The following is a 72089-nucleotide window of genomic DNA, read 5'->3' as shown; positions in this document are numbered from 1 at the left end:
TGCGTAGATCAAATACTGCATTATCTGTTTTAGCGTGATAAAGCTGGAAATAACGAGTACGTAGAAGATATAATTTACCAGCTTTGCAGATATATTTTATGTACCAGTAGTTGAATTGAAATACTCTTTGGTGTTGCCACATTAGAAGCAAAAGAATGTAGCAATAATCTTTGCTCGGATTTTGCCATTCAGAAAGATAAACAACAGTTATAGTTAGATATATACGAGGATAAATTATGCTACCTTTATTTTGAATCACATAATTATTTATCAATTATGATGGAATTATCAAATCAATGGGTCGTGAGTTCACTTTGTCGAGTGGTTACATGATAAATTCGAAAAGAACAACGCTTATTTTTGAATTTTTACTGCAAGTGCCTATATGCCGTTCATGCAAATAAAATAGCAGTCACAATTTTATCAGATGTCTATTTTCGAAAATTTTCTATGTAAATGCGAAGTGTTTTTATTCTAAGTTAGCAACTCTGGTAAAGTTTAGAAAAATATCGGTACTATTAATTCTAGATTTGCGTGTCGTTGCTAAATTTTCGAGTCATCATTAGCTAAACGTCGATATTCTTTACCCTTACCGGGGATTGGACTCACAAATTGTTTGAGGTAAATTTGTGCTCCGGGCCGGGCGAATCGCGATGCAAGCATTCTCATGGATTTAATCGGGCATGTACGGATCTTGAAATATGCAGCAAACTTTGGAGTGGCCTGCAACTTAAATTATATTGTTAAATTTGCTTATGAGAGACTATGGAAAGGTACTTTAAATCTATATTTTGTACCGTGTAATGAGCTCAGAAATTAAAGTTTTGACTTTTATTTGGAGTGAACGATTCAATTTTTTATCAATGATGGTAGATGCTGGTGAAATACTTGCGAATTTGGACTTAAATTAGGTTTTCGTTTCAGTAATGATTAGGGGCAAGAGTCAAACCACTTAATTTCCGGGTCGGCCAAGGTCAAGGGCCTCGTTTCGCGTCGTGTGGAAATTACTTAATTTTAATTAATTTTTATGATCATTTGTTGGAACACTAAAGAAATATTTAGGTAATTTCGGAGTAATCGATTCGCAAGATAATTTTCCTAAAATTATTGAATATATTTTAGCAGGATTACTGAAATGCGGGGTATAAGGGAAGGCGGAGATAAGTAAGGGGAAATGGAATCCACAGGAAGATTGAGGAAAATCGAAAAATGCACTGGGAACCGTGGTTGGTGGATGACTAGCTGTCTCTGTTGCAACTTGAAAGCTAAATCGCTGCTAAAATACTCAGAATACTGAGACGAGTTCAGTTGTTAAATGAGGAAGTATCAGCCCTCACAATTTATTTTTGATTTCCATTGGCTGTCAAAGTTTGACAATCTTTCGCATCCAATTTATTTGACTTGAGATTTATTTGTTGTGTTTTAGCCAAATCTTGTAAAATTGGCTTTGTTTTTGTGTTTGTTATTTTAAAATTTAAAAAAAAATTGAAAGATTTATTTTGAAAAGTGATATTATCTAGATTTCTATTTGGAAAGTTTTTATGATTTGAAGTTTGTCTAAATTTGGACATAAATGCTGCAGAAGCATAATTTATTCATGAAATAACACCCATTAGGAATACAAGTTCTTATTTCAAATTCTCAAAAGAAACTGACGATTTTGGTCTGGAAATTAGGGATGGCTGAAGGAATTGGAGACTCATAATTTGTGACAACCATCCAACTATTACCTGTGTTTGAGCTTTAATTTAACATTATCTTAATTAATTATTAATTTTATTCCTATGACTTGAATATTCGAAAATACAGAATTTTGGTTTTGGCATTTGCAGGATGACACCGACTCTTACAGAATTGAATACATATTTGGGCATTAATTAACTATTATTATTAATTAATTTATGGAGTATTTTCAATTTCATACGTAGTAGGCTTTGCCTGAACAATTGATTGTTAAGATTGCTAGTTATCTACGGAGAGGAAAGAGTTTAGGGGAAAGGTGTAGACTGTAGAAGGAAGAAGATATATACACCAAGTTTTGATTTTCTTACTTCCACTCAAGTCCCATATTCCTTGATATCATATTCGCATGCAAAGGTTTGATATTTTGGAGGAATACTAAATCGTGATTGGGCACTGTTATATGCATTGTATATAGAGGAATATCCAACTTCAATCTCTTCAAATCACTCTTCTTCTATCGATGGTTTGCTGCGGAGTTTAGCTTTCCTTAAATATACCAGGACAACCTCTTGTGGTAGCATTTAAATTAGAATCCATATGTTGAGTTGGCATTAAACTTGTAGCCTTTATATTATATATTTTACGCTGACAGAAAGCCTTGAAAATTCGTACATTTTTTTATTACGGTATTTCGGTGCGATATCCTGGTCTATTTTTTTTACGTATCCTGCCAATTATTTGAACAAAAATAGTTCAGGTTTTGGAGAAAAATAAAAATTACTCGTAATGGTATGGTCTTAAACTGTGTCTCTTTGAAGAAGCCCTACCGTTCGGTAAATTGGCTAAGTACCAGTCAATACAAGGAACGCTGATGCAGTCGAGTTGGCCATTGATCCGTGTCTTCCAGAATCTTGGCTTTTTCTCGTCTCGTCGTTTTTGCTCACATCAGGCCCGCAGGGGCTCAAGTTGCTTTCATCATAGCTCCTACTCCCATCGGGGAAGTCCTCGTTCTTTGCCGAAGTCCAGTCTCTTTGGCCGAGCTCACTCTTACTCCGCTACAATGTGAATGTGCAGGTTTTTTATCCATTCTTTCTTACTTTCGCAGGACTACCATTTTATAGTCTTTCACCCAATCTGCTTGCCCTGTATCTCTCCCAATCTCTTAGCTTACAATGTGTATCCATTTTTTGCTATTTTAAAAGAATTTATTCACAAATATATTGCATATAGTTCTGTTAAAATATTTATAGAAAATAAGTGTTTGATTGGAATTTTCGGCTACCGAAATAATTTTAAATCTCAATGGTTTTTCGGAATCAGTAGTTAATGTCCTTTCTTGAGCATTAGATTCAGCTATTACAGTGTAAGGTCCTCATTTTATATGTTTATAGGTTCAATATCTCTGCAATGATAGTTTTAAATTCTTTTATTTTAAAATTTTTATAATTTCGCAATGCTTGGATTGAGATAGCTAGTACCCCTTTCATTATTTGGAATTTATCATCAAGGAATATGTTTGTTTCATTGTATTTCCTTTTATATCTTAATTAATTTCTTATCATTGTATTGTCGGCATTATGCATTTAACGTATAATCCTTTTTACCCCGATCTATTCTAAAACATATTAGCTGGTCTCCCCGTTCAACTTTGGTCAAAACCTTATTCGCAACTCATAAGTATGATCGTGGCTTTTGGTCTCATATTTTCCCTCTCGTCTCTGTTAGCCCTTCTTTTCTGCGACATGGTTCCTTGATACTTTTTGCATTTTATTTCATATATTCCATTCCTCCAATTTTAATCCTCACATGCAATCCTTTTGCCTCAGTGGCTTTCCTTTCCTCCGTTCTCCCTACTTTCGGCACTTTCTTCCCTTTGATGAGTGCAATCACTTTCAGAAGAAAGCCCGAATTTTCCCCTGGAGCGCAACCCTTTATTTTTCCCTTAGTCGCAAAAAAAAGGCAAAAGAGAATCCCTATGATCGTATCTTTAAGGTTAACAGCCCAAATTTGGAAGAGATTTTCTTATAACTCGCGCAGTCAGAAATATCTCTCGGCACTCGTCTACAAAGACATCTTTCTTATTTCGTCGAGAATACCTGATGTTTCCGTGAAATGTGATGGCTTTACCAACGAATTTTCCATTTTTACGCCTTGGATATCTCAGATTGGGCATAATCCTTTGAAGAAATAAATATTCGGGTTTGGGTTATCTTTCAACCCCACTGAGAAATGTAGACTGAACCTAAACGTGATAGCGCTTGGCATTTGTTTTGCGGAGGGGAGTAGAAATGATCTAGTTTTTACTTAAAATTACATGTAATGTATTTATTGAATGCTTTGTATAGAATACTTTATAGTATTAAATTCATATTACCATTTTATTACATTTATAAACCACTTTTAGGATAAAATCAATTCTTTCGAGAATTTTTCGAGTAGCCACCAATGCATGTATTGTTTAAGGATGGGGTAAAATTCCACTTTTGCTTAAGACGGCTTTTGTCAAACATTTTCTTACCAGCATCTGGCAGTATTCAGGCTTTCCTCTCCACTATCTCACTCTTGAAGGTGAAAGAAAGCTTGGGAAACAACTTTTTAGGAATTTATCATAGGTTTCAGAGAAGGAAACTGTCTTCAATTTTAGTTGATCTTTGCAATGCGTATTCTGCCCATATATATTCCAAGATAAATGAATCATTAAAAGATCTTTTAGTATTGAGATGTCCTGAAATATATTTAAAGCAAAGTTCACCAATCAGGCTCTCATCTTTTCCAGGTGATATAAAATAAAATCAGATATCGAGGTACGGGTAATATTTTTTCAGAGAAAGGTCCGAAATCTCCTCGCATAGTCCCTCAACCGTGAAGCGTAGCGGTAAATTTCGTGCCGGCGTTTTATTTTAAATCTAGTTTTCGCTGTCCCTAAGTTTATGCTGCTAGCCAGATGTGCGCTCGACTCCGGCGAGCAGTGAGTGACACGCAAGTCGCTGTGCGTGAAATGCCTTTTGCTGCAATGTTCGTGTCCTTGAGAAGGCTTTTGACGGAATTAAGGACCTTATGCCGTATTTCAACGCTCCCTAAATTAAATTCCCTCCGCTTTAACGTCTCCCGCATATTCCGAGCGGCTCGCATCTGTTCCGTCTATTTCCGCGCGAAATATCGCCACCGCAAACAAGAAATTCTTCACTTAGCTCGCGTCTCGGTTCAGTTCCAATTCCTTCTGTGCCAGCTGGCGTTCATCTGTTTTTGCGATCTAGATCGGAACATTTTCGACCATCGGCTTTGTATTACTGTCGAATATTTTTCTCGCGTATCTTATGTGAAAGGCCTGCATAGCGATTTCCGAAAATTTCCCTTCCGAAATCTGGTATATCTGACGCGTATGAATTAATTGAGGAGTTAGATCAGTATTACTACGTTTTCAATCGATTTTTCATTGCTTGGATGCATTTGTCGGTCTTTTTTTTTTACCACTGTTAGTTTGCATACCTCAAAATCAAATCATTCACTTCAAACAATGAATCGATAATAATATCTTCGTTTGAATGATTCAGTAATATTCCTACATTTGATTAATTAGCGTACAAAACGTTTGCATTTATTGAGGATGCTGTTGAAACGAAATAGAGGTTTCTGCGATTCGAACTACATCATCTTCGAGGTCGAAACCTTGGTCTAAACGGTATAAATTTTATAGTCGTGGAAAATTACGAATCTTTATTTTAAAATGGAAACATTCCGCTCCATCTCGCTTGGATCTTCAGATTTTATTTTTATATGGATATTTCTTCTTTCTAATTGCATGCACATTCTAATTAAAAATTGCATTTCACTGTCGCAATACGGAATCACCTCTCATTGGAGAGATGGAGACCGATGACCTAGCCATTACCTTTTCCATTTACTTTTTAATGGCTACCAGTCGAAGATAATGACTGACATGAGGAAAATCTAGTTGAATGGTGTTTTCTTGAAAGATAAATTCATAATTAATTAGATCCATTCAGAACCAGGGTCTACGGGTTTTATGCTTTGCTCCTATGGCTATGTCACGATGTTTGGCTCTCACTTACTCCATCTCTTACAAGATGTTCACAACAACAATTTTCTCTAACTATGCAGTCGAAAACTCATAAGGCTAGTCCTTTGGCTTACATTAATTAAAATGGCGTAGTTTGACTCATTACTTAAGCAAAAGCTCAAATTTATCTTAAAGTTAGTCTGTAGTAAATAACCTATATCTTCAGAAAGACGTAAAAACCATCATGAGTCCTCTAAAATCTATTTAACGATTGTTGCACCATTTTTGCTACGATGGAATATATCTTTATCGGTCTAGTTCACTGTTAAGTGAAGTTCCGCCAAGTTATTGTTAACGGAGCCTTAATTATTAAAGCAAGAGCATTCTCAGAAGTTTGATAAGAACTCTCATCACTCCTAAACCCTCTTCAAGTGCATTTGAACCGAACTTAGTGTGGTGGTTCCCACGCAGGCTTCATTCATTGTTAATGAGTGGTAGGAAGAGATGCTCGTTTAACAGGATACGAATCGTTTTATGGCTCCTCTGCATTCTCCACTGTCGTAGTTTCTGCTGATCTCCTCACAACCTCTCTTCAGACTATTATTCCTTGTGCTTTCAGTGCACGTAAGGGTTTCATCGTATGTACATCGCGGCTTTTACTCCTTTTCATATGTATTTCAAAGTTTTCGGCTTCAATATCTCTGGATATCTCCATTTTTATGTGTCCTCTTTTATGATCATAGCTAAGGCTGTTCTTTGCAAATTTCAGAGGGATTGGTTTTGATCGAGATTCTTCCGTGTTCACTCCAAAATAAAATAAAACTCTCTTTATTCGTGAGAGACGGCGAGAGACAAAAATGCGGCTGAAAAAAATTCATTTACAGTTAGAGGTTACATTTTTTTTGGTAAAAACGAACTAGATGGAAAAATGAAAATTGGCGATTATTCTCTGTAAATAGGCGAACAATCCATGGAATTATCATATCATAGACAACAGCTGCGGGAAAAATGACAATTTTGTCTCAAATATCACCAGAAAGTCTTGCGTATTATCAGAATAACATTCATGCCCTATGCAATGTAAAATAGATTGATGATACAAGTTTGCTCAAATTAGATATTTTTCAACACTATATCTCATTGACTCAATCCGAAGGCAGCTATGGATACGTGCGGGTGGAACTCACCCCAGACTTGGCCACAGGTGAGTTAGGTTCAATGATTCAGGCAAGGGTGGTTCCTTTCTCTATGCCCCATGCACTGCAGCTAGAACTGAAATTGTAATTAAGGGTGTTTAATGGCCCTTATATTTGAATCCGGGATCTTGCTCGAAGTAGCCTCCCGCTTCTCCGGACCTGATAAACAGAACTTAGGCATTGTAATACAAAAAGTAATCAGCTGATTCGACAAATTTATTTTTAATCGATTGGTTTCAACCTTCAAGGGTTGAGGTTCACCGCCTGAATATTTTTGAGTGACAATAAATTTATGGAATCAACCAATTAGGTAAGTCCCATGATTGTCACCATAATATCTCGTTCAAATTTAGCCAGGTGATAGGAAATGGATACCCAAGAGGTGGGGCTTTTTTTCAGCCGCAAATACGTAATATTTTTCGAGATATCTGCGACAGAAAGGACAAGGAAAGCACCTAAATGTATGCAACCCACCTCACGACAACGTGCCGTCAGCGCGCTTTGTCCTAGCAACTGAGCATAAGGACCTATTTTTGTGACGCGGGTTGCATACTTTTTAGTGTTCCACTGTTGCTTTCCGTCGCTAATATCTCGAAAAGTATAGAGCGTTGGCGGCTGAAACAAAAAATACTCATCTTGGTCATCAATTTCCAATAATATAGTCTTTGAAAGAGATCTGGCGGTGACACTTGGGGGACTTTTCTTGTAAGTATTTATTTCATTACCATGCACTAGTGACTGAAGGTCGTGTTGCACCGGGTAGCGTAAATGCAGGGTATAAGAATTGGATGAGGCCCATGGTAAAATTGAAAAGCCTGGCGCTTACACCTCAACATCATTTAACCGTTCATTTACAAGAAAAATAAATTTACAGTTGAGAGCTCTTTTGCACCGGCCAGAAAGAAAAACAGGTAGCTAAGCGACGAAATCAATGTAGCATTTATTGACGCGAAAATTAAAATAAAATCTGAGTCGGTAAGAGACTGTTGCAATTTAAGACCTTCGCATCGGCGAACATAGGCGTATGAGCATTAAAAAGTGCAAAGCGATAAAATTGGCATTTAAATTCAGTTACAACTTAATTTTATTCGTTATAAATAGCCCTGAACAGATTTCTACCTTCCTAAAATTTATTTCCCTAATTAGAAACATTAAACATTTTTGTTATGTGTTCCAGCAACAATACGGACGGACGTTCATACGGACTCTTGTTAAGCGTTAGAGCCGTATAGCTTCCTCATAAAATGTCTAAAAACAAACCTATGTATCACCATCCAGGGTTTCTATGTATAACGTCTTGAATTCTTGGGGAATGAATTTTCCCAAATCACTGGGTATATCGATAAGGTGACTCTCCACAGTTCAGAATTTCTCTGAGGCCGTTGTAAGGAGCAGTTGTCTTTCCTCCAGCAATGACATGATTGATGGTAGTTATTGCATCTGATAAATGCAGGTTCTGCATCGACATGGACAATCAACTCTGCAGCTTTAGATTCGAGAATGCAGTTTGCTTCTTCATCATCCATATGTTCTGTTGTTCATGCACCATGGAGGCTTATGAAAACAAGTTCATGCACCATGATGGCTTAGTGTTCTTATAGGCAGAGTTGACACGTGGTATGAAAGAGGAGCAAAATCAGTTACAACAGTATACCTTAAAATGCATGAAAAACGCGTTCTAACTGATGTGTCGGAAGTGCTCATTATTCCTGTCTCGTACCTCACATTTATCAATAATGTTATCTGCAGAGCATAATGCAGTAGGCATATAGCATGCTTCGCATAATATCAATACTGGTTGTGAAGACCAAACAGCTTCGGGCAGAAACTTTTTAAACTCAGCAATCCGAGTAGTGCCTGCAAAAATAAGTTTTTGGCGATTATAACCATGTAAAATTACCGTAGTTGTTTTTCTGCTTTATATATAATCATTATATGGGAGATATTTCTTTATGCATGCTGAATGAAATAATTTAAGCGTTGGTAGATTAAAAAAGAAACTGAAATAATGGACTAGCTTCGCACTAAAGTAAATTGCGGTGACATTTGAATAATTTTGCCGTTTTAGACTCTTGAATAGGCGATTTCAGGGGACATAAAAAGGTAAAATAGACATTTTTAATCAGTAACAAATTGCGTTTATTTCGCCAGAAATAATCCTAAATAAACGTATAAAATTGGTTTCCTGAGTAAAAGAAAAAATAGCATTTTAGGCAATGTCCTCAGCTTAGTTATAATAAAATAATGATATTAGTTAAAATAAGAGCATATACTTATCTTTGCATATACAGTATGAATATACTGGCAATCTAGCTCTTTATTTCAGTGGCAATTTTGAATAGATATTCCTTTTTATTATTTTTATTCATCTTTCTTTGTTTGAATGTATTAGTTTAGCTTATCTAGTTTTGTTTGCATGGCACCACTCTAAATTTGCAAATATTTTGTGCGTGGGCAATTTTATGAATAGATAAAAACATTCGCGGGGATTAGACGCGACGTCTAATACCCGCAAATGTTTTTATCCATTATTTTCGTATTATATTTTATTTATTATTACGAAAAAAATTATAAAATAGCGACAAATTCTGGTAGAGTCGTTTGAGTAAGATTTGTGATAAGACGAGTAAGCAGGGTAAAAGTAAAATAACAGTACAAAATATGATATGAAACTCGTTACATGACAATTATTGGTAATCGAGATTACTGTTGCTGCCTTCTGGTTCTTGTTTACGACATGCTGTTTGACGATCTTTCAACTTGCTGTTCTTATGCTATGCCAACCATGACCTGTTAGCCATTCGTCAACCCTATTTCCCTATTTTCGTTTACTTTTTGCTCTCTTCCATTCTTCATTGCAAAGAATTTTCATTAGTGGCACGATTTCTACCAATGATGGAAGCTTATTCGTATGAAACACTCGTTCCTTTATTTGCGTGAATCTGGTTGAATAAACGTGAATCCTTGTCTACATTCCCTTGTTTTGGTTTCCGTATTCATTTCTGTTTCCCTAGTCCCGATCCTTTGTTTATCAGGGTTTTTCTTAAAAAAATCCTCAAGACATTCGCTTGTGTGATGACTTCGTTCATATTCCTGGAGCAACACATATTATGATACTTCTTTTACCTTTATTTAGGGTAGGTATGAAGTTATATTGTTGTATATCTTCCTTGTGCCATGGCGTATCTTGCTGCTTACTTAAAGGAGTAGTTACGGTTTTACCGTAATGTAGGTCAAATTTGCCGTCTCTACCCTCTACATCTTGTTACCTATACATAATTTAGCACTAACCGAAATTCGATTTCTACCGAAGTTTCCTTTTACAGTAACGATATTTTTTTAACCATTGTCTTTCGTTCGCTAATAATAATTAATGCGGATGGTGGTGTGTCATAGATTTCATTTGCAAACAATTTGTACGATACAATTTACTCTAATTGTAACGTATCTGCTAATGAAATAGGATTTATTTTCCCGAAATTTTTTGTATCAAATTCTATCAGATTTTCTAATTATACATAATATTTTATTCGTTGGAATGATATTTTATGGAAGTTCTAATTGCCGTAACAGTAAATTTACCTTTTATTTTTTTTACAATAATTGGTAATTATTAGGCATCTCTCTTCGCATGTGTATGGATATTAAGGTGAGTTTAAAGAACGAGTTATTATGTAAACTTCGTTTTGATAATTAGGCATTGTGAAAATCGTATTTTTGCAATAGAGGCATTAAATGAACGTTGATGCCGATTTGATTCTTTGTTTGTGAATGAGAGGCCACTGCAAACAGCATTTTTTCACTTACTGGTTGGATGAAATTATGATCAGTCCCAATTAAGTTTCTATTCATAGAATTTGATCCGACAAAGAAAAATGCTGATGGAGATTCAAGGGACTATGTAGCTGAGTGGAATAAATTTAAGTCAATAACGGATTAATACATTCTGAGCGGTATGAATAGGATTATTTTACATCCGGAAACCTTTTGTTGTTGGTTTAATGCCCGCTGGATGGTTATGTTGGGTAATGCATTAGTTGCCGAATGTTTTCAGCTCTTTCATTCAATTTAATACGCTATCAAGATATTTAAAAGCTTTGCTCCTGAAATAGGTTCGCATCCTGTTTGTTTTGATGTTCTTACAATTCGCCGGAGTATTTCATTCTTTCAAATTTACTAGAGTAACTATGTTTTAGTGCATTTATTCTTATTTACATTCTGTTTTCTTCTTTCGAAGGAAAGCTATACTATAATTTAGCGCAGTATAAATATTTACAATATAATAGTCATGAAAAATTGTCATCATCATGTATGTAATCTTCTCCTACTCGTGTGGATTTAGCCAGATTAGTCATCGTTTTAGTACAGGGAGTTAGGTATTCATTTGAAATAAATTTGGTGTCTATATTTTTAGAGTAAAAGTTGGAGGAATCTCTCTAAAAATTACTCTGACAATAGATCGAAAGAATTATTTGATTAAGAAATTACATTTGCTCAGGCAGATTATATGTAATGCGCCATTTTTATCAATAAAATAAATTTCGACTCCATAAACGGAATTGATTTTCTAATAGATGAAAATTCTAGCAATCTTGCATATGAACCGGTGCCTATTCTGTATTTTCAATGAGGCTCCTTCATTTTCGTTGACGTCACTTAATTTTTAGAAAGAGTGATTAAAGTATCATTATTTAACTGTTTACGGAAAACTACGAGGATTAAGAAGTTGAAGATGTTTACAAAGATATCACGGAAGAAATCAAACAGGTAAGGGGTGAAAAAACCTAATTGTTTTATGTGATTGGAACGATGTCGTAGGCGAAGGCCAGAATGGAAGAATAATTTGAAAATATCAATAAGGAAAGCGAACTATAAGAGGGGAAAGGCTCCTGGACATTATGCACAGAACACAAATTGGTGAATGCCTAAACACTGTTTAAGAGTCACATACGAAGATGATATAAATGGAAAATGCTAGGAGAGATGGTTTAAACTCGACTGAATTTTAGGGAAGGAGAGGTTTTGGAACTAGATAAAGAACTGCAAAAGCTACATGGGGGCAGATATCAACAGTGATCATAATCTAGTGATAATGAAATGCTATCTGAAATTCAAGAAATTAAGAGCATAAAAAACATACACTTCCGAAGTAGTGGATATCTAGATAGGATTAAATAAGACTGAGAAGTCAGTCGAGTATAGCTGTTAAGAAAAAGCCATGGATCACGGATGGAGTCCTAGTCCTCATTGAAGAACAGAAAAAGTATAAGAATGTGAAAACTGACGAAGGACAGGCTTCTTACCAGAAAATTAGGAACGGGAATTGTTACAAAGTGAGGAAAGCTAGAGAAGCGTGGATGATGAACCTTTTTGAGGATGTGCAAAATAATATCGTACAAGACAAAGTGGAAACGGCCTATTGAATAGTGAGGAACCATTTCAAGGAACGGAGTACAAGATGTAATACCTTAAGAGACAAGTGTGGAAATATTTAGGTGGGAAACGAAGACAAATCGAGAGATAAAAAGAATACCTGGAGGAGTTATGCAATGGAAGCAAACTTAGCTAAAAAATTATCGAGGAGGAAAGTAACGTAGAAAAGGATGACATGGGAGCTGGCATCTTAAGATCAGATGATTCTCAATGGGAGCGAGACATGGACCTTAACTGCAGCGGAAAAGTCAAGAGAGGAAGCAGTCCAAGTGTGGTGTGGACCGAAGAATGATGACCATACAATTGATCGACCGCATAAGTAATGTGGGAGTGCAGTGAAGAGTGAGAGAAAAGAAGTCTCCTTAAAACCTTAGGGCGTAGACGGGAAAACTAAGTTTGCCAATTTATGTGAGGCATGATGGGCTGATGAAAACAGTCATATGAAAACAGGATGGGATGAAGGGCAAGAAAAGGTGTCCCAAATGAGTTACATCGAACATGTTTAAAAGTATATAAAAGAGAAGGAATACGCCACTATGAAAAGCATTGCGGATTGGAGAGCGGAATGGAGAGCTTCGTCAAAATACTCTTAGGATTATTGATTTATGACGATGATGATTTTAATATTCATCTGTTGTAAGTAAGCGCAAGGATTGCCTAATCAGTGTGTGACTGTCTTTGGGTATTTAAATGTAATTTCCACTCTGTTTACTGTGCCGAGCCTAATAATTTGAAAACCAATCAATGCCTGAGTTGTCTGCAAATAGAGGGGAATAAACATGTGTCTTTTAATGCAAATGTATTTTTTTGGGTATCTAACTGCAACTTAATTTCATGTGATGAAGACTGTTTGTATGGCTGTTGGTACGAATAAACCTCATGAAATACGCATAAAAAAATAAAAATAGGGCATTGGTTTATGTACATCTAATTATGCCACGCTGATTACTACTAATTTCGTCGATCACAGTTCTAAACACTGAGGTTGGCACAGTATGCATGAAGTGATCAGTACAGTTATGTACTAAAAACTTCCATAGACTTCAAGGCAGCACTTTAGGGTGTTACTTTTTTTTCTCGCAGATTTTGTATTTCTGCATCTTAAAATATGCTTTGGGGTGCAGAATGGATATCCTAAAAATTTCAACCGGATTGTTTAACATTTAGAGGTCGCTTACATATAGTTGTCTACAAACATAATTCTTAATGGTTACATCTATTCTAGTTAATCGCGACGAAACAGTCTCTTGAATTTCTCACAATGTAAAACAATGCAAGTTTTAGTATGGGATGGTACGAGGAGGGCGTAAGGCAATGAGGGGCGAAGGACCCGTCAGCTGACCGTGACTACGGCCTCCAGAGACCAGCTCGCCGTTAGGGGTGTGACGCGCGGCTGTAGCTCGCAGAAAAAGTATTGTATTCCTGGAAAACGGTTGAGCGGACATAAAATGGAGTGAATTTAGGCCCTAAAGCATTCTAAAATTGTGCGTCACCCTTGAAAATGATGTTATTTCCTAAAATCGGGGAAATTGAATGTTATTGCATTAATGCTCTATGTAAGCGACCTCAAATGTTAAATAATCCGGTTAAAATTTTTAGGATATCCATTCTGCACCCAAAGCATATTTTAAGAGGTATAAATAAAAAAAATCCTCCAACAAATAAAATATATTCAAAACCCTAAAAGTTAGTTTAGTAGGTAGGCACCCGCGATTAGGGGGCATGGTTATTATTATTTTTTTTACTAAAATGATATTTACCTCTATTCTTCGAGGGAACATCCGAAAGGTTATCGAAGTTTTGATGCAACCGACTGTACAAACGCCGCGATGCGATCTTTTCATTCTGATTTCGCGCCTTTCCATCCCCTTTTCAGCCCCTCCGCGCTTTGCCCGTGGGACCCAAAGCCCTCCTCTCTTTAAGCCCCTTCATCCATCCTCCACGCTCCTCTTTCCCATATTTCCTGAATTCATATCCCTCTTTCCAGAAGGCTGATCTTCCCATCCCTTGAATCCCTTAGTCCCATACTCACCCTCCCCGGACCCGCCCCACTCTCTTCCGTCCGTTTCACTTAATCCTTGTCTCGTCGCGCCACCGACTCCTTTCTCCCTCCGTTTGAATATTTCGCCCGAGTTTGAAATTAAGGTTTGACGGATGGCACGATAACGAATGCTAATCTACGCTGTAAAATCGCCTCTCTCTCCCTCTCTCTTCCCTCATATCTACGTTCCGGGGTGATGTTTAACTTTCTCATTTCAAGATACGATCGTGGAAAGTTAATGATTAATACCCGTGATAAAATATTTGTTTGGCATAATTTTTTTTTTAATTCTCCCGAATATTTCCCGCCTATAGGAAATTTTGCTTGAGGCAGAAATTTCGATGGATACCGATGCGACAAATTGTTTTCCTTATTTTGCTCGCGTCGATGGAGATGCTTCGTGTTTAATTTCACGGTGTTTAGTGACACTGTTTGGAATTTGCCTTGGAAGTGAAATGAAAAATGTTTTTCTTAAAATTTCAGTGCTCAATGAGTCATATTTATGGTAGAAAATTTTGCGATTGAAATTGATAAATATTGTCACACCGCTAAAATTTTTATGGCTGTATCGAACTGATAAAAGTTGTATAGAACTATTGCAGTCATTGGTAGCTCTCTTATAAAATCGTGTGGCCGTTAGTGAAACGGTCTGAACTGAATGCATGTACACCTTACTGTATGATTGAGAGCGTATTGTAATCATATAAAAATCTTGAATTATTATAAAAGTATTATTGAATTATCGTCGAGACCCTTTTTTCATTATGGGTCGTAGACGTTAATTCGTAGTTAACATTGAGTTTCGTATTTATTTTTGGCAGCCAATTTTTATTTTCTCGAATAAAATTGACAAGAATTTAGGAAATTGAATCAATTGTTATGTTTAAAATTCATGATATCAAGGTAAGGAAGTCAACTTTCCAATTACAGTTTAATATTGTACTTATGTGCACAATTTCATCATTTATATAAGAATATTAATTTTTATGTAATATTTTGTGTGTAGAGAGATGTGTAGCTGATATTCATTAACGAGTTTGTGATGGTTCTTTTTCTTTAATATTAAATGTTTCTAATGATTTCTATGCAACGAAGTGGATTATGATTAGATCAGTAGATGAAATGGATTCAATGAATTAGATTGTATTAACTAGTAAGGTGTAATGGATTCTGTGCTAAGGTTGAAGATCTTAAACTAATACCTCGAATATGCTTGCGATAGAATACGAGGATGAGCGGTAATATGTATTGAAATAGTTTTTTTTTAAATATTCCATGTATGCGATATGTTGATTAATATCACCAATTGGGTTTTAAACATTGTAGCCCTAAAAGAGTGGGTATAGGTCGTAAGTAATTGATGAATACCAGATACTTTTCATGCTAAGAGAATGGGTTTTATAGGATCTGAAAAGAACGTTCTAGCGTTTTCCTCGCGTGGTATTTGCTGGAAATCAACGATATCCATGCTTCTGACAAATATGCCTCCATATAAAAGCGCCTTTTCCCACGATTCATGAGCGTACTTACGAAATCACTCGGTGATGTTTCAAATCTCGAAAAAGAAAATATTTGCTGAAAGCAATACTGGAATTAGGGGGAAAATATTCTCTTGAATAATGGTATAGATCGTCATCTCTCTTTGTGAGAAAAATTTTTATTGCAGAATTTATAGTTCTATTAAGGTCAGAATCAAAGCTCTTTACTCTCTAGATAGTCTTATGAAATCTTTCAGAGGTTGTGCAGTTATGGATGATTGGCTTAAATTCTTTGGCTTATGAGGGATAAATGGTTAATTTCGATGAGCTACTTGAATTATTTTCACGAACAGAGATTTACCGAGTGGAATGAATCCATATTTATTTAATTATGTTGGTGGATATTAAAACCAGAAGAGTAGTAATAAGTTAGGTGATAGTTACAGTACATATTCTATTACATTAAAGGCAAAACGTCAGGTCAGTTTGTTAAAAAAGTCTTCGAAAAAGTATATAAAATCTTCGTTAAAACTTTCGCGGGTGCTCGTCATGTTGAATTAAAACTTTTGGGCTATGTCGCCGCGTCAGATTTTGGGTGGCCCCAACGTTTCCCAACCGATGCTGGTCGCTTTCTCAAGGGAATCTCTTGATTCAAGATTCCCTTGAGAAAGCGACCAGCATCGGTTGGGAAACGTTGGGGCCACCCAAAATCTGACGCGGCGACATAGCCCAAAAGTTTTAATTCAATATATAAAATCTTTCAATTAAAAATCATTGCATATTTCGTTGTTTTAATTTAGCCCTTGTAATGGAAAAAATGAATTTTGCTCTGACATCGTCCAATATTTGTTACCGTGAATTTTGAAATCGGGCTATTAAATCCTTTAAAACTATCCTTCCATTGGGCTATAAAATCCTTAAGAATTACGACTGAGCTGCCGCCGTACTTGGCAGAAAATAAGTAATCCAATATTCATGCTCCTTTACGCTATTTAAATTGACTCCCCTTCGAAGGTTAATACTCTCTCGGCCTCCAGCCTAAATAATTTTATGTGCATAAAATATTTAGGAAAAAAATGTTCAATGCCAGGAAATGAAGGACCTCGCTCTTGGAAATAGGTTTCGGGTGGAGAGGGTTTTGCGGTGTTTTCGCTTGTGCTTAGTGTACCTTGGGGGAGGGGGGGTGAGGTGAGGTGGGGTGTTATTTTTATCCTTCGCGCCTTTTTGTGGAAAGTGGAGAACCCTCGAAGATACCTCCATCCACCTCCCCTCTTTCGCCTTTTGGCTATGCCCTAAGGTGGATGGAGATGTGGGCGGGAAATATGATTTAGGGCGGAGAAAGTGAAAGCTAGGATCTGTCTTGGAAACGGGGTTGGATGATTAAAGGAAGAGATCGAGGTAAAGATCAAGAGCGTGGAGTGTGAGAAGAGGGGTTAGGAGGTGGATGGAGGGTGGGTATAAAGCAGTAAGGCGTTGAAGGCTTGGAAGAGGGGGGATAAAAGGCGGGTTTTGGTAAAAGGAGATTGGCTTGGAACGGGTCCCGAGGAGAGAGGGTTAAGGGAAAGGGTGGGCTAAGGCGGTTTTATGTGTGCGGTGGCTGGAGAAGAAGAAAAGGCGAGGAAATGGGGCACTCTTTCACCCCCTCCACCCTTCCTCATCATCCCTCCCTCCCCAACCTACTCAAACCAAGAGATTGTCAACTTATTGCCGGAGGCCGTTCAAAGACGGCTAAATATTTCCGTTAGGCAGGCATTCCTAGCCATTCTGTGGATTTAAACCCGAGTGGGATGAGCCAATAAATTCCAGGAGAGATAAAATAGGTCTATCTTTAGCGCGCTACTGAACACTCTCCCTCTCTCTCTCTTCCTGTAGCAGTAGTCTCGCGGTAGATATAACCTGAAGGGAATGTGGAAAGGTATCTTCGAAAAAAATAAATCATTAGCTGTCGAAGACGGGTCTCCTAGGAAGAAGACCGATGTGAAAAATTTGTGAGGTCACTTGGGTAGTCTAGATCCTCAGCTATTATTGCAAATTTAATTGATATATCCAGTTTTAAGACTCAAAATGGGGTATTATTGCTACATTTCAAACTTTGCAAACAGTTCTTTCGCATCCTAAAGGTATCCATTCTTCGGATTTTCCTTGTGGTGACAGTATTTTTCGAGAAACTTTTGATTTTCGTATGAAATATCTGCTATAGTTGCCGTAGGGATATTTAACAGAAATAAATGTAGCGGAGTAACCTCAATATTGAATAAATAAAAGCTATTGTGTACTGAAAAAGGTGGGAAGGGAAAGACAACTTTTCCCGTGGACGTTTTACAAACGTCGAATAAAAGAAGTCTACTCATATGAATTTTTAAAATAATTTTTCCTCTTTGTTATTAAATTTTCATCTTAAAGTCATTATTATTATTCCCAATTATAAGTTATAGTGAGGAAATATTAAAATATAAAATTACGAAAAGTATTTTCAATGAGATGTATGGCGTCTGTAAAATCACATGTCAACACTAATTGCCAGAGGAGTCGGACACTGATATCTCTGGGACTCGTTGTTAAGAATCTAACCAGTAACTGAAGGAAGAATCTAAGTACATTTAAAATGTATTAAAATATGAATATTGGTCAGGTTACTATATAAATACGATATAATATGATAAGCGCTATCAATGGAGTTTTTGAAAAAAATCCATGTTCTTTTCGAGCGGAAAGTTTTTCAACCACTTAAAAGTTTTTTTTTTTCGAGGTGCCCATTTCTTTATTTCTTGGGAGGATACCTTTAGTGGTTGATTTACACGAAGCAGAAATTTTCACTTGGGATTTCAGTTATTGTTGCCAATTCCATGGTAGGTTATGCTCCTAGCTCAATTTTTGTTATTTACCTTACTTTATATTTTGAGTGCAGGGGACTAGATTAAACATATTTTAGCCGCATATTAGTAGATACAAAGAAAATGTTTTTGATGTTAAAGCTTTGTGTGGTTTTCAATTAAGAGCGGAGCATAATACAAATTCGTATTGTATTTTTTCTTTCGTTTGTGATGTATTACACCGGTGTATCGAAGAATCGAATCACCTAAATTCGAAATCGCTCAATTTTCCAGAGTAGTAAATAATCAAGACTCCTATCTACTTCGTTATGCATAAATAGAAATTGATTTGAATACAAAATTTGTATAAATGTTCTTCAGGGGTTAAATAATGATTTTTTAATTTAAAAATTGTAAACGTTTGATTTTAGAGGCTATTTGTAGGAAGAACTAACATTTATTTTTTGACAAATTTGTCGCGTGGATATTGCACTCAAACTCGTGAAAGAATATACATCCTCATTTTAAATCTTAATATCGTAAGCGGGCAGGCTATTTTCAATACTCTTCTTTAAGAATTTTACTCCACAGACAGCCATTTTGAGAGTGTAAAAGTCATAAAAATACTTTTAAATATGGAATAAGCACGAAAGTGAAAAAAAATACTGCGAAACAGTCAAATATGGAGGGAAGGATGGCCAGCGTGATCGGGCGCGTAAAGGAGAAAATTCGATTGCCCCAGAAATAGATTTACCTAGTTATATGGCGATAGAAATTGATCAAACAACATTGATGACCCCGATCGATATTTATCTGCTTTCACTCCATCTCGAGTTAAATAGGGAACCGTTGTTCTGACCTTCATTATTGGTGCCGTTGCCGAAATTCTCTAAAAAGGGCAATGTGGATGGCACTTCATTTTCCAGTTGATTGCGTACTCCTTTACAAGGCCTCGAGTTCGCTCCAATTACGACAGCAACGTATGTTTTGGACTGTGTATCAGTAATGATCGTTTTCACTAACGTTCCGCTCAATATTTTTCATAGTGATTAGCATAGGTAAGCGAAATTTGTCTTTTCAGACCCTTTTCCGATCACTTCACCGTCATTTGATCAAAAATGTAAAGGTAGAAAACTTATACATTAACTCGCGTGTAAACCATTTGCATCAGTAATTTAGAGATTTTATGACAGTATCTTCTCAAATTGGCGATCGAGGGTACTTTTTCGTTTTTTAATATTTCTCATGAATTCATTATCGCAAAAGGAAAAATCTCAATCCAGTAATGGAACAGTGTTTCTGTATTCACGTACTGATTTCCCCGAAAATCTGAAGCGTGCACAAAAATATGCCCTCACACTAAGGCTCCTCTCGTACATAAAGTGATTTCATAGCACTTTTAATTTGATGATTTACGGAAAACTTGTGGCTTCGTCACCATGAATTATTCTTGTGGAGACAGTTATACGTTGATGACATTAATAGTGAGCGATTAGACCCCAATTGTTTTCTCAGGCAAAAATGACGGTAATTACCGAATTAGTCATATAGTATGCTTTGTACTTCGTTTCTATTTGTGAAAAACTATATTTGGTATTATTCTTTCGCTTTCACTCAGTCTATGCCTCCCTATCATGCTTTCGAGTTTTATTTTCATGGAACTCGCAAAGTCATCAGTATTAGTTATATTTGCTGATAGTGATGGATACACAGTGTGATACAGTTATGTCTGCATATCATACCAAATTTCCCAATTTAATATAAATATTAGGGTTTAATTAGAATTTAAAATATATGAGAAGGCAATGAATATGTGTGGATTTGCTGTTGCTAATCCGCAATATTTTAGAATTATGCCCAATCTAACTTTTATTTACTGTTCTTCATGCTTTGTCACTGGGAGCATTACGTAGCGCTATAAGTGGTAGCAGAGCTGGGACCGGTACAAGAACGTTATTAGTTGTGATGTCTTCTTGAAAAGATACAAAACTCACATTTTAAATGTTTACTCCATTAATATTGACTACCAAAAGGAAAACCCTTCAAATTTCGCAGTTGATAATGGGCTCCATTAGATGTAGGAAGTGAGAAACATTAGTTTGCTTACGATATTCTTATTCATTTCGGTTATTGCGTTTACAAGGTTATTTTGGATACTGCTCAACATTATTACTAAACATAGTTGAATAAAAAATGGAATTATTTACTCCCAAAGCCTATTAAAAATATGCATATGCGAAGACTACCGAGTACCCCTTCTCAAAAATATTATGTCGTGTAAAACGTGTAGTTTATGCTAATCCTTTTTCAGTGACGGAGATATATTTATCACTGCAAAGCGTTAAATAACTCGATTGGGAGCTACGTCTGCGTATGATTCTAAATGTCGATGCAATTTCAAATCTAGCCATTAAAAAACAAATTTCGAAGTCTACTTTCGTATTTTTAGATTACAATTTCCTTTGCTATCGTCCCAAATTCACGCAAAGGTAAATTTAAATGAAACTATTGCTAATTAATAGTTTTACCACGTAACGTAATTATCCACTAAAATGTAAAATTCAACCTTGCCAAATCAATGCAATTGATGGAGTTACTTTATCTACCATACCGGGAAGGATAGAAGTCATATCTCAATTTGGCCATTTCAAAGATTCCACCATTCCGAATATCTCTGCACCAGAACTTTCTAATTTTACGGAAACTGGATCCTACTCCTGCCCGTTTACATTTTAATCGATTTCTTAAAATTTACTCGTTTCCGTGCTAATGTAAATGACAAAACCGAGGGGCATATAATTTAAAATACGTGCGTGAAATCCAATACGTCAAGCAGTGGAGTAGTTAGTCAGTTGTTCTGGAAACTCGGTGGGAAGCAGTTCAAAACAAGTCGGTGGAGGGCGAGCAGTATCCTTGGGCAGATCCGCTCAATCGTTGGAGGCGAGATGAAGGGCGGAGGGAGCGCCTCGGTGTGTGGGGAGCCTAAATCGGTTTGGGGGAGTTTTTCCTAGTGTCCCTGTGGGAAATCTGAGAGCTGTGGAATTGATGCGCGGTGTAGGGAGATAAGGAAGTGCGGAAACGCAGGGGAGGAGGAGGGGGAGGAATTTAGAGGAGGCTGAACTGGGCCGAACCGATGTTAAATGAACGGATTGGAGCGTTGAGTTTATCCCCGAAGAACCTTTAAAGCATTGTGTTGTATTGTTGGCTCTTTGGAATGCCATTAGAGGCTGGATTTTCTGTGGGAATGGAAAGTAAATAAACACTGAAATGGAAATGTTCTCATATAGTTTCAGTTTTGTTGAAATCTTTCATCAACTGTGAGGTTATACGGAGGTATCGTAGAGGGAAAGATGGGATAAAAAGATCTTTAAATTCATCGTCGTTCGAAGGAAAAAGGATATTATCGTCAAATGAAACGATATAGAATTATTTTTAAGGTTCATTTAACACGTTTTAGTGATCAATTATGGTAAATATTCGTAAAATCTCTTTAATCCATGCATTATCTATATTAATTTCTGGCCCCTAAATCGATGTGGGGTGGTTTTTCCTATTGTCCCTGCGGGAAATCTTAGGGCTTTTCTCCCCCCTCCCTCCTGAACCTCCGGTATCTGACTAATTTGGTGTGTGTAATAACATACTCATAAGAAACATACCTTAAAGTTGTGAGTTTCATCTCCAGTAAACGCTTACTTGGTGCTAATATTTAAAGGAAAAATGAGTTTGGCAGAATTGACTAATGAAAACATAATTCTCTCATGTTAGAAGGCATAATTTGAGTTTAAATGAACATCTACCAATCCATATTTGATAAAATTTTCTAAGTTAGTATCATATGACCAGTACGACAGCTTGGTAGTTTTTTCTATTACTACTGAATTTCCTGCCTGAAACAGAGCTTTAGAGCCAAAATAGCAATGAAATCCTGTTTTAAAAATTACATTGGCTACTTTATTTATTCCATATGGTGACGTAAATAGCTATCTTAGGCGGAAAGCGATGTAAATACCCCATATTGCTCAAGTAGAACATTATCTAATTTTTCGTTAAAAATGCATGTGAGTAATAATCATTGCTCTCCCAAAAAACGTAGAAATGCCTCGAAGCATCATTGCCAAAATACTTCCTAAAAATTGAAATTCAAGAAGTATTTTCTCGTACTAAAAATGTCTCCTGCGGTTTTGATGATATTGTACTGTATGAAATCGTGATAACCTAATTATTTGGCCCATCGATACTCAAAACTTGGAGTTGCTTGTATACGTTTGGAAAATGATGCTCACCCCATCAAATCACATATCTGCCTCGGCAAAAGCAGCTGATGAAATGAAATCAGGTACTTATCATCCCTTTCATGAATTCCCATCGTTCCTCAGTTATTTATTTACTTTAAGGAGGTTCATCCGGTCCCGGAAAGTCCCGGGAAGGGCAAAGAAAAGGATATGAGGGGGATAGAGAAGGTAAAGGAAGGGGATAGAGGAAGAATAAAGAAGGTATAAGGTATATGGGAGGTATAGGATATTCGAGCCTAAAATCACCGATGGCGGCACTGATGGCGCTGACGTAATTTAAAATATGGCCGACACATCGAGGATAATTTTGTGATGAAAAATTGGTGTAATAGGATCAATCATCGCGCTGCGATATCGCGCCACAGCAAAAAATAAAGTAGAGATTGTCAATGATGATGATTATTTGTTTTGAGGAAGTATTTCGATACCTTGGGGCAACGAAAAATAACATTTAAGATTCTAATAAATTATAGCTGAAACATCCCCTAATAGCTCACGGCGATTTCTCAAAGGATTCCTATTGATCATAAAAGCATGACTCTGGTAAATAATACTATTCTTAGCGGGGTGTAAAAGAATAGTGTAAATTGTTGTTTACCTTAAACGACTTAAACTTATCAACCTCTGTCACAGTAAATGATGAATTGTTGGAATGAATGGAAAATGAAAGGCATTATTTATAAATATTGTGACGGAATCGGGCCAAGCGGGAGTGCGTAACCTCGGACCTCACTTCATACAGAGAAATTACGTGGGTTCTTGGGCGCGCGATCAGGATGGGAACTCGTGATGAACGGCAGTGATTCCATACGCGACTGCACAGCGGTAATAGGAATGACCTCACTTAGACTATTGACATTTTTAGTACAGCGTTTATTTTCAATAGTATCATTGACAAAACGTAAATAAGGTATAAGTTTCCTAAAGTCTAGTGACGGATGGGATGATGTTTGGATGTCATGAAACGTAAATGGCACCAAATGGCAACGACACAAAAGAATGATATTCAACAAACCTTAAACTAAAATGAAAAATGAGGGATGAGATGACATGCGGGAATGATATACGGATGAGAAGAAAAATAAATCATCGAGTGGCATAATAATGCGTCGACATGGCAGTAGACACTTTCCTCCGATCACAGAATTCAAATAGGTATGATTAAATTAAACTATGAGATAAATGCAAGCTCCTCGTTCTTTTTATTATACGAATCCTGACGTCAATCCAGAGTGGATTACGAGAACGGGAGGATGTTTATACAGAGAAAATGTGCAAGGATTTCTTGACCTGGCAAGAGTTTTGATGAGACTAATTGTCAGACCACTTGAATAAAAGGAGGACCCACACGCACTATGGTATTTTTCGGGAAGATTGGCAGGCTGCATCGGGGAAAAATAGTAGGGGATTATTTTATCCCGGGAGAGAGTTAAAAGTACTTATGCTTCTGGAGGCGGCGCCACTGCGGGTTGCCGCTTCACGTGCTGTCCTTCTCGGGTGATTCCAACCCGGGGTTCGGGACGATGCCGTGTAATCCGGACACTGTGAAAACTCTTTCCGGCTTTCGCTCGTACAACGCTGATTCTCTCCGTCACCGTTGTGCCCGATGACAAAGCAACTAAGGCTTTAAAAAAAATGTAAAAAAATACTTTGCAAAAAAATATGAGAAAGGATATATATCTCATGAACGATAGGGAATTAAGGTAAAAGCATTGAACGTTCCCATCCTGTATCCGTCCTCACTTGCCAAAATGTATGCATTAGGTCCAACCCTTGTAGAAATACTATAAGGTCCAGTAAACAAATGAAAAAAAACTTGTGGAATAACCCAAGTCTGGAATCAGACACCTCCGGGGTCCGAAGAAGCGCGAGATCTCCGAGTTGAAAATTAGAATGCACTTCTTTTTGACATTTCTTTTTCCCACGGGCAGCCCCCCTGAAATTCTCAGCTGCGAAACGAATGGTCGTTTCCTTGCCTATTACGGCGTCTTCCTGGCATATTAACCCATCTGGAAAACGGTTCGGCCGTTTCCGACCGAAATGAGCCTCAATTGGAGTAATTTGTGTAGACTCATGCCTCACTTCATTGACCGCCGGTTCACGAATGGCAAAATCTCCACCCAGGCCCGGTGTTCCCCACAACAATAAACCCTGAAGAGCCGAGACAGCTCTTTCATTATCCTCTCGCTCGGACTGGGTTGCGGATGTCGTATGGACGAGTATATGGTCTTGACTCCTTCTTCTTTTAACTCATCCTTCCATCTCTCGCTGGTGAACATCGTTCCATGATCCAACAATACAGTATTGGGTATACCACATAACATAAAGTATTCCTTTTTAAACAAACTAAAAAATTTTTTGATTTTGTTTTGCTCAATGGATAGACTTGGACGAATTTAGAAAATACATCCACGCATACAAACACATATCGAGAGCCCCCCTTCGCCTTAGGTAAGACGCCGTAAATGTCGACCACGAGGAGTTCATTAGGTCCTATTGGGGTGATATTGGCCATCGCGCCCTGGAAATTCATCGAAGTATTCTTAGTCTTTTTGCAGACGTCACATTTAGAAACATGTTTACTAATCTCCTTTTCCATATTAGGCCAATAGTACCTAGTTTTTATTACTGCAGCATTCTTCGTGCTGCCGAGGTGAGCATACTCTTGGTGAACGTAAATAATGACACTCTCACGGTAATCTCGCGGCAACCACACACGATAACGAATTCGATCATCGGGGATGGAATTTTCTTAAATAACCTATTAATGCCGCGGACTCGACCAGTTTTCGCAGGCGATCGCGCCTTGCGTCATTCGGTAACGCGGTCCCTCGAAAAAAATCTACGATAGGCCGCAAGTCGGGATCATCATGTTACATCTGTGCGAGGTTTTTAAATTAATCCTCAGGGAATGGTGACAACTGAAGGTCGACTTCGGCTACGAGGTACTGACCTGGTGGCCGTTCCACCGATTTCGAATGCCTTATTGAAAACCGACTTAACCAATCTGCTACTACGTTCCTCTCTCCCGGACAAAATTCAACCGTGAGAGACATACTCCTGTAGCAAAAGAGCCCATCGCGTGAGCCGACTATTATTGAAGTGGCAATAACCAAGGAATGAAAGCGCTTTATGATCGGTCAGGATAAAAAATTCTCCCCCTAATAAAATCGTTTTAAATTCCGTTAACATCAACAACAATGCAAGGGCTTCCTTTTCGGTCGTCGAGTACGCTACTTCGAGTCCTTCAGTGATCGAATAAGTATAAATATTTCTGGTCGCCAACCAACGTGGACAAAACATAAGCGATAAATAAGTAACTATGGAAAACCTCCTCTCTTATGTCAGTATACCGGGACTAGCCGCGGTGATAACTTTTACGGAGTCACCCGCAATGCACAAACTGTGCGAAAAATCCACAGAGGAAAATCATTCGCCTCGACCGGGATTCGAGCCCGGATCCCTCGATTGATCAAATTTCCACAGGGAAGAATGATGCCTCGGTAGCTCGGACGGAGTGGACGTGTTTCGGAGCTATCTGTGAGTCAGCGACCGAGGTTTTTTTTCCCGGCGATCGAGCCCTTGATCGCCGGGAACGTGGTTTTTGCGTTCCCGGTGGAGTGCTTTGCCTTTCGGTTGAAGGCAAAAGCTTTGTTTTTTGTGGGTTCGCACCCCTGTACCAGGGGTGTGCGGACAGTGTTTCGTGTCGGTGTACGCAGAGCGAGCCGTCACAATGCCAGTTGAGAAGAAGAACACTCTCCGTGTCAACATAGAGAGTGTGAGTGAGGCGCCATCAGTCCTTGAGGTCCACCAACTGCTCGGTGGAGACCTCGGGCTGAAGACAGAGGAAATATACGGAATCAGGCTGGGTCCGGCAAGGAAGTCGATCTTCGTTAAAGTGAAGCAAGAGACTACCTTCGAAAGGATTATGGTGAAAGCGGGTGAAAAATTCCAGTTCCCGACCAAGGGCCCCCAAAGGTTCTCTTGGTGGTGCGAGTCTATTTCCGAGAGATATACATACGTTAAAGTGTGTCAACTACCCTTCGAGGTGTCACGTGAGCAAGTGGAAGCTGCATTGTCCAAATATGGAAAAATATTCGCGTATGTGGAAAATAGGTGGGCCGGCGATGGGTTACACCAGGGCACTTTGACGGGCACTAGGACCGTTAAGATGTCCCTCACTGAAAATATACCAAGTGTCATTAGTATTGAAGGTGAACGCGCTGTCATTCATTACGACGGGCAAAAGTTAACGTGCTCAAGATGCGGGAGTGAAGATCATTTGAGGCTACAGTGCCCCAAAACGAAGGCGGGACCGTCATACGCTAATGCACTTAAAAATTCTGGGGGGGGGGGAGAAGATGAGAACGACGAGGAGAGGATGGACATCCCAGTAGAAGACGGGGGGGTAGTACAAGTGACGGAGGAGACGCCCAAATCGGTTGAAAGTGGGGGCAATGTTTCGCAAAATAACGGCGAAAGTGCTGTGAGTGCAACAGAGGGGGTGGAAGTGAAGAAAAAGGAGAAAAAGAGAAATAGGCAACGTAAGAAAAATATATCCAACGGCATAAACAACGACAGCAATGCGCTTGTTTCCTCAACCGAGACGGACACGGAAGAAGCAGTAGTGTTGGAGAGAAATGTTGTAGTGAAGGGGGGAAAACCCGATAGTAAAATTGTGGAAATCATAAGTGAAGGGGAGGGAGGAAATGTTCTAATGAATGCCTCAGGCACTGTGGTTTCGACCGAAATCATGGATTTGAGGGAGGGAGGTTGTGATGACAATATGAAAGTGCTGGAAGAAGAAAAAACGTCCTCGGCCGTTGGGGGGGTGGGAGGGGAGGGAGTGTTTTCTTCCTTTCTTACACAACCAGGTCCAAGCAGGCTGTGGTCGCAGCGAGACGACGAGGAGATGGGCTCTAGTGATAACGCGGCCCTCACCCCCTCAGAGGATGACGAAACAAATAGAACTGCAGCCGCAGTCGCGAAAAAACTATTTGGGAAGGACCTCACACAGAAAAAGAAAAAGAAGTGGAATGACAGGCTTAGAAAACGAGGCATCAGAATCCAGGGTGGTGAGCACAAAAAGGAATAAAAAAATCGTCCAATTAAAAAAAAAATAAAAAATTATGGATAATAATTCCTCCAAAGTCTTTGTAAATCTAACGTTAATTAATTTAAATAGCTCTTGCTTTGCTTTGATTATAACTATGCATGTAAATTGTCAAATAACCCTTGCTTTGATAATCAGAGTTGTTTTATATGAACCATGCCGAGGGCCAGACTTTACTTTCATTCCTTACTTTATAAATTTGAACATTTTTTCTCTTGAATATTTTTCTTTAAATACCGAAGCTGTCATGCAAACGGTTTCTATTTGTTTCCCCAACATTAGAAAGAACTTTTTTCAAATAAAACAATGAGTACCTCTCCAAGTAAACGAGAGATAACGGTGGCGTCACTGAATGTGGCCAGTATTACGAATAACTTAAAAATCAATGTTATTAAGAATTTTATGTACAATGATCTAAAAGCAGACGTCATCTTCATCCAAGAATACAAAGAATCGACTGCTTGGCAGAGCAAACATTACTGTATATTTGGCAATACTGATGGCTCCTCTCTAGGTACAGCAATTTTAACTAAAAAGTCTTTAGAGGTAACGAATGTGCGTCGTCATGCCTCCGGGAGGATAACTGCACTGCAAATCGGGGACACGCACTTTATTAACGTATATGCCCCTGCAGGAGGTGGGATGTGGAAGGACATGCGAGAGTTCCTGGCAAGCGAAATTCTGCCTTACGCATGCCTTTTCAAGGACAAGGCTATAATGGGGGGAGATTTCAACGCTATATATAGGAGGGAGGACAGCTCGGCAAACAATACGCAAATACGATACCCAATAAACAAGACATTTAAAATTCTAGTCAGCAATATGGACGCAATAGACACCGGTAAAAATACAGCTCAAAACAGATTACAATTTACCAGAATAGGTACACACTCGAAAACCAGAATTGACTACATATTTATATCAAAGAAACTAAAAAATGATTTAATTCAATATAGTACGACCCCTATTGCCATTTCAGATCACCACGCAATTCACATTAAAATTAAACTGGACCTTGTTACACAGAGGACATACAATAAGAAGGAACAAATTTGGCGCGTAAATACCAACTTACTAAAAGATGTAACATTCTGTAAAAAGATTGAATATGAAATATTAAGGCTCTCAAACCACGCTCTTAGCGAAAAAGACATTTTAACCTGGTGGGAACAGATATTTAAAGCAGGTATTATAAAAAAACTTAAAAAACTAACTAGTGATTATTATAGAGAGAAAAATGAAGGAATAGCATTTTATAGAGAGGTGCTTCAACAGCTGATAGATTCAAACTGCAGGACACCCAGTGTAAATTTCGAAATTAAAGAACTAAAAAAAGAAATTTACAGACGGGAGGTGGAAAAGCTTGCCCCGAGGGAATGGGAGAGAGGGTACGATACGAGTGAATCAGAAGCTCTGACTTTGGAACAGATACGGATATTAATCAAAAATGCGAGTGGAGGTGAAGTGGGAGGGCTAGTTGACTCCGAAAAGCGGCTCGAGGAGGCGACGAGCTTTTACAGTCGACTTTATAATCAGTACGGGGTATGGGAAGACGGAGATGGGCCGCCTATCCCCCCCCTCCCCAAGCTCAACCCCGAAAACACGAAGAGCTTCGAGGCAACGATCACAGTAAACGAAATAGACGATGTGAAGCTAAAGCTGAAAAAGGGAAAGGCTCCAGGGGAGGACGGTCTGCCTAATGAGTTCTATCTCACATTTTGGGAACAAATGAAACCTATTCTATGTGCAGTCTTTAACGCCATCTTAAAAAATGGGGAAATGTGTGAGCGGATGAAAAATGCATTAATCACACTGGTTCCCAAAAAGAGAAACGCGAAGCACCTTACTGAATTTCGGCCAATCTCTCTGTTAAATACAGACTATAAGATATTAGCCCATATTGTCGTCCAAAAAATGACCATGATAATGAATGGCGCAGGCCTAGAGAATCAGTTTGGAGTGGGAGAAGGGAAATCCTCAATTGACGCTTGTATTTTAATCCGGGACATTGTTCTAAGTAGCATGCCAGAAGAGGAAAACTCACTATATATTTTAACTATTGACCTAGAAAAGGCTTTTGACAACATCAGAACAGAATGGATTTTTAAGATTATGAGAGAAAAACATTTTCCAGAAGGAATTATAAGCATGATTAAAACGCTTTATCATGAGATTACATCTCAAATTAAAATAGGGAACAAATTATCCGATCATTTTATGATTAAAAACTCAGTCCGGCAGGGGTGTCCGTTGTCTATGTTGCTGTTTTCTTTGGCAATGGAGCCACTTATAATAGACTTGAAACACAGCATCGGAATCAGGAGGTGTGGAAAAAGTTACGCATCCTGTATATATGCCGATGATATCACTGTCTTTGTAAAAAATAATTTAGAACTAGACAGAATAAGTGGAATAATGGGAAAATACACCTCAATAGGCATGAGAATTAACATGTCCAAATCCGCTCTCATCCATGTTAAAGGGATAGAGTTTTCTGATACAAAAGGTTGGAACAAAGTCGATGGCCAAAATATATTAGGGCTATGGTGGGAGAAAGACCTTGCCGCCACCATTAATAAAAATTGGGACATGGCAACCGCAAAAATTCGGAAAACCATATTTGGCTATGCGGAATACAACACGCAGATTACATCAAAAATAAAACTACTCAACGAAGTTCTATTCCCAAACCTATGGTATGTGGCTCACGTCTGGCCAATGCCTGAAAGAGTAAACGCTAGCGTTATAAAGATGACGAACAAATTTATTTGGAGCGGCTTCCTTCAAAAAGTTGCAAGGAAAAGGCTATACGCGCCCCCAAAACTGGGTGGTCTAAACCTAATCAACACAGCAATAAAGGCACGGATAATAGCTATTAAAAATATCGCTAAGATCTTACACGCAGATGATAACGAAAGAAAACGTTTATTGGTTAACTCCATGGAAAAAACAAGGGGGCTGAGGTACTTTAAGAAAATCGTGCACGAAGCAAATAATTTCGGGAACAAATATGCATTTAACAATACTCTGCAGTCCACTAAACAAATATACGAGCGCGTGCTAAAGGAGGAGCTGGAAGCGACTCCTTACACAAGGTCAAGCAGAACCTGGGAAAATTACTCCAGGCTGGGAAGTGGTGCGAGGGAGGCGGGCATAATGTTCAGCATATGTTCGGACTGCCTGGTGACTAATGCCATGAGAAAGAGACTAGGTCTACGAGCAGAGGACGAGTGTCCGGATTGTGGGAGGCATGACGACATACCGCACACTGTTCTTGGTTGTCAAGAAAAGCACGATGTATTTTGGCAAACGTTGAAAAACATATATAAAGAATTCGATGCTTTCGGCACGGGAAGAATTAACGATGAGGATCTATTAAAATTGAATTTCCAACTCTTCCCATGCACGAAGAAAAAGATTTTAACTGAACTTGTGGCTGCTTATGTTTTTAGCAAACACTATAGAGGAGACATCAGGTATAGTTTAATTGAAAAAGTGAGATTTCTAAACAAAACTGTAAATATTACAAAGGAACAGAAGGAGTGGTTGCAAAATGTTTTTTAATTAAAAAAAAAAGTAAGTGATCTCTGCTTTGGCTCATTTCTCTCTTTCTTTTTCTTATTATATAGTGCTGCCTATGTATATCTTCACTCTCTTTTTTATATAAATATTTATAAAAATGCATGTATAAAGGTGTGCCATATAACTATTCTAAATATTTGTATAACTGTAAGTGATTTTAAAGCATATTTAAAAAAATATGTAAATATGTAAATTTTTATATATTGTACTGTGCCAAAGTAAGCAATAAATGCTTTTTAAACGTAGCTTAACTGGCTAAAGCTCTCGGCCGGAAATCGAGGGATCCGGGTTCGAATCCCGGTCAAGGCGAATGATTTTTCCTCTGTGGATTTTTCGATCCTCCTCTCTCTTTGTACATGCGGTGGGGGGCACGTGATCTGTTCGTTACCGTACAGAACGACATAGGAAGATATTGTAACGCGAACGAAATATATAAAATTGACCCTTTTCGCCTGTCGACCAAAATTACCCGACCTTATATAGATTATTCTAGGACTGTAAGAAAGACGGAGCATGCTATATTAAACTGACAAATACCTTATCATGGTTAGCAAAATAGATCGTGCAACATACATTCCAATAATTTCGAAACCTTTATATTATTTTTACAGATTTGTTCATCGCTAGTCACACAAAGTAATGCTTACTGTCAATATAGACATTTTTTTAATAATTAAAAGTGGATATCCAACCACAGGATATAAATAAATCATTTTCCATGTCTTATTTAGTTAATCCAAGTTAGTATCATCCACAATAGGCACTGTGCATGAATGGCCTTAATTAAATTCATTCGTTGTTTTGTCGATAATGGAGCACAGACTCAAATTCACGAAAGCATATTCCCCATCAATGATTACTATTCAAAGGGAAAGTCGTCAAAAAGGGAAAAATCTAGTGAATTTATCCACATAAGCGGACTTTCTCAGGAAATTATGATCGTTTAATCGAATTTTGTGAAAGAATAAGAAACTTCAATTTTCATTCACATAGCTGTGAGAATTTTAGTCCTCAATCTCAATTTTAAGTAATTTAAAGAAGCGAATGAAGTATCCTCTGCACGACCCCCATAATCTCTTCCTGAGGCATTATGCTTTCGCATTGAAAGGGCCTATTGGAGGGCCTTCTAGGGCCCCAAAGCCGTTGTCAAATAGTTTATAAGTGAACCAAGTACACCAAGGATCTTCCCGCCGAACTTTGTTTCAATCGGATTTGTAGTTTTTGAGTGATGGAGTAACAGACTGATATAAAGACATGCAGACAGGCCCCACTAATTTTATGCAATAGGATACATTTATATATTTCTTCAATGTAATATGAAATGGGTTTTAGCCCGTAAGTAAACTTTAATATAATAACAATCAATTTATGAGATAATTGAGAAATGACAGAGGCTCTTTTCAGGTACGACTAATATGTCATCAGTTAATTTTGCTCATTCAATTTTTTCGACCGCGGTAATTGATTGTTGGAAAACCCATTAAATGTCATTGTAATTTATGAAAAGCGCGATTACAGCCTTGATGACGTGCGTTTTCTGAAATCCAAATAAGATGAATATTGAAGCTGATTGGCAAATGCAAATGATCAGCGAGAAATTATACCCTTTGAGCAATCCTTTTGAAGGTTTAAATGAAAAGATTAATAAAAAATAACTCTTTCCCATCCATGATCGAATCCAAATTTAAATTTTTTGGCATTTTTGAAAATCAGATTATACAAGGTGGAGAAATCAATGCTGGGAAAAGCAAGTAATTCGATAATGAGCCTTTATTTTGCTAAATCTTAATCGGAACGTTGAGCGGAGAGCTTATTAATCTGCTTCATTAACTATTATAATGAATGGAACTCGTCTATAGAAGTAAAGGTGAAACTCAATAGGTGGGGGGGGAAGAGGGAGAAAAAACACGGACATTTGCATTTGATCGTTCGACCTGCGCTACCATCGTGGTATTTCGTGACCCTGATGAATATATGATCCGGCCACTGCTGAGGATTATCATTGCCCCTTAAATATTTATAACTAATTAGCATGCATGGTGGAGTGGGAGGGGCTGTGACTCTTATTTATTTGCTTGGTCGGCACTTCCCCGATCCGCGGATCGTCGCCATGGGACGCGCGTGCCGCTATTTAGCTTTTCGACGTCCAAAATTGCGATTAATCGATTCGCGCTCGGATGATTTTGCCTTCGGACGTAATTTTCTCTCCTCGCATAACATTGGCGTGCTTATATCTATTAAGCGTGTCTGTGTGTCGGATTCTGGCAGGCTCCCATGAACGCCTTTGAGCTTTTCATAACCAACCAGCCCGCGTTTTCAATCGTCGACCATTGCGTGCCATCAGAAACTGGTGGATATTCAGAGCGGGATCTGGTGTTCAGCCGATGTGATCGTCAATATTTTACAAATGGATTAGATTTTGTCCTGTCGCGATCAAATTCAGCTCATTAGTTTTCATTGAAAAGAGGTGCGTCATTTGGTTCTTTGACCAAAATGATTTCCGGACAAAGCATTTAATTGGAGACACGTAATGCCAAATGAGAGCTACTTGAAATTCATGTCAATACTAAATGAGCATTAAATGTAATAACTTAAAATGCGTTTTATCGCCGTTTTTAATTTATCATTATCTTTTTTTTAAGCTGGCGATAGAATGCTTTGTTGGAAAAACGCGCAATTGTGAGGCTAGCCGAGCGTATTGCGAAATGAATATTTTTTAAAGCAAGCATTAGAGTAGAGTACTCGTGTGAAAGTAGGTGTTTTTGAATGAAATTTTTCCTTTCTAGGAGTTTCATGTGAAATTGTAACTTGTATACGACCCAGTTCTGCGTTACCGAGATAGGCGTGGTCAGTCGAGGCTAGCTTTTGCTACTGAACGTGCAAAATGCAATGTTTCAATTATTATTAACCACTCCGAAAATTTGCGGAAAATGGTAATTTCCCGCGTAGTGCCGGTCTCTAGCGCACTTCCTTCCGAGGAACTCTGTTACGCATTGCTTCTCATACGCTCTCTTGTCGTACAGTTAAATATTTAAGGTGCGTCCGTTCCATGCCGAGCTAGCCTTTTACCCCCATCGTGAGTTGTGTTTAGGCTCTGCTCTAGGTTAATGCATTCGAACTTCTGCATTCAAGTCCGATGTGGTATAATTAATTGATACACGACTATAACTCTTTAGTTTTCATTTAGTTGAATAGTCTTGTTTACTTATATACCTAATGGTAACTTGCATTTTTACTGCTTGTAAAATTTGCAAAGTGTAAAAGGAAGGAAGGTTAATATGGACGTAATTGGAGCAGGTACATGGAATATGTGAATCGATTTTCGTCGCGGCAATAATAAAGTCTCATTGATATTTCTATGAGAAAGATAATATTGCAAGAAGGTTGATATACTTGTGTTTATTTAAAATATTGAATTATGTAGAGTGGATTGAAATAAAAGGTGTTGAGTAGAGGTGCGCGTATGGCGACTAACTGGAGTGGAATGGGGGGAAATTAAAAGTAGGAAGGGGGAGTGAAAAATCCGTCAAAATATCAGTAATACATCATTTCACTTGAGTGTTGCGAATTCAAGAAATTATTATTTTCAAAATTTTTATCCGTCACTAAATCAATCCTAGCAATGTGTTTCTCAATCGCGATAACAACGATCAAATATTTACATATTTGAAAATTATTGCCGAAAAATTGGAGGGGTTATAGCTGATGTTGGGAAAACTTCTGGATCAGCATCTGGTTACATACTGAGTAAATACTGCAACCACTAATATTTTATTTACTTTCATTGCATTTAAATCGGGAAGGAAAATGTGTATAATGTCGTAGTTGTCAGTGTGTGAGCACATTGGGTAAGATGGTTCGCATTCGAGTGGACTGTGGTATTCTGTACGAAAGGAATGCTTGGGCTATTGAAAAAGGTGAACGGGATAGATTTTTGAAATTCTATTTCGATGTAGCCATTTTCGTATCCTGAAATAAATTATTCTGAACTGTATTGTCTTGAGTCTCGTCGTGTCCTTATGCAAATTTTCGCCGTTTGAAGTTATTGAAAATCATTTCTGTGACTTTGTAGTAAAAAAAGTCGCGCTTCTAGAAAAAACAGTGGCATTAATATGATTTTTTTTGTTTTTGAATATTATCCCACTGGGAATCAACAAATTCATATCGTCAGCATGCCTTTGGAATGGGCTAAAGGGAAGAAATGTGTAGCGCAATGATGAGCTTATTGTGTGCTGGGAACAAAAAGTTACCGAATAATTACCAAACTAACTTTGCTCCTAATATAATTAATATTGATTTAATCCTTAAAAACAAACTAGACTTTGGGATAAGAAAAGTGTGATTTTTAAACTATTTTTTTGCATTGAAGACTACTGTGTGTAATTTTTATTGAATTTTTACGGAATAGCGACTGGCACTCAAAGAACTTTCGTCCATTATTATATTGTGACCTCCCAGACAAGAAATGTAAGTACAAATTAGCTCAACCTTTTAACTTCTAATTTCCTCATGTCCTGATAATTCCTCACGATAAGAGGACCCAGAAAATAGGCTCTTTAAATATTCAATATTATTTCAAAAATATTAGCCGATTCATTTGCCTTGATTTTTTTATTCCCCAATCGCCGAGGGCAGATATTTAGGGAGAAATAAATTCCCGTCACCAGTGGGTAGGCGATCGATTTCCGGCAAATTATTTGCTTTAAATGTTTAATCTGTTCCACCAATGCATCATGAATCCCCTGTGGCTGCAGGCACGCTGAATTAATTTGCTCGAATAATATTTGCTCATCTTGGATAACTCTGACCGGAGTGCTTTTGATTCAAACGTTCCTCATACATTTTCCAGGGGGGAATTACGCTTACTTTTACGTCCTTTAGTGCAATCTTGTTGGGAGCGAGGTGGACATTAGTCGGTAAATAGGTAAATGTATTTTGGGAATGGAGTGAATGTTACCGGGCATTCAAAATATTGGGAGACTACCCTTGGCCATCATAAGGTGGGTAAACCATAGAAGAATACTCCGCTTTCGAATCAAATTTATTCCTTTTATCACAGTTCAAATCTGATTTGACCTCAGGGATGCGAGTTTTATGCTCGTCTTCGACTACGTGAAGATTTGAGTCATTGCGTATCAGAAGTTTACTGGAGCGTAATTTTAATCGCAAGATTTTTTCTTTTTCAACCTTAATTTGAATAATGCTCCTCGAAAATGATGAATATGATTATGAATATCAGTGGCATACCTTCTCGCTTTTAGTCTGGAAGTTGTTCATTTTAAGAAAGAAGATCATTTTATTTCCTTTGAAATTCTCAGGGTTTGAAATATCAAATTATCAAAATTATCATAATGAACTAGTGTCCGGAGATCAATTATTCAGCAAAGTCATTCTTATGGTCCTCCGCAGACCTTTTTCGATAATATTTCTTACATAATTGGCTTTGAGCAGTAGTTCCTACTGCCACATGAAAATGAATCTTATTGTATGACCGTGGGCGTCAAAGTCATCAATGTAAATTATATTATTATTTTTTAATTGAGTGAGAAAAAAATATGAGCGGGGAGAAATATGGGAATAAATATAGAAGAGTCTGAAAGGTTGTCTGAAATTTGGGAATGGACTGGTGCCAATTTTCTCACTTACTCCACTGCCTCTGAGGAAGCTGGAGCGTGCGAACGGAAGGTTTTACGGGGCTTAATTTGAAGAATTAATGTAATTGAGAGGGTTAGGGACATCATCTCCAAGCTTGCGGTTTTGAAGGGCACGCTTGACGGAATTATTGTGCAGATCCCTGTGACTTTGCGGAGCGGTAATCGCTGGACTAGGTCCTCTCTCTTCTTTTCCATAATTTAGTCGACCCGCTGAATATGATGTCGTCTTCCCAAAGCCCCATCCACGTGCTTGGTGGCCGGACCTCGTTCGCCTTACCTGACTGACCAAGGCATAATGGCCGTCGGGAGTCGCGACGACGGAAAGAAGTGGCAGCCAACCTTCGGCTCAACGGTGGCGTCATTTATTCATGAGGACGCGAAAGTGGACGGAAGCCTATATTCGTTCTGTCCGCCCGGGGAAAACTGGAGGCAATCCCATTGCCGATGCTCGTCGTGGAGTCCAGCAGTACCTCATGATAAAAGCTTAAAGCAGTTGGTTACGTATACGACGCGACGGTGAGTATACGGCGGTGAAGTTTGATTCACCTGAAAATTACGTGTTAAGAGATTGCATTGTTGTGTTGTTACGGGAACTCTATCATAATAGTCCAGAACCAGGAAATGAAGCACATTGGATTGCAATTTTTTCAAACTGGATGGATTTACTTGAAATTTTGACAGTAGGTAGGGAGTAGACCAAGGATCAAAATATGTATCATGCCGATGGGAATTTTTTTATTAAATTTTGACCATAGAAATCGATGGGAAAAAAATAATTATAAGCAGAAAATGTTTTATGCAATTTTTCGTAGCATTAATATATTTTTTCGAGTTATTTGCGATTGAAAGCTATAGATTTTCGTCGAAAAAATCAACGTTTTTCATTGGATTTTCGCAAATAGCTTGAAAAATATGCATTAATCAGGAAAACTATAAATTATAAAAATGTAGCTTATAAAACAACAAAGAAAATTCTTTTTTTATGCTTCCTTGGCAACGAGTACGAATCGAGATACAGCTTGTTAATGACCTAACGTCATATTATTCGATGTCAAATATCAGGAAAACTATACATTCGGAAAATTAAAAAAAAGGTTTTAATTTGTTTTACAACCTTTCTTTTGAAACATAAAAGAACTCTTTAGCATGAAATTTGAGTGAGTTTTGATACAGATAAAGTCAGTCTTTACTTTTTTCTACAAAAATATCAGTGAAAACAGCGACCGAATTACCTACCGAACTAAAATTGATCGTTTTCCCGTTGTATTTCTCTTTATTTAGATACTATCAATAAATCAAAAATTCTGTTATGTCTGTTATGTATCTGTTATGTCGTATTATATGTAATACTAGCTGACCCGGCGAACTTCGTACCGCCTAACAATCAATGAACTTACAGTTAACTTACACCATTTATAAATCAGGAGCGGCTGTATCGTTTTTAATCATGTTTAATTTATTATAATAAAATAAGGATACAAATTCAATAAAACTACGTAAATGAGTACCAAAATTGCTTGTCAGAAAGGCATTTTCTTTATTGAATCTACATAGGATGAATCGGAGCACGTTTACGCGGATTTTTTTCAACAAATTTTCTTACGTTTTAGCTTAAGAAATTTTGGGCATTGTGGTTCAATAAAGCAGTTTATGAAATAAAAATTATACGCATTAAGTTGTTGGCTATTTGCGTTATTAGCTGTAAAAAAATGTTTTTAGGTCCAAGTCTGTTGCATACACTTGGCCCATTCAGGGGGCAGGTTGACACGACCCCAGACCGACGCTTGACTGATGCTCAAAATCGTGCAAGAAAAGCCCCTATGAAGCAGCATTCGCATTAAATGACTTAAGGCGCGCCAGTTTTAGTATCTCTGTTTGGAAAAAATGCACTGCGTAAACGTACTGCATGCGTAAACGCACCACGGTGAGCCCTACACATTCGGGTTTAATGTCTTGCGTCAAGCACCTTCTGAGAAACAACAGTTTTTGTTTTGTTATCAGGCGCAAGATGAAGCGGATGAAGCTAAATAAATATAGCGAAGCAAAGCAGTGACGCAGCGAGGGGAGGTTTTGGGGGATAAACCCCCCCCCCAAGAGCTTAGAGAATTTTTTATGAAAAATTTTGTTATCAATATTTGGGGGACGGATAACTAACAAACAAAACATATTTAACTATTCACAGAGCCACAAAACCCACTATTTTGAACCATTTATCTTAAAAAATGTCTGGGGGAAGTGCCCCCACACTTGCCGCTTACCTTAGCGAGTTTTCTATACCCTACAGACTCGTGGTATTAGCTGCGCCCAAAACCCCCTATCCTAGCTACGCACTTGAAGCGAAGGAAGAAATACAGAGGATGGTTTATCGACTCGTGAACATAGCACGCTAAATTGACCATGAGAAAATCATGGGTTTTCATTAGCACATGAGCACAAACAACACAAAAACTGAAAGAATGACCATACGCTTTTTTAATCGTTATCACGAATGCAACATGAATTGTAAATTGAATACGTTTAAGCTCAAAAGGGCATATGAGTTGAGATCATGGAATCTACGGAATGAGGACTTCCTAACCTTTGAATTTTCCTTTGAGTAAAGTTGCGTGAATCACATTCATCACCAATTTTTTTAATGATCAAACACGTTCCGTTGGATAGTTATGGTTGGTTTAGGCTTCGAAAGATCATGAGCACAGAAACTACATTTTTCTGTAAATCGTGCCTTGGTAAGCCAGGTACGTCCAAGGACTTAAAATATTCAGATAGATAGTTGGTGATTTCGTCTTCGTTTGTTACACATTTAAAAGATTCGAATCCATGCAGAGTACGAACTATTTGAATTTACCTCGAATTAGTCATCCACATCTTCGTTCTTGCTCGCTAAATCAACCATCTTTGATTCTTTTGGTGATCATTCATATTCTGGAACTCTTTGTTGATGAGCTCACTGGAACTAATTTGCAATCATTCCAAGGAAATGAGTTAAAACTACTCGATTCCTCGACAGGAACACGGACATTACCGTTTGTCAACAATTGCTTGGAGATTTGTTTACAAACACGGTAGTGAAGTGTCAACTCGAGCTGGGCCACGGCTGGGCTTACAATCAGCTCGAATTAAATTTAAAAAATGTAATTTCAATTTAATTAATATTTTAAATATATTTAGTAATTAAAATGTTATATTGTTACTAAATTCAGTTATTAAGTGGTAAAAACAAAACAAATTATTTAATTTGTAGTTTTGACCGACTTATCAATTGTTGTGTTACTATAACTCCTAAAAGCAAGTCCATAGGAAAGAGATGAATTTTTTTGTGAAATTATCCTTTTTTAATGGCCTATATGTTAACCCAGCCTGAGACGAATCCAAAGAACCAAATCTCATTGAAATCGGTGCAGCCGTTCTCGAGTTATAAGTGTTCTAACACGATTTTCGACTTTCTTTTATATATATAGATATACATAAATATCCACTTAGTTGTTGAAAATTGGACGCCATTAAAATGAGCAAACCGCCTGCATCTGAATAAAATTCTCCAAATAATTTTTTATAATCACAAACAGTGTGCGCCGCGCTGTGTCATTTGACTGAAGAAACGTGGTATAATATTGCAATTCTATTTCGTCTGTGTGCTCTGGTGAGAATCGTCCTGTATTAGAAGAAGACGGGGATGATGACGACGATGACTATATAAATTGAGATGATAAAATAATTATTTAATTTGTGCTTGTATTAGTTTTAATTTTACCTACGTATATAAATATTTTATTCATTTTTGTGTAAATTATAATTTACACAAAAATGAATAAAAGATAATTATCTTTCATGTGTAATTTTAGTTTTTTCCTATTTATGTCTATTACAGTAATGTATAAGCATCGCAATGTTACATGGGATGGTTTTTAAGGGTTGAAAAGTTGGAAAATAAAATTAATACATATCTGAAGCAACAAAATTCCTAAATTATAACAGTGACGAATGAGCAATTTTTTGGGTAAATATTTTTTTTTAAATTTTATCCCAATTAGGGTTGATATATTCTGAAATTATGTTCGAAAGCATAAAACAGTCATTATTCAACTAATCCAAACTAAAATTTACCCATATAAAACCCATACTTTCAAATGTACTTTTTTTACTTTTGGCATTTTGGGGTACTTTTCACCCCTAAAAATTAAAAAGAGCCCCTCGGAAAAATATAGATTTTGAAGTAGAAGGTAGGATTAGTCTAATCCCAAATATTCATTCAAATCGATTCTGTTTGTAAAAATTGCAAGGTTTTCTACTTTTATGAGCTTTATTTCCTGGACTAATAAGCACAGTAAATTCTGATAAATTGGAAAGCATTGGGACCGTTAAATACAACTTTCCCTAATTAAGCGGCTATCCATTTATTGGATAAACTCCTTGAATATGTATCTTTGAACTTTAAAATGTGACAAAGAATACTATAGTAGACCCCTTGACGACATTTATGTTGAATACATGCATTGTTGTCGAGGATTCAGCAGAAGGAGCTTTTAAATTTTGCTACGTTAATAATAAAAAAATGCAATTTTCCTTTAGTACATTAGACGGATAATTGATGATATGATATGCGAGTGGAAACGAATTCGGTGAAATTTAAAAAGCACGTAAAAAATTAGCTCAAATGTTAAGCTGAATCCATCGTAAGTGGAACCCATTGTAAAGCAAGGGTATCATTTATTTCAGAATTGAAATGCATTTTTGGTTTTTTATCTATTGAATATACCGTACTTACTAAAAATTTTCAAATTATTAAAAACAAATTGCAATTTTGAGAATATATTATGAACGTTTCGCTCATGTTTGGTGAGGACATACGTTTATAACGTTAATGGGACAAATAATACGGATGGACACGTGAACAGGTTTAATTAGTTAGTCAGCAAGTCTTCACATAAGTACTGGGAAAATATGCCACCCATCATGGTTTGTTTTAGCATTTTTTTCGTCTCAATTAAACGAAGAAAAACCCAAAAGTATTTTATCAGTTTGTCTCTGTTCTCGGAGATTTAAAACAAAGTAAGCGGCTTCCTCTAACGTTCTGTGGCACAATAAACAGAATGTTATTAATATGGAAGGAGTTTCAGGTATCTGAATACCATCCGAGACGTTTTTCATAAGTACTTGAAATTATTTGGTGCAAGTGAAGTTTGCCTGTCCAGAGGCCAAATGGAAATGAGTTTTACTTGTATCTCGTAAAAATATTTAAAATAAATCACACTTATTGTTAGTGGAGCCTAGACAATCCTGAATCTGATCAGCCGATCCGTCTCTTATAGAGGTGAGAAGTAAGTGATTAAAAGGGAGTCGGATTCCGATGAAAGACAATTATTGAAGACATTTAAAGGGTATAAATCGGTTTTTTTTAATTATACGGTTGGCCGAAGGCATGTTTTACCCCTTAGACGTCTTCCCCCAGGTGAATATATTAAATTGTTCTTTAACTATTTTCATGTGATGCATATGTAGACTATCGAGTCAATTTCAGCTAAAACATTTATGAATGCCTAAATGAAGTTTTATGAAATAGTCCCAAGTAGTCAGTTAATTTTAATGTTATTTTTGAACACGAAAAATCTGTTTAGATTCGATTTCAGAATGGCAAAAGTACAAGTTAATTTGTGAATGCACACGCGGTTTGGTGGGCCGGACGGTACAATTAATTAAACGCATGGAACAAATTAGAACAGGTTCTATTTATCCATTCATTCATTTATACAAGTTGATTGATTACGCGGTGGAGTTTCGCGTCCATTCTCGCAATCATTTATTTACACTTAAACTTGTGCGTGTTGTTGTATTTTATAACCAGGATTTTAGGGATGAGTTCCATCGATTAAGAAGTTACTTTAGAATCATACGAAAAATACGAGTTTATTCATAGAAATAATATAAGTAAGATGATTTTAGAATTGATTGAAAACTGTGTATGTAGAGTGATGGTATTAGAATTCACGCATGGAACACCAGCAGTTGAATTCGTCGTTTCGTGGAAGCGCTGGGAGATATGTGAAAATTTTCGTTCCAATAGATGTCGCTCATCTTGGCGCAAATTATTAGTCCCAGCGTATATCCTATTTCTTTATGCTGTCATGCATATGACAATGAAACGTTCAGCTGTATTTGGGGAAGAAGTGAATTTTCGCCGTGAATTCAAATCACGAAAGAAAATGTAATATTTTGGTGATATTATCTCTATGCCATCATTTCTCAATGATTATGTAAAAGAGAAAGGGTCCTTCGGATTCTATGAAATGGCAATTTAAGCGAGCGTTTCCTCGTACTTTTTCGCATGTTTGCGTAGACTCAAGCTATATGTTTATTGATGGAGCATATATGAGAATTCCGGGAAAAAACATATTCCATCAAAATGATTTTTGAGGAAATTTCCTCGGTAAAAGCTTTTCTATGAATTTTTCCTGAAGGGTTCATATTTCATTTTACCCAGAATGTTTACTTTCATTTGTTACTCATTTGATATCGTCTTTGATGTGGTGACATTTAGATGCCTGTTTATGATTTTATAGAGTAAATTCCGATTGATCAGTGGTGAAAATTTCGAGGATTAAAATGGAGGGGTTTTTATGGTGTCGGCTCTCTTCAGATTCCAATTTCGGCTGAAGTAGATCTTCATCAGGCAAATGGCGGCTCCTGATTGGATGCTGTGAAGATATCAGTTCAGCTCTTGGTCCTCTTCCCTCACTTCCTGCCGCAAACGATGTAAAACGGCGGTTTCGGCCTTTATTTTAGGCTTGTGGGTATCGTTGCTGGGGCTTTGCAATGTACAACATGCTGGAAAGTTGATTATAATTTATTCTATCACCAAATAGTGCTTCTTTCGTTGAATAAGGCAACTTGTGGGTCTTGTTTCGTTGCGAAATGTAAATACCTTAAATTACTTCATTACTTACTAAAATTCTGAGGAGGAGAGGTCATTTGTGAAGAACTCATATCCTTTGAAAATTGTGTGTTTATGGGAACGAGTTATTTAAGCCGCTGATATTTGGTTATTAATTCTGGGATTTGTTTCCCGTGGACCTCCACTCAATTATTCTGATCATCAGGCAATAAAATTCACGATAACATTCTACTTCTATTTCATTCTTTCATCTTGTATTTCATGTTTTCATCCGAGGACTTTTCTTTGCCATTTTTCCCTCACACTTCTCCTATAACGATTCTTTTCATCACGCCATTATAGCTCATTATATAATAAAATAAGTTTTTCCATCACCTTCTTAAGGTTTTCAGGAATCTATGTCTTCTCTCGCAAGACGCCGTCATTACAGGTGGATGTTCCCATTTAATTTTCTTCATTCTTCTGTTACACCTCATTTTCAATGCTTCCAGCCATGAATTTTATGCTGCTGTAATCGTCCTTTCTGTACCTGCACTCTTCTTAACTTTCGAATCGAATAAGAGTAAGCATTTTAACTTTTGGAGTATGCTTTACTACTGAAAACGTAAAAAGAGCATGTTTTTATCGGAAATTATTCTAAAGTGGAATATATATGCTCTAATAAGAAGAGAGTAATGCTCAAAACGAGTCGCATTTCTTATCCTCCGTTGCAAATGGCATGTGAATCCCTTCTTCTCCCACCTTCGTTCATTCCTCTATGCAGCCTTTCATCTTACGTCCTATCCCTTCTCTTCCGTCTCACTCTTTATCTTCTTGTAGCCATCTTGCCTCACTACATCCGTTCCATGGTTCTGGCGGTGGACTGTAAATCCAGTAGGGCTCTTCGAATAGGGAATAGGGTAATATAATTTATGGGCTGAAACGCTTTCGAGTATTTTAACGCGTTATTTACTCCTCGTATGTTGTTCTATCTCCCTTTTATTCTTTAAGTACCATGTACAAATTTATTTTACTATCTTTCCTCCAAGACTTGTCCCTCATCGGTAATTGTTTCCGCTTCATTCGTTTAGACACGTTCAAGCATCATTTTGTATAATCTATCTAGTTTATTTCCCGTGACAATTTTGAGGCTTTAAGCGCTTCTTATTGAAGCTGAAACCCATAAATGTTCATTTCACTTTCACAAAAATATTTCATTGTTTCAAAGTATTTGCTTAGCGAATTTTGGTCGCAGCTATTCCAGTATATGGTATAAATTTCCACTGCATTTTCATAAATTTCAACCTCATATCTCAAAACTCAGACGTCAAAGGGTACAGATATTTTGTATGAATTTTATTCAAAACCTTTTTTGCTTAAATAAAGTTTCTAGAAATAATCTTCCTGCAACTGGTGGTAAAAATCTGAATACTCATTCATACCAACAGCATTTTGTTTTAGTAGCTAATAGGTTTTTCATCGCAGAGAATAAATCTGTAAGAAAAGTTATATATTTCGGGGAAAATATATTTTCAACTCAAATGATTGTATTTTTCCCGGCTAAAAGTTTATTTTGAGGCAGAAATTGAACTCTTCTCTGCATGTGATCTAGATTGATACTCGTTGGTTTTATGTTTTGAAATAAACGTTTTTGCATGTACACTTTTATAGTGTTTTCCATTCTATTTCAAATCTAAGAATCGTCGCAGCATAGGTACATTTACTGATCGGAATTCAGTTTGAGAGGAGAGGTGGATTTGAAAATGAGGACACACGGCAGAGTTTGACATGATGAGTGAGGGCAGATTCCTCGAGTTTGCACGCCAAATGGGGATTTTTGCTTCTACAGAGCATGTTTGTTCTGAGTCCTGATGCTGTGAATTTCTTTCACGCGGTTTAGGTCTGTGGTTTAGATCTACAATATCGGCTGGTATTTATTGTTTTCATATTTTATCATCAAGTTTAGTTCTATTAAATCAATATGTCTTTTGATTAAAAGATGAGGCGATATAATTTAAATCAGTTTCCGGTACGTATTATCCGTCGGGAACATCATGTTGGCTCCAGATGAGCGAAAATTTATTTATACCGATTATAAGTAAATTATCACATATATAGTAGCGCATTTTCTGGAGGTAAATTTGAGAAAAATCTCAGCTCTGTGTTTATATTAAATTATTTTCATCGATATAAATCGAAAAGCGATTCTTTGTTATGAATTCAATTGTCAGTGTATCTCTGGGAAAATAAGATTTTCTGAATCGTTTCTTTTGTAGCATAACCATATGCGAACGCCCTTGTAATATATTGGTTACTTTTACTTCTTTTTGACACGCCCACTCTTACAGCAAATAAGTGGAAGTTGCTGAAAGCTCATGCAAGTTCTATAATTACTCATCAAAATTAATGGTAACTTCTTCTATTTTTAATTAATGGTAAATGGTAATTAATCGTAATTTGTGGTTATTTATTTAATCAAACAAAATTAATGGTAACTAGGAGTGGCAATACCTTAGTAACACAACATCAATAAATATGTACAAAGTTAAGAGGTATGTCAAAATTTTTTGTGTATTTTATTCTGTTCTTATATATATATGTGTATACTTTAAATTATATTACTGTATAAAAAACGCGATCGTAACATTTTTATGTAACAATATTGTATATCGTTGTCATCTTTGTATTTTATATTGTTCATGTTTTCTCTTTCATAGCCCTGAGGATGATTTTAAATAAATCGAAACGTTGGCTATAACTTGTTTTACATTGACCTAAACCCCAAGAAATATCATAAAATGTATTAAACAAGGTCAAGAATAGAAGAGGAAAAATAATAATAGTAATAGATAGTATTAATGCCGTAGGGTGGTGAATGAACGAACCAAAACCTATCCGTTTTTGACTAATGCGAATGTAAAATTTGGGGTGAAAGAAATGTGGGTAGTAATTTATTTCTTGTGTCCAGCCATTCGAGCAGTCCACAACGCAACTTCTGTAAGGGTGTTCATCACTCGGGAAAAACGGCATTTTTATCTTTTCCCTGGAGTTATCAATACAATATCTGGGAAGTATGGAATGTCCTCTTAAATTATATACGGTGTCACATTTTAAAGAAAAACGGAAGTAATATGAAGCTATTTTTCGGTAAGTTACGTGTCAAAGTACCTTTGTGATATCACATTTTTTATTCCTGTAATCACCGAAAGTTGGTACATAGTTTTCTTTGAACCTACATTGCGTTATAATTGGTCAATCAATGTCTGTAAATCAATGGAATTAAGACAAATTGGGATGGAAAATTATTCTTGCGATGTAGCATTTTTTCAAGTATTCCTTCTATTACCGAAAGTACGGGGTTTATGGCTATTTTTTGAATCTGGAATTGTTTAGCCTCTTTTTACCATCCATAAGGATTACCCCGTTTTTTAGTAAATTCCTTAGTGAAAATTTTGACCCTTTTTCATATGTCATTTTTTCACTGGCCAAAATTAAGAAAGGTAATTGGCGATGTTATTTTATTGTTAGCTTTTTAAAAATGCTGTCGTGTGCAGTTTTATATTTCTTTTATTATGCACGCTTAAAAATAATATGTATTTAAGTTTGATCGTTTGAAAAAAATATGAAACATTCTTTTTTATTTGATGAGGAAAAATCTATGTTTTTTCCGAAAAAATAAAAATTATACCTGGAAAAGTATTAAATCTGAGGGAATTTACAAATACCCCGCAATTGGAATACACTTTGCTAACATAATTTGTATTAAATTACAGCATTTGTTTATAAGGACTCTAACAGAGGTATAGCGAAAAGCTGAAATTTTATGCACATCTTGATGTCGTGTCACAAGAAACGTTTTATCAGTTATTTGCTAAGCGACAAGTATATTCCAGCAGCAATCAGCATTTTTGTGTACTTATATATGTATCGCCATGATAACCTGCATGTAAATGGGGATTATCAAAGGTTTTTTAACGAATAAATGTGGCACACTTAGCCTATTTTTTGTGGTCGTCGGTCGATGGGGAATAGTTTGAAGAAGATTTTGAGATTTTCATGAAAATGATATTTACTTCCTTCCCTTAAAACTTCCTCTTCATCATCCAGTATATCTCGATTAATGGCTCACATCACTCAGATCTCCTTTTCCTCGTGAAGCGTTCCTCCTACGTCTGTCCTTCCCGCAGATCTTCTCATCTCCGGAGAGTCTTTGAGGCCGCATTAGGGTTCTCTGGTTTTTACTCTCCCTCCCACTGTTTCCTCATCAGCATCCCAGGCCCTTTCCTTCGACCCTTTATGCCCACAACTTTTCAGTGACGTCGAGGAAACCGTTTAGGAAAGTGACGACGGAACTCGTAAGTGGAGAATAACCTCTCCACTAACTGTTCCGCCCAAAAATCCATTAACCCATAACAGATGTGCCCCATAGAAGTTTTCGCTGGCAGACATTTCACGTGCTTCGGAGGCAGTGGTATCTTTTCCTAGGTGTAATAAAATGAAAAAGAACAACCTGTTGGTTATGGCGAATCTCGACTTATCTTTTATTTAACTGTGCCGTGATTATATTTCTTTCTATGTTAACACAGAAAATTAATATTTTTGAGCTAATTGTAAATGAACTTTTTGCTAATTTTTTTGCAAAAGTACCATAAGAAGAATTATTTGCGAGGTGATAAACCCGTTTAAGGCAAATGACTAATTAGTCTGTTATTAATTTAATGTTTTACCATTTAAATTACTACTGATTAAATCTTAAAAAGCAACTAGTAGGCAAAAGACAGAAACTTAATGTGTAGTTTTTAAATGCTTATCTAGAAATGTTATCGGTAATAGTAAGCTGAATAAAATTGTCATAGAACAGTGGTATATTACACATTTTGTAATGATAAAATTTGTTTCCCTAGTTTTTTATGATACTTGAGTAAAAAATTGCAGTAATATTCCATTCCCTTCGAGTTTCCATTTGTTTTAAAGTTATTACGTTTGAAACGCTTATTTGAATAGCAGTTTTTCATCATCGATATGTGTAGAAAGTCGTGTACTGGTATCCAAAATATGGCTTATTAGTTTAAGATATAATCCAATGGTCAAAATGTATAGGTATACTTTCGGTTCAGCAAATAGTTCCATAAGTCTCAATGGTTGAATTAATCGTTTTTAACCTCATGTTAAGTCTATTTATGATTGCAGTTAGGCGTCAGTGATGTTTCCCCGAGACCTGATAGGATTTATTAGCAGTTTCTTCAAGTGTATAGTCTCAACTAGATGGACAAGAATGACTTCAGACTAAAGGAATGGGAATCAAAATGCAACCTTCGAAAACTGAAGAACTTCATGCGCAGAAATTACGTTTACTGAATATTTCGAAGATAATATTTTAAATTATCATTTCACCAAATTCTCTGTTTCGATATCGCAGACTTGTCTTCACGAATTCCACGTGAGGCTCTAGAAACAAAAGAATCTAAAGTAAAATAACCGCGGGTGAAATTCATCCAGCAGACAAAGTGTATCTCTAGTGCTTTTTCCGTCACGAGTGTGTATGTATGCATTCCCGTCTTTTTTTGTTTCATATTTTTTTACACGCTCCCTGTAGAAAAAAACTTGATTTTTCCCCCCTCGAGTGAATACAAATTCCCCGGCTAAGGTGTCTCCAACTCTCTCTCTTTCTCTCTCCTCATCCGCGGAGATCTTCAGGTTTATGATGATGAGTGTGAGGTGGCAACTCAGTCATCCAGGCGAGCACTCCCGTTCCTCATTACCGCTGCCCTCTTCAAGCCGCCTCCTCCTCATCCCCTCGCCACTCTCCCTCCTCGACAACTCTCTCCGCTCCTCTTACCCCTTCACACCCACCGCCTCCTCGTCTCCTTGGCCTCCTCGCACCCTTCCCAACTCAACTCTCAACTTCTCCCGCCTACCCAGCCTAACAACTTCGTCACTTACTTACTGCTACTCCACCGCGTTCTCCTTCCTCCCTACCTTACGACCCTCCATTTGGGTTAACCAGGAGGATCCTTTTGAGGGCCATGATTAAGGAGACTACTGGCTTTCAATCTTATAGGCCTGAGTTCGGGGGCACATGTCCACTGTATCTAAGCCTATTGAGTGACTACTGCTGTTGACGTTTGAGCGGGTAACAATTGTTAAAAATAGTTCGTAAATATTATTGTTATAGAGTGTTATACATGTGATTGTTTGCATATCTAATTGTCAACGCCTGGGCAAGCAACAATATTGTTGAAAATTGTTATAAAATGAAATTTTTATAGTGAGTTACAGATGTACTACCTGTGCAGAGGTTCCTTTTGCGGGCCATGATTAAGGTAACTACTGGCTTTCAATCTTATAGTCCCGAGTGCGAGCGCTCATTGCCACTGTATCTAAGACTGTTGAGTGACTATTATTGTTAAAGATTGAGCGAGAAACAATTGTTAAAAATTGTTAGAAAATGTAATTGTTATAGAGTGTTACACAAGTAAACGAGTAAATCTTGAAACGTAATGGCGATGATAAAAATATATGTGCGCCGAAAAAAAAGACTTTAAAACAGCTAAATTCAATGTATTAGTGAATTGTTACATCTATACCTCCAGGTCACTTTCTAATTTTGAACTGATAGTGCTATTTTTCTTGGTGGCTTTTCCTTTCTACATTGCGCAATTTATGAGTTGGAAACCAAAAATCCGATTACAATAAGGTTAATAAGGCTGATGGATGCATCTTTGTTTATACTATCCAAAGCATACAAATTATATAAATAAATTGAGTACCTTTCTTTACCCCAAATCTCAACTTAACCCACCGAATCTCTCCTGTCTTCCCGAACAGCTTCGTCGCTAACTCACCGCCGAATGCTATTCCGCCCTCTTCTCCTTCCTCCTTACCTAACCACCTTCCATCTAGGTTAACACATGGGATCCTTATGGGTGCTATAGTTATGGTGACTACTTTCTCCAATCCTATGGACCCGAGTTCGAGAGTTGGTGGTTACTGTATTTAAGCTTATTGAGTTACTTATGATTGTCAGCAATGGTCAAGTTTTAACAATTCGAAACACCTCTTATTGTTAATATGCCTATACATCTGAACATTATTTAATTTTATGCATCTAAAAAAGTTAACACTCTCCTGACACAGTAAATTACGTCACCGCTAACGGGTGTCATCAGCAAATCATCATGATGATAAAAATGTGCAAAGAAGCACGAAAGAGTATAAAATACAGCCATACCTAGCGAAAGCCAACAACCACAGCTAACTAGTCGTCGAATCTACCTATCTTGAGCTTCTCCTACTTATTAAATGATCGTGCTATTTAATGGGGTGGATTTGCTTTCCTCCATAGCGACATTGATAAGATGGAACCGGAAGTCCGATTAAAGTAAAAAATGAAACCCATGTATTTATTAGAATATATTTATCTCGAATGCAAAAAATTTCCGTACCCTTTTCAATTTCCAGTGTCAGCTTTCCGCGCATCTATCTGACCCAACCCGAACAGGTTTCTCTCTTACTCTAATTCGATCTTCACCCACTGCTATTGCTACTCGTACGTGTTATTCCCGTCAGCATACATTTACTTCCATCCATTTTAATTTACCCATATGAGGGTTAGGGTAACTACTGGCGTTCAGCCCCAACGAAACGGAATTCGAGGGTGAAATGTCATTGCATTTGCGTATCTTGAGCGACCTCCAACAGCAAATAGTTAGCACCAATTGCTCGCATGGTGCCATCGTATTGGTGCTCTGTAGATGGGTGATGGCAAAAATGTAATGGCGATATTAAAAAACATAATTCGCTCATCGAAGGCGCATTAAAATTCATCCACTGTGGGTAGTGCGTAACTACTGGCTTCCAAACTTAAAGAAACTGAGTTCATTAGGGCAACGTCATTAAATGTATGCCTCTTGTGCGGTAATCTCTTATTATTTTCTCGTAACAGTGGAGATGATGTGTTATGTCATGAAATATGCACACTGCTGTCAGGGTACGTCCGAAAACGTCATTATGTTATGAAAAAATACATCTCATTGTAACAAAATTAATCCGTCTCCATTACAAAAAAAATAAAACAGGAATGTTTGATAAAATCGGTGAGGTACAGACTGACATCTCTTCAGTTATCTTTACCGTCATGCTCCTTGAATCACTTTGAAAATTACTAGGAGAATGATAGAGGGTAGTGATCTCCGAATATTCTGGTAGCCCTTTTTCCATCAATCGGACTCCGGTCCAGCTTAACTTTTTCTTGATTAATTATCCGTATGAGTTTCGTAGAAGTTGGAATGCGTCATGCTTGAAATTATTATGTCTATTTTCATCACAGCCGTAAGAGAGATTTACTTAGTGAACGTATATGAAATATAAGTATAAAGAGTTTCCATTCTATGTCAAAGTGAATTTATGTTTCAGCACTTTCAGCTGATGCGATGAAGTTCGTATGCGTTGCCAGCAAATGACTTTTCGCTTGACTTCAATCTGCGTTAATGTCCAGGCTTGAAATTTTTGCCAAAAAATATTGATACATATGATATTTCTGCCTCAGTGTGTCATGTAGTGTCTATGCCATGGTATTTTATGCAGTGTCGCCATCTCATGAGAAAAATATTAGCATTAGTCGCTACAGTATAAAGTTGGAGGCTTGCGGGACTTATTTTTTCGCAAGATAAGCGCAATGAAGTGTGTACCTTGATAGTATCAAAGGCGGCGTAGTGGTGAAAATAAATGATTGCCATTCATGCTCTAAACAAAAAAGCGTGAAAGCGAATTCATATGTAAACGTTTTGTTAGAGTTATCCGAGAAATGAATTGTCAATTTCGTTTCAGGGTGAGTGGAAATAATGTTCAGGGTAGAGTAAGAGATTAGTATTTAAAAGTAAAGTATTTAGCTATTTTTTCTCTTTTCTGTCGTGTTCTTGAATTGTTTTATTTGACTGTTAGTATGATGAAATTATTTTGGTGTTTGCCCAATTTAAAATCTCTATTTCTCGCATAATAATAAACCTTTGTATGTAATGTTGTTGTTTCTAGAAATTTTGGCTAATTTGTTTGGCTCTGTTTTTGGCTAATTTGTTTGGCTCTGTTTTTTGGCTAATTCTAAGGTTATAAATTTATCTACATAATTATGTAGCTCGATATCATTTATTGATTGTAAAACGCATCCTCTCATCACGTTTCCAACGGTGTCCTGTAAGAAATTTTCCTTACCAATTGGAATAAAGTCCTCTCAGGTGAGGTTTTAGTGGGCTCCTATATTTCGAAGGTGTAGTCTTCCATCATGCTCAGGGTGGATTTGAAGACAATGGCGGGCTTTCATGAGCATAAACAGAGCGATCTTCGTATCAGCGCAGCACCATGGCCAAAGGCCGAAGCTAACGTTTGAAACCAATTTAATTCACAATATTATTATGGAAAATGGTCATATTTTGTTAAATTTAAGACAAAATAACATATATTATATTCAAGGTTTTTATGCGTTTCCTTCTTGTCTCTCTCTCACTTGCAAAGCTCAAAAAATGATGTCGACGAAATCATCTTACCTGCGATCTTTAATTTTGTGGGCATTTCAGGGGGAGGGATGTGAAATTCTTTGGGCTTGGAGTCTTCCTGTATACACTTGTCGAATTCAGAAGCCAGATAAAGACGCTTTTTTCCACCATCAAGACTCTAGACTGCGTTTTCAAAACATCAGCGCGGACGAAGATCTTATGGAGTTGGAGGAAGCAACCGTCTGTTTGGGTCATTTGCACTTTGAAAGAAAGGAGTCGTAGGTCAGAGAGAGAGACCCAGTGTGTGCATTAGCCCATTCCCATTTAACGAAATACGTCTGCAGAACAGGGATTAGCGCTCCATTCGTCGAACCGCGTACTTCACATTTTCCCTCCACACAACATAAAGGCAGTATAGGTAATCAATCTCTGCCAGGTAGAGATTTGAACCTGGGCCCACGGCTACGGAGTCAACACACCAACCAGACCCCCCCGATATTGATGGAAAAATCGATTTCGAATAAAATGTGGAATACTTTTCTCTAATACCGGTAAAATTGGATCATCAAACAAAACATGGCAATCAGTTGATCTTTCTTAAACATTTTAGTGAAGCCGATTTATTCCAAGCGGTATTCTCATCTTTGAGCTTTGATGTGCGAGCATTTGAAAATTTTACCACTTTTACCTTCACAATTCAAGCACGTATTTTAAATGTATAGGTATTTTTTTCTGGGTATCAATTTTGTATTTATAGTGTTTTTCGAAGTATAATGAACATGTTTTTGTGCAAACTATATATTTTTGAAGAAATGTCGATTTTTTAGATTTATCATTCATATGGTTACCATTTCGATTTTTGTTGAAAAGTTGAGATTTACATTTGGGTCAAAAATCAATTGCCCGAAAAATCTCAATTTTGTATTTTGAGTTTTTCGAATGCATAAAAAAAATGTTTTGCACATTTCTGTACCTATTTCTTTGAAGAACCGTCGATTTTTCAATGAAAAGAACTTTTGGTTCATTAACATTTTCACCATTATCTATATATAAATATAGATAATAGTGAAAATGTTTTATATGCAGCTCAATTTTGCATTTTGAGTGTTTTTAGAATGCATAATAAACATGCTTTCGTATAAACTGATTTTTTCAAAGAGCTGTCGAATTTTTTCGATCACTAGATCATTTGGTTCATAGCAACTGTCACCCGGAAGGAAGCCCGAGAAAAGTCCATCACTGAGGTCCCTTCATTTTACACTTTCTGCATTGAATTAACCTGAAATATTATTTCCAAGCTCTTCGGCACTCGACATTACTTTCACTACCCACGAAATCCCCCGCACGATTTCATCCCCCCCAATCCTTTCTTCTGCCATCTCATCCGTCTCTCACAACTCCCTCTTTCCCATTCCCCCCCACACTCCCAACCACGCAAAACCCTTAGGAGAGAGGGGGAGGGAGAGTGAGGGGACTACTCCTTCCTAAGATAAGTTCGAAGCGTTTTCATTACGGGTCGTAGCCATTCATTTTGTCGTGGGGCATTAAGTCGTGGTAACTTCCCCTTTTCTCTTCTCCTCTCTCTATCCTTCTCGTCTTCTCTTTCTCTCGCTCCGTCTCTCTCTGATTCGCAGTCCTTTTTAAAACCGTCGGGAGGGCCCACTCGGGTGAAGTAGGAGGTACCCAAGGAAAAGGTGCCGCCGTTTTTTACCGCAAAAAGAAGTAGTGTTCTGGGGAAACTAAGGTGGTTTGGGTCGCACGCTTCGTTGTTCGCCTCTGGAGGTGTCAGAGGTCATTCTGATAGTTTTTTTTACTTCCTCTGCTTTTCTACTTTATTGAATTTGCGTCTATGGCGTCGATGTAAGTTTAGCGACCGCAGAGGTATGAGTGTCTGTCCTCCCTCCAACTTCTCGCGAAATGTCTGGATACGGCCAGAGGCGTATGAAACTATTTTTATTCCGTGAAACTTTGCTGAAATTGTGTGGATGTGTCGTTGAACTTCTGTTGGAATCACACGATAGAGAAGGCGGACGTGGGAGGTCTTATTTTTTAAAACGAGAATCACTTGAAAAATCATAGAGCAGATAGATCATCGAACTCCTTTGAATTCAGTCAATTCTATTTCCTAAAAAGTTATTATTCTTTTCTAAAAGCTTAACGAAATTGGCTAATTTATGTCATTTATTGGAAAATGATCCTTATCACACTGGTAGCTATGACTGGCTTTCTTTTTCTAGTCTTCGTCTCAATTATATATTTCTTTTAAATTTCCCTATACTTACACAGAGTTAAGCATAGTTAAACTTAATTCTTACCCGAAATTATTTCTTTTGACGGGGGAGCTTGGTAACCTTGGTAACCTTGGTAAGGTCACCCCAAAACTAAAAGCCTCGTAAGTGCGAGGTGGTCCAGGGTAAGTAACTGCCCCCTTCCATGAATCTGTAAAATAAATTCACCCGTGACATAGTCAAGGGTGAGCTCTACCCCCACCATTTCCGGCAAACCTTCGAAATGTGTGAGAAATTTTAATGAAAATCCCCGCTAATTATCCGTGCAGATAATCACCATCACAGCTTGGTTTATGATGAGCAACCGTAAGGTATGATTTTTCTCTTTATGAATTCGCAGTGACATTGGAAGACTCGTCTCTAATTTTATTTGGCATTTGATTTGCTGGACATCGCGCATATTGTTGTCACCTAAAGGCCAATTGAATACTTGGTTGTTGTTAGCCATTGAACTTAATTGTTGTTTAACGCAATGAAAAAGATGGGTCTTCCTACAAGCCTCTTACATGTTTTGTTCTCCGCTGCGTAATCTCAGCATGGATAACATAACCTTAGTAGTATTCATATTTTTCAAGGGCATTTTTTGTGACCAGTTGTACCCACCAGTGAAGGGAAAAGTATTGAAAAAATCGGGCTCCGTTCAAATTAGACTGTAAATTTTTTAATTAGATATTATTACAAATTACTCTTTGAAATAGTAATCATTAGGATTATAATAACGATTTAAATTATTCTAAATTTTCTTCTATACTTGATGCAAACGCTGACTGGATTTTCTCAAACAGGGAGCAAACCAAAACTTTGGTATCCATGACATGGCATTAATTAATTATGTTAAAATAAATTCCAATTAAAATATTTGGTTTAGACTCTTGTGGCACAAATAAATATGTTCTGCCAAACATTTGCACCTGTGGGTGATTTTAATGTAGCTTGAACGGCCATTCAATCAACGCGCGTGGAAAACAAATTTTCATTTTTGATTTCATTTATGCTACGATTTCTCAAAGGTAACGACTTATCGCGCGTACTTAGTGTTATTGGTAAAAACAGATTTAAAAAAATACATTATTTAACAATCATAAATGACCAAAGATGCAATCCTTAAAAGCTATTCAATTACTTTTTCCTCGTTAAAACGCATCACTAGTACACACACTACTTAATGTTATATCTTCATTTCCTGGGCGATGCTTTCTCATTGCTGTGAATCTTGCATTTTTTTCTCAAGGTATTGTGTATTTTGGTTGTATGTGTTATCATTTCCGCTATTTATGAAAATTGAAGTTAGCCCAAACACAGGCTTATTGCCTTATGGGCTACCTTACTTCCTTGAATGGATGTAATAGTCTGTAAAAAATATGTATGCATGGAAGAATAAATTATTATTATTATTATTAATACCGCTTTTCTTTGACTTGACGACTCAGTTTCATACAGTATCTCTTTTACCTTGGAATTACTTCTTCCTTTATTTTCATTGAAAAGCCATTGATGATAATGTTTATATTTATCTCCTGTTTTCTTTGTCGTGGAGTTTTTCTCCCCAAGTCATAAAGAGTGCGTCTTTTGATGCGCGCTCTCTGAGGCGACTTCCTGCTTGCGTTGATGCCTCCGTTTAGACTCCTTCCACGGGTCGTAATATCCTTCACCATCAAAATGATTCCTTCCCTACTTCTCTTTACTTTCATTCGATTGAGTTTCGCACGATTTTTCTATTGATTTAGAAGCCTTCTCTTCAATGTTTTCTCTCATGCCAATCAGAGGAACATTTTACTTTAATTTAAATATTTTATATGATTGCACTTCATCAGCCGATATACCAATACCTCATCTTATTTTTATCATAACGAAAATTTATTCCGGTAGCAAATTCTCATTAAGTTTTATGATTTGAATGTGTAAATATGATTGTTAAATGAAGGTACCTCATATGATTTCGAAATAGCGGAAATGGACCGATATAGATATGCAAAATCTATAGTTGTCCGTGATAAATTTCTGTATTATCTTCGGATGTGTTTTGATAGCATTTGGGCATATCTACTTGCCTAACATATTGTCTATGCCAAGAATTCTTCAATTAAATTTATATTAAGGCTAAGCGATATCATGAGAAACTACCTGACTACTTGGGTAGATTATTCTGTTGTTAGAACGTAGGTACATAAATAGAGTAATAATTGGAAATAAAGAAATACTATACCTTTGATTCCCTTGTTGCCTTCGCGCCATGCCTGCTGTTAGCAGGATTTGCTTCGATAGCCTTCGGCATTATATTTTCCTCACCTTTGCTGCGGTAACTGCTTAGTACAGATATGTTTATACCTCACTGTGCACTGGATATATGTAGGTACCTAGAAAGGGCGTGAAGAAAACTATAATTGAGATAAGTATTTTCGGTGGTTTACTTTACACACTGGGCCGTGTTCTTGGACTTTTCTGGGACTATTTTGACGTTGCCTTATCCTAGAGACGCGGAAATAATGTTTCATCCCTTTTCAAGGATAGCTCAATATTTGATGACAAAATCATGCGTAAACCTATTTTATAACGTCTGTAAAGTATAAAGGGTCAACTACTTCTTCTGTATTTTGATGCAATTTTTTATAATGTTACTTCTTTGTAGGCTTTGGGGACATGCGAATTGTCCTCTGCGTTACAGTCAGTTAAATTTGCGTTAGTCCATACGCTTCGCTCCAGTTGACTTCAACGCATGGTGATCAATCAATTCAAACTGATATAATATTTTTTATAGGAAATGAATTCATGGGTGCATTATAGTAATTAATCTTCTGTCTTTCTGATTTTGGTTTACCGTAAGTTACTAAAAGGAAACATGTGAGGTTTGACTGGTTTCGTAGTTTAGGTGAAATAGACACTAAATGAGATCAATATTATAAGCACATTCGTGAAGTAGCGAAAAATGACTTTAGCGAATTTGTGTTAAGGGAGGGATACCATTATTAATTTTTTTTCGTGACGAGCAAACGTAACTCATATCTCATTTTAGTGCAACGAAATACAATAACTTTCCCTGGCCTCATTTTGCCTCTGTGCTTTTTTATGATGATTTTATAATAAGTAAGGTTCATTTATATAAAGTAAGGCGTCCTGACTGACTGACTGTTTCACTCTCACATCATCGTGCATACTAAACTACGTACGACGCATTCATGAAAATTTCGGGATATATTCATTGTGTCATACGTAGGCGCTCCAAGAAAGTATTTTTCGAGAAACAATGCATGATGCATTTCTCAACACATTAATGCTATCCGTCTCCGATTCCTATCCTGTTAATTTTTGCAAATGCATTATGTCTTTCTCAGCACATTAATCCTATCTGACTCCGATAGGAATAGTATTGAATTCATGGAGACCTTTTTTATTTTGCATTTTAAAATTACCTTCTCTGGAAATATTATATGAAAATTTATATCACCGTGTGGAAAAAAGCATAGGTGATATTTTTTAATTCTCCTACACGCTCCTTTATTCTAATTGTTGCCGTATGTTGAATGTAAGAATTCATAATTATTTCTCCTACTTCAACATTAGAACTTAACCTAAGCAACCAAGCCTGAACATTCATTCAAAATACGTACAAAAGCACGACTGTTTTTACGTAAACCAACTGTAGTCAGTTACCACTGCTTCCATATTAGTTGCTTAAGCCTTATTTTAGTCTTCACTGCCTAGTATCCTTCGATTTCTCTTAAAAAATCGTTGGCGTTTGAATGGTATGCATGCAAGATTGGGAGTTGAGCTCCTTTCTCTCTGCATACTTGCGACAACACCCTGTCAAGCACAAAATTGTTTCGCGAAGTGCGATTGTGGCTGTAGTGTCCGGATGCTTTACTCGTGATTTATACTCGAGACCCTACAGTCCGCTTACCTGCGCCTCACTCTCTACGCCTCGATGAGCCTTTGCAGAGAGACTGAAGACAGAGAGTGGATTGCGTAGAATTCACTATTTAAAGAGAGTGAAAATGTGTGCAATTAGTAAAAATGGTTAAAATTGCGTGGATTCCTGAACATCGTGGAAAAAAATGCTTTCGATTCTTTATTTTGGGAAGTTTCATGATTTCGTGTGAGATGGATTTGAAGTCTACTTGGAAGTTGAAAATAAACAGGTACTGTTTATTAATATGATTACAATTTTGATGGTCTATTGTCAGATATTGTTGAGGGTTGACCACTGAAGTTGATTGTCTTTACTGCACTCATCGTATGAGTTAGGTTTCCCTAGCCATGATAGCTAAATTATTCGCCCTATGCCACGGTATATTCTCATCATGGCTGGTTAAATAATGCCAAATTTAGTGTTTTAATATTAATGAAATATCTCCATTGGGATACTTTATGCACTAAAATAATAAAAAAATTCCAAGCAAAAGGGAGAAAGTGTGGTTTTCAAAGTACATTTATTGAGAATTTGCATTAAAAATCTTGGTATAATAACGTGAGCTATATTTCATTATATACGGTTGGTTCTTTTTCATTTATTACTCGGACTCATTTATTACTTGGACTCAGCGAGACATTGCATTAATACCTAAAGCGAAGCAAGGTAAAGATATCACTTTACGGTAAAATAATCCTTTATGATTGAAAGTAAACTGGACGCATTGCGGTCATGCGCATGCGTACCACTCTTGCGTTCAGCATTTACTTCTTTTCAGATACGGGGCGGGGTTGAGTGGTAGTTAGCTTTACCGCAGCATTGGCTGGCAGCACCAGTTAGCGGCTGAGAAACGCTTGATTGTAGCGCTGCTACTGTGGATTCGAACGTACGGCCATGTGACCATGCGGTTCGGATTCGCGGCCTGCCTCCAGCCTACGACGCGATGCTAGAGCGATTTTTAAACGCTCGCCAGCGGTTGGCTTGGCTAGGTTAGCGTGATACGCCTCGTTTAAGGTCCAACCCTATATCACACAGTGCTCCATGCATGGAGGAGTGGGGAGAGGATAGAAGGATAGGGGGGACAGTCGCGTAGCGTATGCAGGAGCAGGGTACTTCGGCGTCCTACCGAAGCGTTGGTCGAATGTGGTGATTTGCGGGCGCACGAATAGCCGGACGAATGACCAAAATATCGGCAGAGCCCTCCACGCCGTTGCTGCCAGTAGCGGAACCTGTCACCTGTGTTCACGCGAGAAGGTTTGAAATGGACCGCAAAATCTCCAAATCTTAACTCTTACTCTCTCGGAGAATCTTATGTATAAGCTACTGTTTATTGCTGGGAACGCACCGTGCTATGAAGGCAATGCGATTGAAGACACCGTGTAGAGTAATTCTGGGGAAGGTAGAGTAGAGTCTTCATCAGAAAGCTCCTCCTCGTTCGTAGTTTAGTTCCATTTCTGGATTTCATAAGGAAAGCCATCATAAAGAAAAAATAATTCATCATTTGACTTCGTTATTTTAATTATTACTAGGTAGTGAAAAATACATCGATTGAATGGGTTGGAGAAATATAATAACAACCTTAATGCCTAGGGTTGTGAGGTTTTAATTGCTACAAGTGCAAGTTAATCCATAAATTAACCATTTGCTAACCAAGATAGCGAAACAAAAATATTTTTACATGTATATTTAAATATAAAGATATTAGACTACTGGATTAGTTCGGTGTATTCGTCTTGGTACAAATATTTCAGAGAGAAATGTCTGTTATTTTTACGTAAGTAGCCGTTGCCATTGTATTTATTGTCACTCAGAACTTCAATTCTTATGAAATATCAACTCTGTTTGTCTGTTTATTTGAAAAAAGCCTTTATTTTCGAAATCGCTTGCAACAATTTTATTTCATGGTTTCTTCTTTGTCTTTTCTCATGATATTTTAGTCCAATAAGTTAATAAATTGCGAGAATAAGGAGTTATTACGATTTTTTAAAAAAGTGATTGCATTTAAGACCTTTCGCATTTTTATTGTCAAAAATTTTGGTCAGTCTAAGCTGCTGCCGATTTCAATTTTTTACATGCTCTCATTCAAATTCTTCCTCCAATATTTCCTTGATTAGTAATACTTCCTTGATATTACATTCGATTTCACGAAGTTGAAAGGATGGCTTAGGATTAGGGAATAAAGTGATGGAGGATTCGTTATGACTGAAAATGGCTCTACGCTGTAAATAATTAATAGGTATCTGCAAGAGAGTGAAAATAGATACTTACATATAATTTAAGCTTCGAGAATATTAATCACTGCTTATCAGACATGATAATGCCTCTGGAAAATTTAAATGGATAAATATGTCGAAGTAAGTTATGGCTCTTTCGCGCCTTGGTCGCTTGGATATTAGTTGGCTCAAGAAGTTTATGAGTAATATTCATTTATGAAAGGATTAATCTTCTGTGATTGTTTAATGTGTAGCCACCTCCGCGATCTTGCCCGTAATATTTAATTTTGAAATTAAACGAGGTTTTAACTACGGAAATAGATACTTGGCTCTTTCAACGGATGGGATTCTCTGAATAATTCTTCTCTTCCTAATTTATATCGCCCATATTGAGTGCTGGCTTATTAATCTCATTTATTTACTATTTGGCTTGAGTAAACGGTGTTTCTACATCGGTCTTTTTTTTTAGATGCGATATTTATTTTAAACCTCACATTACTTTGAAGGTTGTTTTAAATATGAATCGAAGCAAATATTTTTTTCTTGATTAATCTTCCCTTTCCTCTCCTGAAACGGAGGTTCCATAGTAATTAAAATTGAAGTTAAAAGAGAGCGAGATGTCGGTAAATAGGGGTGGAAAGGAATATCTAAATAAATTTACGGATTTGAAACTTAAAAATGTTCCATTTCAGACTATGATGTCTAAAATATAAAGATATTCCCTGATAACACCCATGTAGCAGTGTGTATGGTACAAAATATCCTCTTTCTGTACCACTTGTACTCACTGAGCACCAAATGAAATTTATTTCTAATAATAGCAAAATTATATTAACCTTACCCTCAGTCATGGCATGTATGAATTATTTACTTCTTTCATCCATCGATATCTTTCAATTCCAGGATCAATTGCGCTATTGAATGCACAAATGTTTGCTTGACTAGTTTCGCATCGTATCGTTCCACTCCCTCGTTCTTTTGTTCTCAACTGTTTATACTCCCGAGGCACATCATATCGTCAGTTAAAAAATAGAGTTCTTTGTTTACTTTTCCTTTCATCCTCCGGAAAAGAATGAAACTCAAGTCACATACTTGATGTGCTCGACATCAAACGCGACAAAGCTCTTTGCCTCGCGAGTTCTACCCTGCCCTATCTTTGTTGCACCCCCACCTTCTTGTCTAACTCAATTTTCTCGACAGAGCTTTCACCTGCTTCAGGTCATATACCGTACACACAGACACAAGAGAAAGTGCGTAACTGAATGACTCAGTGTCTTTTACGGTGAGAATAGGAGAGACGGGGTTTAATAAAAAATTCAAGAGAAGAACCATGACCAAATGAAGAAGTAACAAAAGTTCAACTAATAAACTTGGCCTATCGGGACAGCACAAAGGCACAAGAAGGCAAGAGCCTTGGGTAGAATAAATGTGAGAAGAAAGATTTTGTTCTTCATCTCAGACGCACTGACGACACAGCTCTACAGAACTGGAGAGCTCTTCTCTTATCGGTATACTTAACCTCATTAGGTCACTTTTATTAAGTTAAATGCACCAATACTTCAATGTTGTGACAAATAAGTCTCGCGTCCAGGATATTTAAGCATTCTTATGTCAACATTTACCTTTACAAGCCTTCTTTTGCTGATATACGCTACAGATGAATCCGATAACTCTGGTACTTTTTACTTATTTCTCAATGCTCCAACCCAAAGGGTAGTTGGAATAGATTAGGCTAGATTTCATCCCGGATTAAGCTATACATATTTAAGTTGGTGCACATAATCTAGATAATGAGTGTTTCAAACTAAGTGGTTAACGCAGACACCTACAACCATCTGAAATACATTCAGTTCATGTCCTTCAGTCACGTCAAACTTCTTCGAGGGTTTTGTTTAAGGGTCCGACGGCTTCATTCGGGATGTGATTCCGGAACCCTTCGGTTTGCAGCCAAGCCCTATACGCACTGTCCCTGTGGTGGGTAGTACTACTGCACTGATCACCCTCAGATAGTACTGCTGTGAAAGACGTTGATGTAAAACGCTACTATCTTCGAGAGCTTTGAGGTACTCAGCTGGTTATTGAAATTGGTATTAATTTTCTGATAAACTATGCTAATGTTATTCACATGTTACTTAAATTATAATTTTATTATTTAATATTATTTTATTCTATCTACTACTTTTTATTCTGTCACTATAAAAAAAGCCTCTAGTGTCATACGGTTATTTATGAAATAAGTTTAAAAATTTCTATCGGCCCTCGTTGCACTGCTCCCATTAGATGAGAAAATCAATGTAGCTACAGTAGGTTAACGGAAGTGTAGCCTGTTACTTTAAACATTTATTCATATCATTTTCCCTTTATTAAATTTTTATCGAGCGATGTCATAAATAAATGGAGAATACCTGTGTGAACTGTATGCACGTAGTTGAAATCAGAAGATTTCGTTCTCTGTTTCACTGTCACGGCAGAAGCTCTTTCATTTTGGAGGTGCAAGGTGTCAAGAGTCAGAAAAGACAACGAGAGGCATTGAAAGCCCCGGAAATATAAAAAAAAATCGGGGAGGCGAAAGAGGGTGATGATGGGAGGACTCATCGAAAAATAACTTGGCGAAACTTGGAGAACATTTGAACTTCACAGTTTCCACTCCGCGCTGATTCTTTTTATGCCTCATTCTTTCAGAGGCTCATTGTAACATCTTCCTCGATTTAACACTATTACTCAGTGGCTCCCGGAGTGGCTGATGAAATTCCCTCCTAACCCTCCGCAACCAAAGTCCCCTCACACCACCACCTTAGTGCACGTAGCCACTTCTCTCGTTAAACGTTCTCACAACGAAGGATTTTCAAATTATGAGTAATTTTCTATAATGGCACTTGGACGCGAAAAGGGGCCTCGGAATGTTTTCGTACTCGCAACAAAAGGCCGTAAATGGGATAGGAAAAAAAAGATGTTGCAAAAAAAGGGAGCTCTTGGTGGTGGTGTAGTCTGGGAGCAGTCTTCTGTGGTTCTTCCGTCCCATCACGGCGTCTTCGTCCGCGAGCGCTTTTGAGGAATAAAAAAAGAGGAAAGAGGCCTCTTTGACGAGGAGTTCGTGCACTTCGGAAGCAGCAGACGTTGGGGAGCTGCTGGTCGGAAAAAAAATCTGCGAGAGCGACTCGTTGTTGCTTCGCTCTTCTTATTTTGTGGCCATCCCCGTGGGCAGTTTCAAGCTGTGCGAGTGTGCTCTTATAGGAGTGATGCTACGATTGGGCAAGGACCGCACGTATCTGTGCATGAATTTAGGAAGTACCAGTTGAGGTTTTAAAGCATTAAAAGCTGAATGCCATCGATTGAACTTATTTTAAGTCAGATCGCACGAAGCGAAATATTACATAATATGATGGAAGTGAGTTACAGATCGAAGAGGTTTCAAAATTCAATTTTCCCGAAACATTTATTCATTCATTGTACCTAAGTTACCATCCTTAGGATTGGTGCAATGCTGCCCTCCTCTTTTTCCGTTGCTCTGGCAAGTTAACTAGTTCCCTGATGTTATTTTTCCTTCTATCTTTGATTCTCTGTCCGAAGTACCTTTGTCTTCCTCTGGGTACCTTTCCTTCCATTTTCCCTCCAGTATGTTTTTATAGTTATTGTTGTGTCAATAACAATATTTTACCCACCTAGCTCTTCTCTGCCGTTTGATGTTTCTTCTCCGGTGTATGGTACTGACGAGGTCATTTTACATCTAGTATTTTAATTAAAAGCTGATATATGGTTAACCAAAACCCAGGAAAATTGGAATGGCTACAACTGCGTTCGAAAACAGCTATGTAACACCCTCCATGTCAAGGCATGAGAGGGACAGCGAGAAGACACTAAATGCTCATAATTAGCTTTCAACTTCACTTTTCAACGTCGCATTGAATTTAGTAAACAATTTTATGTAACCTTAAGAAATAATATGTTTCCCAGTAATATTTGAGTCATCTAATTTTTGTTGAGGTAGGTAGCTGATATATCATTTCCTGGATCTGATGAAAAATTTTGAACCAGCTTAGCAAGAGTTTACAATCTAACACCCGTGCTGAGGTGGTGATAAAGTTAGATTTATTGTGGAAAAGTTTGATGATGAATGGCATAATCCGTACGATTGCGAGATGTGAAATATCTCCTGCCCAAATGTTTCCTTTGGCTTTCTGTAATGCGTGAAATGTTGATTTGAGTGCGTATGTAAGTGTCTCACGTACACACGTCACTCCTTACTCCCTGGCCCATCACAGGCACAGAGGAGAAGACCAAAGAGAAGATGGAGGTACTGTGTCGAAAATGATTACAGGGAGAAGAGTTTGAGTGAAAGAGATGCCCAGGATTTAGTGACTTGGAGACGAATATTTAGCAACAGCGACCCCTAACGGGAATTATGATGCAGAGAAAGAAGAAGAAGCACATTAAAGCAGTCGATTATTTCAAAGTCTTAATAAGTGATTGACGTTAGACTTGAGCCTTTCACTCTGTGCTCTAACCATATTCCAGGAGTGCATTAGCCTCACGCTGTGAATTGCCATTCTGAGCTACTGTAATGCCTATTTACATACTATTCAATTTTCGGAAGCTTGGAATTACTTTTTGATCTAAGTATATAGATTAATTTCTTGTAATTAACGCTTTTTGTGCCCGTAATACATGCATGGGAAAGTTATCGTATAGATAGGTATTAGCGACAAGATATTTTACCGTAATTTATATTGGTCTATGGACATTTGAATCTTGTGCGGGTTAATGAACCTGAGAACTAAAACATTGACAATATAAATTAAACATGATCTTTTCACCTCATTCTTTGCATTACCTTTTGTAACGCAAAAAAATTGAACCTACCGGGATTTCGACTATTCCACGAAAATTGACGATCATTAGCGCAAATTCTCTCTGGAAGTAAGCCGTAACAGAAAGCGCTCCTTGACGTCATATCCTACGCTGTTCTTCCGGGAAATGATGTGTTATTTTTCTTTGTTTTCTGTTGAGTGCCAGTTGAGCTAAATTTAACGCCAGCTAGTGTACTTCTCCAAAATAGGAGAACACACATAATCCCTCTCATCCGTTCGCTATATTTCAAAATAATTTCTCAACATCATTAGTGCTTCTCCGTATAGCAATGATTATAGAATAATGAGTTTTATAGATTTTTCAGTACATAACTTTACAAGCTACATTCAGTTCGGGACTATCGAAAATTACAGAAAATTACTCTTTCCTCGAATCCCTAATGAGCCAGAAGGAAAGGATCGTGTGGCCTAAAACAGCCATAACTTTACCTTGAGTGTTAATTATTACTGCCTGTTCTCATCGAAAGACACCTAACCTATAATTTTCTCTTTCAGTTGCACGCCTTTGTTTCGGAACCAAGCAGGAGTAGGAATATGAAAATTTTGTATCTGTGCGTAAAAATATTTTACTTTGGAAAATAGTAATTACTTACTTCTGATACTTATAGGATCGGCTCCAATTGCCTATCAAATAATTTGCTTGCTCTTCAATGAAAGCGATCAATTTCCTGTCTACGTAATGAAATTAAATGGATAGATTCAAAATGACCCCTTCAGGCAACGGTGGTAAAATACGATATAACTCCTTTAATACATAGCTTGGAGGCCAAAATTTGAGAGACGACGCTGAACGGTTAATCTGCTAAAAAGGTCGCAAACAGTTATAATTACGAAATACCAGCAAAAGTTCGTAAATCTTCAAAGTAAAATTTGAAAAGAGTCAAAATGGCCCCTTCAGGCCGTCAAATATTTAATGAAATGCACTCATAAAATGGTACTTGGCAATTGATCTTATTAGTTTTCTTGCATTTGAGGCATTAGTGAAGGACACACAGATCCACGCATTTGCTGAGAAGTCAATATAGCGCCGTATTCCAAATTGTTATTGTGCCGAATACTCCACTCCAAGTTGAAGAGAGACGGAGCTGGTCTGTTGATATGCGCTTTTTGTTTTCTCTTCTAACTGCGGTGTCTAGAATGTACGCTGTTGATTAAGAAAGAAAACATTTAAAAAAATCTCCTACGTAACCTCAAGTCTCTCCTTATCTTCACGAATATTTTTTAAAAATTAACTTTTACCTCCTGAAAATTCCTCCTCGACGGAAGCCCTCACACTTGAAGGACGGAAGGATGAAGCGACGGAAAAGTTGCTAATTTTGATCGATAGTGAGTTTCTTCCGTTCGGAGAGCCTCTTCTACCTAGAATGAGGTCAGTAATTCTAGAAGCGGCAGTCAAATGATCCTCGTCGTTCTAGAATCAAGTTGTGGTACGTGATCATTCGAAAACTTAACGACCTGTATCTTATCATTTGCATGAAGAAAAAGTTTCAGCGAAAATTTATGGAAAAAATGGTATAAGTTTTCAGATAGGTATGGAGTAGATATAAGAATCTGTATGTCGGAAATTTTTTACGCGCGAGTCGTCTGCCGGGGAGATACATGGTCCCATGTAAGAAGTACAAGTTTTGCAAGTTTGGAAGACAAATTTATTCAGACTCATATCAGTGATGGATTTTATAATAAAACGTAGTTTTATCGTTTAGATAGGCTAACCCCATATTAAACTGCCCTAAGGCCATTTAATAAATCTGTTTTTCACATCGAAGGCGATTTGCGTTGATAAACTAGGGTAAATCTGCTGAAATGAGGTACGAAAAGTCTGTTTTTTTTTTTTTTTTTTTTTTAAACATACAGCTTCCGTATCTACCTCATTCAGAGATATACACCCCGTCGACTATTGAATGCGTGAAAACTACGTGTCTCCACTGTTTTCTTATTTGTCTGTTTGTTTAATAGGGGTTTCTCTCGCATAAATCATGTGGATTAAGTTAAAGTAGCACCATGTAGACTGGTGCAATTCACAGGATGGGAGAATACTGCTCAAAGTTTGTACTCGTACTTCTTCGGAACTATGATTCCATTTGTGAACAACAGTATTGTTATAGTCAGTGTCAGGTAAATTAGGAGGTTTGAACTCTCACAAATAATCACGTTAATCACCGGGAAGTCACCTCGAGGCAGCTTAGCGCGTTGACTTACTTCAGCGGTGGACTTCGCCGAGATAGAGGCTCGTAACCATCATTAACCGCACCGAAGCATTTCAAAATTATGATTTTTTATTGTAAATGTTATTGATATGTAAATGCTATGCAATACAACAGCTATTACTTTCGGTAGGACCGTTTAACGATAGATATGTTTCCTCAAAAATTTACTTAACCCTTTGAAACGGAAGAAGAACTTAAAAATTACAGCCAATTAGTTTTGCTGGGAGTTTTGACGCCTCTAGTAGCTTAACAATATATATTTCCAGCGGTCCTTTTCGTCAAAAGTGGAGACACTGATTAAAAACTGTTTTCTAAAGAAGGACATCCGTCTATTTTCGCTTAAGGTATTAGTTTAGTGGTGACCCAATGGTGGAATCACATTTAATGCATAAGAAACGTCACGCTATCGTAAGGGGGTTTAAGAACTTCTAATTTCAGTGGAATATTCGCAAAGTACGTCTGTAAAATGAAATGGGTAGGATATGGAAGTGTCCGTTTCAGGGATCGATGTTCTTGAAACGTTTCATCAAACCGCAAAGCCCCGCCCCGCGTATCAAAGGGAACAGATAAAAAGGAGATAATGAATATAACGTTGATGAAAATAAAGAGAGTTAAAAAGATATGAGGGATGGCCGAAGTTCTGGATGGGTGGAAGTGGGGTATGGCTGGCGGAATTGCTGTTTGCCTTTCATTTTCAGATCTTGAATCGGCTTCGGCGGGGCCCCAGCTGTGGGCGCCGCCTATGAAAACATGACAGACCCTCAACCCAACCCAACCCTCCACTCTTTTTCCCTACGATTCTCTCTCTCACTCGCTCCTTTATAGGAACCTCCCCCTTTAACCACCCCAAAAAACCACGCCCTAGTCCAATTCCTTATCAAGCCTTCCTCATTCCTCCACGCCGTGGTGGAGGCCCGATTTCTCCTCCTAATCCTCCGCGTCCCCCTCATTTTCCAGCCTTAATACGATATTCATTTCTCCTCTCGACGGCCCGTCTCCCTCATTTCAAATTTACATTTGAATCCAAAATTATAATAGCTCCACGGAAGAACCGCTTTGGCCGAGGGTGGCAAAAAAATGATTCAATTCCGTTCCTATCGAGATTCGATGAACTCATAAGCCGCAATGAGGGTATCGTGGAATCCTCATGATATTTCTATTATTATTGAACCGAAAATGTATATATTGCTCGGGAAAATTTAATTACTTAATTAAAGCTGGGAAAATATTCATTTTTTAATATCCCAAAAGACTTGAGTATATTTTGCAGCGTAGGTTTCAGTGTAGACTAGATAGTGCTAGGCATAATTTATTCGCGAAATTCCTTGCTACTGAAAATGTTTATTATTAGTAAAGTTTCAAAGGCATTTTCTGGTAACTACCTAGTTTTCTACCGTAGTAAAATAATGTTTAAGGCATGTTATGTCATGGAGGCAGAAGCCCGTTAATTTACTAGTTTTATTTTTAATTTAGAAGAGTGATATTTTTCTCGCTACGATGTAGGATCAATGATCAATTACTTGAATGATTCTCCGGTTTTTGAATGAATGAATTCGAACTACTAAAAATATTTCTATGAGTAGAATTATTAGTGCCATATTTCATCAATATCTGCCAATGTCTAATATAACAGAGGGAGAATAAATTATGCCGTTGCTGTGAATAAGAAGATATGCCTTAAAAACTTAGATTGTGCCACTTTACTTGTTAAATTATTTGTCTGATGAAAAATGTAACAGCGGAATTGAATAATTTTTTTCTACAAGATTTTGTCTTCTCTAATCCTTACCTGTCAATATTGTATTTTTTAACTTTGTTAATGACTGTTAATACGAAGATTGCAGTTAATTTGTTTTGATACCATTATATTAGTGGTTTATTCCACTAATATTTGATTTCCTAACTACTTGGACGACTGCTGGGATTATATCTTCATGATTGGTTGCGTTGTTTTGCCTTGAGTGGAACGATTACCGTTTTAGTAGAAAAATTTTCATGCCACTGTAGGGGTTGAGTGTGTTTTCAAATATCTTGTGACAGCAACATATGATGCTTTTTATATGTTTGACCGACAATGAGTCGTCGTTGGTAGTGCCTCATTTTCAACAGTGAAGAAATTCATTTTTGTATGTGTTTACTGACCGCTCGTCCAAATTCAATCCTACTGAATTTTTTGTGTCCGACTGACTTCTAAATCAATCCCTATTCGTTGCTCGTGGTCTATGGCAAAGAATGGAGCGAATGGATGATTTTAGCTCTCAGCATTCCGGAATTATTGATGAGTGACTCGTTGGGTTCTAGCTAAAGCCGTATTCGTATTTATCAGCCAAATTTTGCCAAGCGTCAAAACGCTGCTTCGGCTTCAACTTCGGTTTCCCGTGCTGAGAGTTAAATGGATTTTGCTCCTTGGGAAAGAAAATTTTTGACTTGAGAAAATATGGGTTGATGCCATGCATCTTCCGTGTTTGGTACATATTTTTGCTGGTCTCCTCATATTTTAAAGATCCTTCTAATTTTTACTATTCCGTTTTTTATCGCGTATTCTTCTCGTACAAATCGAAGACTTAAACTTGAAATCATTTGAACATTTTCAAAAATTAATTATAAAAAAATTTCAGGTGTAATAACGCTATCAAGTTAAGCTGTTTTTAAAAATATGCTTATTTATGTAAAAGATGGGTTTAGTCCGTCAATTAATTTTGAGAGTCATACAATTGTCGTCGTTTCGTCATTAGAATTAATAGTTACTCAATACATTTCTTCATAATCAAGTTGAAGAAGGTATAGATACATAGAATGCATTTTGATTCGGCCTGTTTTCTGGCTGTAGTATAAATACACATTTTCCAGTGTTTTACCTGGTGCCTGAGCAGACTGTTTTTATAATTCTTTCTTGAATTTTGATTATGTTTATTATGGTCTCTTTCAACATGTCGAC

This window comes from Ischnura elegans, chromosome 2 (assembly GCF_921293095.1).
Source record: "Ischnura elegans chromosome 2, ioIscEleg1.1, whole genome shotgun sequence".
NCBI classification, from domain to species: domain Eukaryota; kingdom Metazoa; phylum Arthropoda; class Insecta; order Odonata; family Coenagrionidae; genus Ischnura; species Ischnura elegans.
The sequence above is the reverse complement of the archived record's forward strand: the minus strand, read 5'-3'. Positions refer to the sequence as shown.